We start from the raw sequence: 72089 nt of genomic DNA on the forward strand, positions 1-72089 counted from the left end.
TGTAGCCTTAGCTGTCCTGGACTTTCTTCAGAGAGCAGACAAGTCACTAACTCACAGAGATCCACCTGCCTCTCCCCAACCCCCAAGGTATGGGGTTACAGGCAGTTGCCACCATGCCCAGCTTACATCTCTGATTTTGAACCAGGGTTTATATTTGTGGCACACAGTCTCCTGAATGTGAGAGAGGGAGAGTCATGATCTTTAGTTCTATATCTATATTTTGGCTCACTAATATCCAATGGAGAGTTTTATATCCAGGTTCACATAACAAATGACTCAGATGCTACTCAGTGCATCATAAAAATAGCCAAAAATATTCACAAATGAGAGAAGTGGAGCTGTTAGGAGATCTGAGAGAGTGATAAAAGAAAACAGAGCACCTTGTATACATATGTAAAATTCCCAAGAACTAACTTCACATAAACAGAGTGAAAGAATGGAACTTACATTCCCAGGTATTGTTTACAAGAGGATATTGATAACATCAGAATGCTTGAAAGGAAGACATGTTTATAATCACTTGAGAAAGTTCTTGGAAACCTGAATCCTCTTTGTGTTCCTTGTATGAGAAGCACATCTTGTGTTCACTGAAGTCGCAACAGTAGTGAGCAGACATGACTTCTTAGATCAGGGTAAAGGACCACAGAAAGGGAAAATTAGTACATCAGATAGGATTTCTACAGTATTTATTTTGAAGAGATTATTAAACTATATTATCTAACTATAATTTAAAAATTAACTAATTTTCTATGTAAGCAATTTATGGAAATAAACAAAGGAAAAAATGTTAGTGTCCCACTAAATAGAGGGTAGAAATATTGAAAGATGGGTTTCTAAAAATGCTAAGCCTTTAAAACCCATGGTACAGTTTTCCCTTAACACTCATTATTCAGAAAAAGATTAGTGTATGGCTTATTATGAGCATTGAAACTTGAGTACTCACTCACTTCTTTCATCAGAGGCTTTGCTGAGATCTGTCTACTGTGGCATGAGATGTGTGTGATAGGATCCTAGAGATGATGAATCCTCTGTTCTGGGGCAGGCAGAACTCTCTGCTTGTCATAAGACAAGCAATTCTAACTGCAATGAAACGCAAACTAACAGATACTTGATTCTTTTTCTAGGTGCAAGAAAAAATTTAAAATAAAAAATATCATCTCCCTGACTTATCTTTGGATTGATGAATATACAGATATTGTTGAGACAGAAAACAGCTCTGCTTCCAAGTCGATTCCCCTATTGTGTCCTATGGGAAATTTTTTGGCCACTTTTCGGTAAGACCTACAGCTTGGACCAGTGTTCAAAAAAGGCTGGCTGTAGAAATTCTGGGTCAGTTTAATGCTTACTTACAGGCAATATAGAAATCAGTTAATCATAATTACAAAATAAGAATTTCTTATAGTCTCATTGTATTCAGGCTCCCAACTCAAGTGTTCAGCTCCTAAGAAGAACAACAATATGTACTTTTCACCACGCACATTCCTAAATGAATGGAGGTTCCTTAGCTTTTGATCAGTATTGCTCATCACGATGTCCCAAGATCCTTGGGGTAGAAATCAAGGACATTGTGCTCTATGAGGGATGTGACAGGAGCAGGTCATGCCCCACCTTTTTCACTCCAAAAGGACCAGGTATTATCTGGGTTTTGAAAATAAACAAATTGATCTCTCTCCAAAGATTTTGTATAGTATGATTAAATTTAAAAAATCATGCTACAGTGTCACGATTATTTCCTAAAAATACAGTATATAATTCTACAGATAAAAATAGTAACCCTTAGATTGTTCAAGGTCCTGAATGTCTGTTCAGTAGAATATCACTTGTGTCTATAGTCAACAGATGAGTTCCAGTGTCATTATACCATCAGAGTCACAGTTGACTTGTGCACTACAGGTAAATTTCAAATTCACTTTTTGGTGATATCAAATGTGTTGTCTATGTACACATGAGGTTGGGGCCACGGGTATAATCTACCCTTCTGATCAGAATGGTTTCAGGCAGAATATAGAGTGGGGGAGCAGTTAATAGTAGAAACATGAAGTGCACTAGTCTTTTGTCAAGAATCAGTCCATAGCTCCACAGGATGTTACAGAGAATTTCAGTATGAATATGGCACTGACATTGTGAATGTAGTAACATGGAGAAAGGAAAAGAATGTTCCTAACCACATAAATCACAATTTTCATCAAGGAGAAATAACTCATATATTAAATGTAAGAATGGAACAACAGTACCTGGTATAGGTGTTGTGAGCAAGGAGAATTAATAATAGCAAACTAGAAAAGGACTATCCTCCAGATAAGAAAAAGATGTTCTTTTTATGTTGTCTTGGATTTCTTGGATGGTTTGTGTCAGGAATATTTTAGATTTATTATTTTCTTTGAGGGATACATCGATTTCTTCCATTGTATCTTCCACACCTTTCTTTCTTCCATCTCTTGTAGTCTGTTGGTTATGCTTGCCTCTGTAGTTCCTGTTTTCTTTCTTAGAATCTCCCTCTCCTTGATTTCCTCTGTTTGTGTTTTCTTTAATTCTTCCAATTCTATCTTCAGATCTTGAACTGTTTTGTTGATTTCCTTCACCTGTCTGACTGTATTTTCCTGTTTTTCCTTCAATTCCTTCAGCTGTTTGTTTGAACGTTCCTCTGTTTCTTTTATTTCTTTCAGTGACACAGACTGTTTGGCTGCATCTTCTTGTAGTTCTTTATGGATGACCATAATCTGTTTTATTATATCTTCCCCTAATTTTTTACACATTTTCTTTACTTCCTCTATTAACCACTTCATTAGCATAGATGTAAGGTCATCTTCTTGAATTTTACTTATGTTAGGGTGTCCAGGACTACTTGCTCCTAGATAACTGGGTTCTGGGGATGCCATGTTGTTTTGCCTTTTGTTGGTTGTGCTTTTTCGCTGGCCTCTACCATCTCTCTGTCTCAGGTTGTCTGTTAATTTGTGGTACCTGCTGAGTCCTGGGGTGGAGAGAATCCACTTGGCGGGGTTCTGAAGTTCTCCTCTGCTTTTTGGGTATGGTCAACTGAATAGTCGTGCTTCTCAGGAATTGTCACAGTTCACTTCAGGTGTCAGACAAGTAGGAATAGTGCTTCCTCAAGATAGAGCTATACCACTCCTAGGAATATATCCAAAATATTCTCAAGTACACAATAAGGACATTTGCTCAACTGTTTACAGCAGCCTTATTCGTAATAGCCAGAAACTGGATCCAGCCCAGATGCCCCTCAGTGGAGGAATATATGCACAAATTGTGGTATATCTACACAGCAATATACACAATATACACACAGTTTTTTTTTTATTACTCAGCAATAAAAAGAAAACAAGGAAATCATGAAATTTGCAGGGAAATGGTGGGATCTGGAAAAGATCATCCTGAGTGAGCTCTCCCTGCAGCAGAGGGATGCACAGGGTATATACTCACTTATATAGACATATAATATAGGATAAACCCTCTAAAATCTGTACACCTAAAGAAACTAATCAAGAGGGAGGACTCTTGCTAAAATGCTCAATTCCTTTCCAGAAAGGCAAAGAGGCTGGATATCAGAAGAAGGAGAATAGAAGGAAAAAGTCAGGAGCCTGACACAGAGGACCTCTGAAAAGCTCTGCCCTGCAGACTATCAATGTAGATACTGAGAATTCTGGGCAACCTTTTGGCAGAGTGCATGGAATCTTAGGAAAGAAGTGGGAAACAGTGAGATCTGGAGAGGACAGGAACTCCATAAGGAGAGCAACAGAACCAAAAATCTGATCACAGGGGTCTTTCCTGAGATTGCTATTCCAACCAAGGACTATGCATGGAGATAACCTAAGACCCCTGCACAGATGTAGCCCATGGCAGTTCAGTATCCAAGTGGGTTCCATTGGGATAAGAACAGGGAGTGTCTCTGACATGAACTGATTGTCCTGCTCTTTAATTATCTCCCCCTGAGGCGGTGGGCAGCATTACCAGGCCACAGAAGAGTATATGGCAGCCATTCCTGATGAGACCTAATTGACTAGGATCAGAAAGAAGGAAAAGAAGTCCTTTCCTATCAGTGGACTTGGGGAGAGACATGCATGCAGAGGGTGGAGGAAGGGAGGGATTGGGAGGGAGAATGGAGGGAACAACAGGGGGGTGGATACAAAGTGAGTAAAGTGTAATTCATAAAGAAAAATAAAAGAAAAATAAAAAAAGAAAAAGATCTTCATAAATAAATAATGTTGACCATTATAAGACACTCTAAATATATCCAATATCCCTGAGGTCCAACCCATTCAACCTATAATTTGCATTCTCTCAAATATTAGTGTGGTGCATTCTTCTTTAATCCATTTAAATTTGAGTAGTACATGCTACAGTAAAATAGCGGTGAGTTTATTACTATTTAGCACCAGGAGATTTGATGTTATGACTCCCAAAAATGAAGCACTAGTTTTCTAGGAACCTAATGCCTTATATGTCAATTATGTAATTCATGTGAAGAAAAACCAATGTTTTTCTCATAAAAGGTATTTTCCCTGGTTTAAGTGTGTTCAAACCAAAGTTCACGTGATTTACAGGAGGTTTGTGTAATGGCACCTTTCGTTTTTTTTTTTTTTTAATTATTAATTTTTATTATATATCCTGGCTGTAGACCCTCCCCCATCTCCACCTAATCCCACCCTAGCTCCCTCTTACTCCCTCTATGCCCCTCCCCTATTCCACTGTTACAGGAGGGTCAGCTCTCCTTCTATTTGACCTAGCTTGTCATGTTTCATCAAGACAGGTTCCATTGTTTTCCTCTGTGACCTTGCAAGGATGTATCCCCAGAGGGAGGTAATCAGAGAGCCTGCCATGGAGTTCATGCCAGAAAAAGTCCCTGCTCCCCTTACTAAGGCACCCACTTAGTCACTGAATCTATGGGATACATTTGAGCAGGGTAAAGGTACCTTTCGATGTGAACACTACCTCAAGATTTAAGGGGACACTGTAAGCCTTAATTATCCTTTTAGACATATGAAATAAAGTTTGGAGTAATTTTTGGCACAGCCATGGTCACAGAGTTCTTGTTCCATGGTTATAGTCAAGGCTTGTATTTCCCCACCAGCATCCAAACAATAGTTCACTTCTTACCCTGTAAGTTTCCAGAGAAATAACAGGATTAATAGCTACCCAATCATGTGGAGAATGTCACCTACACCAGCATGCTCAAGGATGGCAATTGTCTTATAATATTTGTATGAGGAAGACTGGCTCTTTGGTCACATCCACCAGGTTGGGGGCAGAACAGCCTTGACAGGCCCCAAAGGAAGAAAGTGGTAGCCTGGACTGATGAGACCTGATGGACTAGGGTCAGATAGTAGGGTAGGAAGACCTGTCCTATCAGAGGACTAGGGGTGGGGCATAGGGGGAGAAGGAGAAGGGAGGCTTGCACAGAGAGGAGATGAGAAATGGGGCAGAGCCTGGATATGAAGTGAATAAACTGTGACAAATAGTAATAATTTTAAAAAGTGTGAATAATTTTTGGCATTTCTCAAGAGTGTAATTTTTTTTTCACTTTTTACATTACAGCTCTTTGGAGCAGAAAGAACAATGGTATCGTGTTCTCCACAGGTATTTCACTTGTTTAGTACCTTAATTTCTTAGTGATGTATGAATGACATTCTGAGTACCATATCTTTTATTAAAATTGTATTTGGTAGTTTTCGCCAAATGTGCTGTTGATTACAGGTTTTCTGGCTACTAGTTTAAAGTCTCCTGTTAAAGTGAATATTTTGTTTAATTTTGAGGAAATTCTGCATGCTGTGCTCTTTATTGTAGTGAACTCTCTTCTGCTCTCAGTAAAGATTACTGTACCATGTGTTCTCCAACCACCTGCTGCTTCCTAGTTTGAAATCAAGCAGGTTTCTGACTTTCTCTTGCAGAAAAAACATTTCGAGACTGGCTTTGCTTGCTAGGTCAATGTGCTGTTACCCAACCATGTCTTTCTTTCTGAAACATTTTTGAATACTTCTTAATCCAATAATGCATACCACTGAACTGTAGTCTTGTATTTAAAGGCAAGATGATACTGATAAAATATTAACAGTGATTACCTTGAAATATTCTACTAGAGAATTCATCTGACTGTATTGTGTGTCTTGATTGCATTTGAGCAGATCCATCGAAGATGTCAAAAAGGGCAACAAGAAAGCTCTTCCCCTGAAAATATTCATCGAGGACATCCCAAGCTGTGACAATGTATGTGAATATAAAATGAAAACTAACATTCCAGATTCATGACTAGAAGAGAGACTGTCTGTAGAGTAATGAAATAGGAAGACATGAAAAGAGGGTTGAGGAGAGAAAGTGAGAATTTAGGCAGCGGTACGCCAAAAATTAGAATTTGTTGTTGTTGTTAAATGCCTGAAAATTGAGTCAGCTAGATCCAACAACATACATTTTTCAATCCAAGTATTCCTCCTAGAATTCAACTGTTTTCCCCAGTCTTTATAGCTTACAGACTTTACAGACTTACTCATGTAGTGTTTGCATTATTGCTTATATTTTAAAATATATTTGTCTATTCATAAATGTTTAAATAATTTTTAAGCAAAGTGTTATCAATAATTACATTCACTCTTCATATTAACCTGTTTGGTGACATTTTACCTATTCAACTCTGCTCTTCCTTTCTCTCACTCTTCATTGTCCCACCGTATTTGAAGCTCAGGTACTACATAGTCATGGCTCCTTATCCTCAGATACAAGTGAATCTCCTAGGTAAAAAGATATCTTTTCATGTAACTTCTGTTCACAAATCACCTTTATAAATTTGTAAGAGTGAGAGAGACATGGACTGAAAGAGAGAGAAAGAGAGAGAGATTTTCTTCTGTGGATAGTGCTTATGGTAGAACCCAGGACCTCACATATAATACAGAGTTGTTCTGTCTTTGAGTATTAAATACTCAGAGACATACTATTAAAATAACTATATATTCTTTCAATTTTCATTTTATTGTTCTATTTTCTACTACTGGAGTCAGTGTCGATCAGCAATTGAACTATTATGTAGAATGCAGAGCACTGAAGGCCTTTCCTACTGTCATACCAGAATAGTATAGCTAAAAGGATCGCCGTGTTTCTGAACTTCATAAGTGCTAATGGCTATTAAAACACATTTAGAGTCAATTTTCTAAAGTGTCACTATTGGAATTGCACTAGAGAAAACAAGGTGTTAAATATGAAGAAATTTTAGTTCACAAAGTGATGTGTTCTTCATACCTCATTCTCCATATTCTCCTGCGAGTTGTCAGCAATTATCTTTCAAATACATATACATATATGTGTATATATATATATATATATTTATATATGTAGGTATATGTATGGGTGTGTACTTTTCTATGGAAAAATTAGAAAAATGTTTTTTAAGCTATTCTTACTCTAGGACTTTTTAACCTCCAAAATTTTCTGTTGTTCTTATTAAAATTCTTGGAATTCAACATAGACCCTTCATATACTGCTTATATTTTGAACACATCGATGAAGATGATTTTTAAAATCATCTTCATTTGATAATTTTATACATGTGTACAAAGTCACTGCCAACTCACAGCATCACTCCTAATATATCCCCCAACACTTCACATCTTCTTGTGTCCCTGCACTCTTCTCTCTGCCTGTCCTTCTGACTTCAATTACAAGTATACGAAATGCTGATATTCTGACTTAATATTTTGCAGATAACAAATATCTGCACTCTCAGTATGAGTCATTGGTTATGCTATGGCTGGAAGAGAGAATTTCACTACATGCATAGATGACTTTAATGTATTTTGAAATTCATGCCTTTTTAGTAATAGCAATTATATTATTTAAACTTATCACTGTTTTTCAGTGATAAGTTACTTTAAAGTGTAATTTCAATACTACAGGTTTTCTATTTCTATCTGAATATATACTTAATTTTTGCATTGAATATATTTCCTTTACATCACTGAGCATTATTATAAAAAGCTATTATTCATATTTTGAACATGTGAGCAATTGTGAAGTTGCTCATTACTCTTCTTTTAGTTCTCTCTTATGTATTATTCATTACAGTTCATTCACTTTGTATCCCTGCCCTAGACCCCTCCCTTATCTCCTGCCAGTTCCACCCTTCCTCCCTCTTCTCCGGCTATGCCCCTACCCTGTTCCCCTGATGGGGAAGGTGCTCCTCCCCTTCTATCTGACATTATGTCTTGCTGTATCTTCCTCCTATGTGGCCTGGCAATCCTGCACACCCCTAGGGCAACTTGATCAAAGAGCTGACCACTGAGCTCATGTCAGAGACAGCCCCTGCACACATTACTAAGGAAACCCACTTGAAAACTGAGCTGCTGAGGGAATACATCTGAACAGGGGGGTCTAAGTCCTCTCCACCTTCTTCAATAAGATTCCCTGAACTCTGCCCAAAGTTTTGTTATGGACTCTTCACATCTGCTTGGACACTCTGCTGGGTAGCCTTTCAGAGGCCATCTTGGTAGGCTCCTGTCCTGTTCTGTTTCTTCTCCATCTTCCAATAGTCGTCACTCAATAATTATTTGTATGTCCCTGGTTCATTATATATCAAGTTTATTTTAACATATATACCAAATTTTAGATTATATTTCCTTTAAATGCTTTAATAAGCAGTATTTTTAGAAATTTTTGGTTTAAAAAGACTCTTTCTCTTGAACTGTGTTTGTTTTAAAACATAAAATCTTATCACAAGGAAATATACACATCACTGCAATCTTAATTTAGGTCTTAATATGGTCCAGATGTAGGTAATCTGTTCTAAATTCTCTGAAAACACGACTTTACGTGATGAGAATGAAAGGCTACTACCCTATCACATGTGTGTTTTTTCTATAAAATATTTCACTGGTTAAAATGATAGGGAAGAGTTTTTAAATATTCAACAAATTGTCAGAAGCTTTATTTATCTTTAAAATTATTACTCTTACCATATTTTGTGTGTGTATGTATGTTTTTATGTGTGTGAGTACTTTCAAGTGTGCACACGTAGGTCAAAGTGCCAATTTTGAGGTAAGAAGGAAACTTGCTGGAGATTGTCTAGTTACTTCTACCATGTGAGCCCTGAACTATCTTTGTTTCCAGAGATGATTAAATCCACATTCTGAGCAGAAGTACACATTGTTCCTTCATGCTTGCATTAGTACTACAAGAGTAGAGCTCTTCTTTCAGGGGTGCTCCTCCATACTTCCTAGCCTATAGTTAGTAAGTTGTAAAATCACTAAGTGTAATTTATCCTTGCTCATAAAATTCAATTAAGCTGGTATGTTATGGTAGGATCTGAGGTAAATCGTCAGCAACAACAACAACAACACACACACACACACAGACACACACACCATTTTCAAGGGAATATTTTATGCCTAGTGTTTAAAAGATAATGAATATAAACACATTGAATGATACAGGTTATCCATTAGTGTCTTTTGGCCTTGTTTATTTTATCTTTATTTTTTAATTGTGGCTGCCGAGAAGGCATTTGTTCTGATTTTCTTTTTAAAGGGACAGATTCCTAGATTCTTAGAAACTTTAGTGAAGATAATCTGATACTATCGCAACTATCTGCATAAAATGTACCTATCTACTCATTGTTATATTCTATGGCGACAGTTTATAATTCCAGTATATCAGTGGTATCAATTCAGATCAATCCCTACCATTTGAATTTATTCCATTTTCTTCAAGCTGTCTTCTTAGGTCTCTGGAAGCACATTTAAATATGAAGGCAGTAGAAAGCTAATATTATAAGCCCTTGTTTATTCTCGAGAATATGAAGTGATGGGGTTTCATAACTAAAATATTTATTTTGTATTCCTACATCTATCACTGCGACAGATTTTCAACATTGTATATCAACTCATTACAAAGACTGATATAGAGAACATACGCATTCACATTGGCTGAAAGTTCACAGTTGAATGTCCACTTCTTATCCTGATTGTCCTACAACTGTGCACATGCAGTGCATGAAAATAAATTAGTAAAATGGTGGAAGTACAGTCAGGGAGGCAGCAAATGGTTCTGCTCTCTTTCTACTGCCTCCAACCCCTGCTGCCATGCTGAAAGAAAAGAATTCCAACACCCATGGCTCCTCAGTCTGCCTTCATCATACACACATGTTACCTGTTATGTTTGAGGACCTGTTACCCAAGTACTTAATTTAGATTTGTGAAACTGACAGTCTTCTAGCATTGAGTTATAGCAATTATAAAAAATCAAGGTATTTAGGCTACATTAGGTTTGTTATTACAGGTTGTACATTATAAGTAGTGATTAATAATAAATAATTGTATAATCATGTGACTTAAGTTATGTCATAATATTTTTTCTCTGTATTTTATAGCCATTATATTTAACAGCAACAAACACTGAAACAGTGAATGATATTATGGAGAAGGTGGTGACAATGATAGGAATGCCTGTAAGTTACTTTCAAACTACTTCAAGTTAATATTCAATTTTGTTTTTGAGTTCTGCATATGTGCAGATATGCATATAAATGGATACAGAAGATACTTGATCATGACTAATTTGCCAATCATGCTTTACAATATCCTTCAGTATATTAAATCATCTAAGATATAATAATAGTCTTTAGAGAGAGACTTTGTTTTTTGAACTGTTGTCTAAGGTTCATGTGAAATAAAATTCATACCCCAATGGCATTGAGCTACACTTTTAGTTTCACTAGCTAATTGACATTGATTGTAATAAATAATTGAGATTTGTTGGCCATATGCACATATCTGGTTTAAAGGATGCCAATCTTAGAGGAAAGTAGGTTTTTCTTTTCATTTAAATTACATTGTACTTCCTCTTTGGTATAATTTCTTCTCTTATCCCATTCCTTCTATTTTCATTCTTGTCTGTGTTCAGGTACCGGTGTATAAGATTTGAATGGTTTTTCTTTTTCTTTTTTTTTTTTTTTTTGAACCTTTAGTAAATCTTTAATAAATATGTCTCTGTTCTTTCTGCATTCATATCAAAAAGTGTATAACCTTTTCTTTCTGTGTTAAATGTGCATGTATATCTCTGTGTAATTGTCACCAGCCAACAGTGACACCTGAATACCACCTTAGAGAGGGCTGGGAGAGAAAGAGACAGGGTGACACAGAGGACACCAAGTCTATGCTTTGTTCAAGGTGTCGATTTAATGGACGTCAAGTTAACACTTAAGTAGGCAAAAAAGTACAAGCAGTTTCTCAAGTAGGAGCTTTACTTGGTCAAAACATAGGAGAGCTCACTCAAGGTTACACAGAGCCTGCTGTCTGGTTACTATGGTTGCACAGAGTTTCTCGGGGTCAGAGCAGTCTGCTTTAGGACCATCAAGGTCAGTTTATGAGAAACTGGACTTTGGAAAATAGCCAAAGCCAAGAGGCCGAATTTCACTGCTCAGATGCCAATAACTCCAAATTTGCCCTTAACTCCAAAAAGGCTGCCACAGGTAATTACGTCTCTCTATCTGGGTATGCTTCTCCGTATGTGTATATGTCCTTCTCCATCACCTTATATGAGTTTGTAGATCTTTGTCAGGCTGTCTCTCTGTCTCTCTGTGTTTCTCTGCTTCTATCTCTGCCCCTCTTTCTTTCTGCATGTGTGTGTGTGTGTGTGTTTGTGGACGGTTTTGATGTGGGTTTCTACCTGAGTGTGTATGTCTGCTAGTTTTACCACTTAAGAATCGTATAGGGCATGACAATGGCTTGTAATCAGCAATCAACAATAAGTAAAATTATTGATTAGTCCAATTAGAGCATATTTTCACTTTAGCCAGTTTTTAAGGTGCTAAATATTTCAAGAGCATATTCTATTTAAATGATTATGTCAAATGGATTCATGGCACTGTAAGCAGTAGCTATATTGTGGAACTTGTTTTCAACATCTGGCCTATATTCCAGGTTGGACACATATCCTCCTTCTCCACAGATTGACCATGTCTAATGAAAGCCAAAAGTTTACTGTTTTGTTTTGTTTGTTTTTCATTCCTAGGCACTCTGAAAGCTTCACTGTGTTTATTTTTTGTTTATTTGTTGTTGTTTTGTTTTCTTCTTCTGTATTTCCTTTTCTCTTTGTTTCTTTGTTTGTTTGCTTTTTCCTATATTGTTTATTGTTGCTGGATTTGCCCAAGTCATCATAGCCACTGTGGGTGTAAGGCACTCTGGATAATACATTATGTAAAGACATCAAATTATAGTTCAATGTTCCACTTACAGGCTGGACAGACAGATGTAAGAAATCTTAGTTGACCACATTCTTGGCTAATGTGTATGGCTGAATGGAAATTCTTAGGCCATAATAATTCAGATCCAATTACAATCAGTAGATCTGGGCTCCATCAGAGATGAAGTACTCAGGATTTTCTCCTGAAATCAGCCCTATTTACTCAAACCTGTGGTTATAAAAAAAATCATTAATACTGCTCTTATAAACATTTCTGCTAAAGAGATGAAACTGGTTAGGAAAGAAATGACAAGACTTTTCCAGAGTCCACTGTCAGATGATTTGTGATTTTTTTTAACCCCCTAGAATGTTCGAGATTACGAACTGTGGTTCTGTTGTGGCCATAAAAAAACTCCCAGACCACTGCAAGGTGAGTGGCAGAAATATCTTGAGTTCAGTGTACTAATCTTGAATTCCCAATGCTTACATTTTTATTCTTAAATTTAAATACACATTAAAAACAAAGAAACTTGGAAATCATTGTATTCATTTAAGTCATAATTGACAATAATTTAATATAACCTTCAGACACATGATAATTTCTCTTTATGTAACATTTTGAGGTCTGGTGAAAAATTAACTGGAATTTTCCTGTGCTTTTTCCATTTGAGAAACAAGTGTTCTAAAAAGACAAACAAAACAAAACATTGGTTGTCTTGTTTCTGGTGAAAAAAAAAAAATCATTTGTTGAACATTAATGAAAATCTAACCAGCTAGGGAGGTGTGTCAGTGGCTCCCAGCATCCACATGGTAGGTAGCTCACAGGCATTCAAAGCTTCACAAGGATTTGATGCTCTCTTTCAACCAGCTCAGGTACAAGGCACAACATTGTACACAGATATACTTGTTAGCAAAACACTCACATACAAAAATATGTCTAAAATTAAAATGTAACACTTTTAAAAATACTCTGTATGCTTCATAAAATGTGAATTGCATTTTGGACAGCAAATCTGAAATATAGTCATTTCTGTGAATCTAATTAAAAATATTCAGTTCACAGTCTCTCCACTAACAGCATTTTCTCCCATTGCATGAGAAACCATGTTCATATTCCTGGAGCCTTCCCGACTGAATCACCTCCTATTCCATATGCTGTGATTTTCTAGAATTTTTCACCAGATAATTGACAAATAAGTAATATTAATAAAATCAAAGAATGCATTAATGTAAGAATTATGAATATGAAAACGCCAATGATCAAACAAGCCTGACTTTCTAATTTTAGTTTATTTTCTAAATTTTTAAATTAATTACAGTATTCCACTTTGTATTCCACCTGTGGCACGCTCCCTCATCCCCTTCCAATCCCAAGTTCATTCCCTCTTCTCCAATCATGCCCCTCTCCCAGTCCACTGTTAGGGGAGGTCCTCCTCCCCTTCCATCTGATCCTATTCTATCATGTCTCACCTGGACTGGCTGCATTGTTTTCCTCTCAGGACTGGTAAGGTTGTCTCCCTCCCTCAGAGGGAGATGATCAAAGTGGCAGACACTGTGCTCATGTCAGAGACAGCCCCCTCTCCCCTTATTAGGGCACCCACCTGGACACTGAGCTGCCATGGGCTAAATCTGTGCAGTGCTCCTAGGTTATCTCCATGAATGGTCGTTGGTGAAAAACGGGGAGATAGAAAGACCTGGACAGGACAAGAACTCCACAAGGAGAACAACTAAACTGACAATTCTGGGCCCAAAGGTCTTTTCTGAGACTGACCGTCTAACCAAGGACATTCTCTTTAATTAATTAATTAGTTTATTCAATTTACATGTATGTTGTAGTCGACTCCAATCTTTCCTCCCAGTCCCACCCTCCCTCCTTCAGACACATTCCCCCACTTCTGAGGAACTGGGAGACTCTTACCCCAATACCCTGGCTCCTCTGGTATCCTAAACACAATCTGTGGAACATTCTTGACTATTCAAAGTGTAAAGTAAAACTAAACTACTATGACTTTCTACAATACTTATTTTTAGAGTTTTAGTGTATTGGATATACACATGGGGTATAAAATATCCACACTTTGGATCTTTTCTTGTTGTTTTGTTTTAATGACAAAGTGTACTGCACTTACGTGTAGAAGGTAAGGGTCTGTCTCTTAATATTCTCTGTCACTAAAATCCTCACTGTCAGTATAGTTCTAACTGTCACTATAATCAGTCCTGAAAATACAGACACATGCCAAAAAAAAAAAAAAATTCTGGTCTTTGTTTTTTGTTTTGTTTTGTTTTAATTTATTTATTACATCCCATTTCAGCCTGACCCCCAGCCCCCTTCGTCTTGTTCCTCCCCTCATTCCTCCTCTTTTGTATTCTCCCCTCTCAGTTTTCTTAAAGGAGGGACCCTAAGTGATATGAAACATCCAGGGAACTCAAGTTCCAGTCCTCATTCACTATCGTTGGAACACAGTTCAAGAACATAGTTGTGCAAAGGAAACTATGAAAGATTTTGAAAAAGCATCAGGAAAAACAGACTAAGGTGTTGAAACCTCAGTTTCCTTGAAAGCACTGAACTTTTCTTAAATGTGTTTTCAAGTCCCTCCCAGGTGAAGCAGACAGGACTAGATTTGTTTCAACTGTTGTTATTCACATGCCTCTATGGAAAAACAAATTTTTGGCACATGCTGCTTGTTCTTGTGGTTGTAGTCTCTACCCAGGTGACTCCGATTCTCTGAATGAAATTGGCTATCACATGAAACTTTCATCTGCCTCATTTTTAGGATGAACTTTCTAGGAGCCATGCCCCCAACTAGAAAGTTACACAAGTGCTGTTGTGTCCAGAACGCTAAATGTGTTTTGTACAGCAAACAGCATCAACCTGACCATTGGCAGAAAGAACAGCAGCTGGAGGAAGGAGAAGCCATCCTACTACACTGCTCTTGAGAACACTGTTCTCAAACTGGGAATGGAAATGGATTCTTTATAAATGTGGCAGACATCACGAGAGAGAAAAAAATGTACAAAGCAGTGTTTCCCATGGCGAATAGAATTAAAGAGTGTAGGCCCCCAAACTATATAAACATCTTTAATTTTATTATATACAAAGGGTGGTAAATATTCAACCTGATTAATACAAATAAGGACAAATGAAGAAAGCTTCTAATGATGTAAGAATCTTAGTGACATCAAGGTTGAAGCTGGAAGGCTTTAAAACTTTCAAAGGGGAGAACAGCAAAAGCCCAAATCCACAAACACACAGTTTAATGATGGGCCTTATGTTCTCCAAACAAAGCGAAAAGTTTTCATTTTCCTTCCCAAATTTTATGAGTTCTCAGTTACACAGGCTTACTTTGTCAGAGTATCCCAGCGAGAGTGCTAATTCTCTAGGGTGTCCATTGTACTGTGTCCATAAGTACAAGGGAAAGAATATACAGCAGTGCATGCTAAATCCTATTGGCAGGTTTGCTCACACTTTTTACCATTAGTTTTATATTCACATTGTCTTCCCATAGGACATGAGATCCCACAGGTCATACTTTTGAAGAACATAGAAAATAATTTCAAACAACGGGAGAGGAACATCAAAGCATTTCCATCCCTGCCTGGAGTGTACGGGAATCATGACAACTTGGAGGATTATGGACGCTTTGTCTTAAAGATCAGAGACCCGGCAAAAAACCAAGAGCAGAGCAGTGAGTTGATGCTTCCTTGGAGTGCCCTAATCAGTTCCCACTTCTATTCTGCATAATACGTCAACGCCCAGTGTCATTTTCTTGCATGAGAAAAGGGGCACCATAGAAAACAAAAACATACAGCATTACAGCTCAGTTCAGGCTCACCAGCACACTAAATTGTGATGTCCAGACTCAGCTAGTTTTTAGGGAGAACTTTTTAAAAGTAATTTACATATTAATCACAATTTATTCATTTTGTATCCAAAATGTAGCCCCTTCCCTCCTTCACTCCCAATCCCACCCTTCCTTCCTCTTCTTCTCCCATGCTCCTGCCCCAGTCCATTGAGAGGGGCCATCCTCCTCCAATTCTCTGTGACCATAGCCTATCAGGTCTTATCAGGACTTGGCTGCATTGTACCCCCCCCATCAGGGGAGGTGATCAAAGATCCAGCCACTGAGTTCATGTCAGAGACAGTCCCTATTCACCTTACTAGGATACCCGCTTGGACACTGAGCTGCCATAGGCTACATCTGAGCAGGGATTCTAGGTTATCTCTTGGCATAGTCCATGGTTGGACTATCACTTTCAGAAAAGACCCCTGTGCCCACATTTTTTTTTTGGTTCTACTGTTTACCTTTTGTAGCTCCTGTCCCCTACAAGTCTTTCATCTACCCCTTCTTTCATAAAATTTAGGGAGAATTTTTCATTTCCAACTTTTAGGTAGATAGTCAACACAGGGAGGAATGCCAAGGCACTGTGTACACGAAATTGTGTGCACACATCTTTTGTCCCATGAGAATATGATTTCTAAGAGCTGGATCCTCATATGTTCCTTATTTTGTGGGTTTCATGAACAGAGCAGAAAATTCCCTAATAACTGCAGGTAGACAAGCCTATAAGGAATGTTATACAGAAAAGTTAAATGTATGGAATGGAAGATAATTCATTTCTGGGCTTGTATGAAAATGGCCTTAGGCTCCAAGGCCAGGCTTTAAGCTCAATTCCGTTCCCACATCAAGGATGTTCTACATGTGCCTTTTAAACCTGGCTCTGGACTAGAAATTGTACTAATATTTATACACTGGAACATTTGAATTTATTTTACTGTTTTTCCAAAATATAATATGCTTCTGTTCTATAGTCTCCTTTGCTGAACTTTCTCCAATCCTCTCATGCACTTCCCTTGATGGCTTCCAATTTCTTGTCTTCTTTACAAAGATAGTTGAGTATGTATATGTTTTAGCACTCATGCATACACACACAAACATGCAAACACACTCACATATGTTACTCATCTACCCAATAATACTTGTTCTAGGTTATCTACATGAATAGTCCTTGGTTGGAGTATGAGTCTCTGGGAAGTTCCCTGTGTTCAAATTTTCTGGTTCTGTTGCTCTCCTTGTGGAGACCCTGTCCTTTCCAGCTCTTACTATTTCCCACTTCTTACATAAAATTCCATTCACTCTGCCCATCAGTTGACCATCAGGCTCAGCATCTGCTTTGATAGTCTGTAGGGCAGAGGCTTTCAGAGGCCCTCTGAATGCTCCATCTGAAAGTATACCTACATGCCAAAAGAAGGAAATAGATCACACTATAGATGGTTGTTAGCCACCTTGATGTTGCAGAGAATTGAACTCAGGACCTCTGGAAGAAGAGCTAGTGTTCTTTACTGATGAACCACCTCTCCAGGCCCGACAAAGAATCTGATCTCAGATTTGAGCTGAAACTATGGGAACAGGAGTCCAGAGTCTGGCAGACAAAAGTAATCATGCATATTTCCTCATGAAGGGCACATGCTGATGATTAACAAAATTTGACTCAGTAAGAAAACTAAGAATGGGAAGAGATGCACTGAGACATTGAGGACAATAGAAAACTTTCTAATATGAAAACCAGTGAAGGTAGCTGTGGAAAAGGACATGACCACTGAAGCAACTGACTGTACATATATCTCAGGAAGTTGGTTCAAATGTGTATCAAGTGCCTCATGATGCAATGTGGGAGTTATTCAATATTGTCTTGTGAGAATTCCAACAGGCAAACTCATTTCATGTCTCTAACATTACAGACAGTATAGAGTATAAGGAAAAAGAATATCCACACAATACAAGATGACTAAGCAATATTAGTATGTGGGGAATGTTCTATTACAAATAATGTGTTTGTTCATTACGACAGCACTTCATGCAATTGTAATTGTTTTGTATTTTTGAGGTTGTATAAATTATACTGCTCCATGTAATAATCTCATTCTGTCTTTAGATGTGGAGGAAAAAAAACTGAAGAAAAGTTGGCCCCACATGAGTTCGCTCTTTCACAAGGGCTCTGTGCCCCAACCTGACAAACTGGTGGAAAAGCAAGGAAAATTGTTTAGAAATAGTCTAGTGGCTATTTGCAATGACGGCAATCTGCCCTATGCAGTATTGGTGGGTCTTACAAGGTTCTTTTCTGGCTGTCTTAAGGATAAGATCTGCTTCTTAAATACCCCCTCCCTAGCCTTCAATTCTGTCCTCAAGTTGAGAAACTATTGTGATTCTAAGGGTTGGCTTCAGAATAGGGAGGAAAAAGAGGGCTATTCACCTGAAACAGGTATTGGGAAAGTTGGGTTTAATCTCTTTACAATGGTGGACAGCCTGATAAGAGAATGTTGCCTGGGGCTTCAGAGTTCTCATTAAGGTGGTATAAGAATAACAAGAGATGGAGGCACCCAAGCAGTTCAGGGTCCTCTTCATGCCAGCTTTTGCATTGCACCAGTGAGCAGGGTTGGTCTGGTTCATAAGAAGCAAAGAGTGCCCTGTGCTGTCGATGAAATGACAGGTACTTCCCTTTCTTCCTCTCAGGACATGCTGTCAGTCATGAAGAACAAAGGGCCGAACACTGAGGGTATTTTTATGTTACCAGCTAATGTCACTTCAGGCCAAATTTTGAAGGAAAAACTTGACCATGGGCAGTATGTAAATTTATACATGGAAGATGTTCATGTCGTTGCTGCAGTCCTAAAGGTAGGGTGATTACTTGTGTCATCTACCCTCAGATTCCTCTAGGGCTATGTCAGTAGTTTCTTCATAATGCATTTCCCGACAGACAGTAGATACCACTGGTAGAAATGTGGTAACCTCAAAGGTTCCTCTGATTTTCACAACAGAAGGAATAAGGAATCCAGCATAAAGCAGCCATCATAAACTGTAATGTAATGAAGAATATTCCATCCTCCTCATGGGACAAATGAGGACCATGAGACACATATTATTTCAAAATAATAATAGTGTGTGTGTGTGGCGGGGGTCATTTCATATACACATGTGTCACCTGGTATGCATGCCTAGTCGCATGCCTTTGGCACCAGTGTTCTTCAATTAGTGTCACTAGTTTATTTCTGAGAGGCAAGTTTTTTTTCTCAATATACAGCATGTGTCTCCTTCACATATATCTTCATGACAAATCCCTTTAAGATCTCAGGATCTCTCTCTCTCTCTTTCACACACACACACACACACACACACACACACACACACACCTGTACTCAAATACAAATCTTCATGACAGGGAAATAAGTGTTCTTAATCACTGACATATCCCTTCAGCTCCATAAAATGATATTTGTATTTTATTTTTAAAATTAAAATTCAATTACAACATTTCATTTCTTCCATTTCTTTGTTCTAAGATTCTTTTCCAACACCCTCAGACTTCCTGTCAAATACATGGCCCATTTTCTTTGTTATTATATAAATACATATAAATCCATAATATGTTCAAACATCCTGATGAGTCCCCTTATGGTTGGTGGTATATGTACTATTTCTGAGCTAACCGTTCGGTATTAGATTACCAATTATGGATTTATCTTGGGGAAAGACTAATTTTCTCACACACAGTAGTATTTATGTGCATATAGTTCTTTGTCTAGAGTTTGGCTTCATGACATTTCCTCATACAACTAACTTGGATGATGTTTTTCGTCAGGTATTGTTAAAGCAACCATATTGTTGGACTATCATGACTGAAGCCTGCCCCTCATTTTTAGGAGACCCAGATTTAAGACAGATTATCTGATTCTCTGCTTTAGAGTCTTTCTGAGTCTTTTAACTGAAGTTCCTTGAGCCCACTGTTCAAGAGTTACCTCGCATATGTGTCCACTGGGCTGTGAACCACGGGAACATTAGATCTCTGTATTTTGAACAGCTATAGTTTTCTGTAATAATCTCATTCCATTGCAAAGAGAACCTTTGATGAAGGGGGTAAGAGCTACATTATCTGAGAGTATTAGCTTAAATATTTAGAATGCCTTTAAGACAAGTCCTTCTCCTCTAATAGGCATGACCTTAGTTGCAAGGTTTCCAGTACCGGGCATGGTTTTCTGAAGCTGAGAAACTACACAATTACTTAACACACTTGTCATTGTTGTGGTTCATAGGTGCAGTTGTGTAGGATTACTTGTTCCTGGCCCCGAGGCCCTACTGTAGCTTGCATAACACCTTTGAATACTGTTAAACCTAGTCCTCAAGAAGGAGCTTTACATGTCAGCCCCAGCTTAAATATTTCATCCCCTAAGTCTGAAGTTCATGGTGTGTTCAGCAATGGAGACTTATTGTCAACTTCTGTGATCTACCCAAGGGTAGGAACAATAGCATGTATACTTAGAAGAATCTCTTAGACTCTGAACCATGTCGAATGTGATTTTTCAAGCCTGGTTCTGGGTTTATTAGTCTTCGTCCATTGTTTGGAGCATTGTTATCCTTAATTTTAATTTTTATGTATACTTAATACAAAGAAACTTATGTGAGTTATGTGCAAGTTTGCTAAATAAAACAATACTGTGATTTTTTTTATAGATTTTTCAAACAACCTGAGTGACTTTTGCTGTTCCCTTTCTTTCCTTCTGTATTTGTTTCTCTTTCCTCCTGAATTAAAACTCTGCCTACCCAAGTTTATAATACATAGATTTTTAAACAATAAGCAAGAATTATTCTTTCAATTATTCTATAATCAAAACAAACCAGAGGGCTTATGAAGTACTCTATTCATTTACTGGCCTTAACCCTTACCATCTTCAAACACGTTTACTTTGGTGTTTGTCTGAAAGGATGACTCGATCTGTGTGCCCTTCAATGTTGTGCTATGTAGTTTAGTTATTTATCATTCCACATGAGAAACGTTTTCTGCATGTAGTCATTTTGGATAGGTCTGCTTTATAATCTCATTGAGAAAGACTTATTTGAATTTTGATTTCTGAAAATTAAATTGATTTATGCTTAAAAAGAGTTATGGAATAATAAAAATAATTGTATAAATACCTTGAAGAGAAAACATTACAATAGAGTAATAATTCATACTCATGTATGTTAAGAGGTTTTAATTATGTTAATATTTAATTATTTTTTATATTTTGTGTGCAATAACATTTGCCTGCATATGGGAAGGTGTCAGATCCCTGGAACAGGAGTCTCATACAGTTAGGAGTTGCCATGTGGGTTTTGCTAATTGAACATGGGTCCTCTAGAAGAGCAGCCAGTGCTCTTAACTGCTGAGCCATCTCTCTAAATCCATATATCTCTGAAAGTAACCGTTTCTGTTACTCAGTATTTCCATGACCTCCATTATGATATGGTTACATGATAAATGGCAATATTTCAGAAATACTTTACAGCAGATCAAGTCATCTATCTTATAGGTATATAAAGGACTCAGGTATTGCCTATATGTGGTACACACTGAGTGATTTGATAATATAGCAATAGCATATATTAACAAACACTACACTTTCTAAATTTTTCCTCATAATACCTTGTCACATTCTCAGAAAGTTACCTTACCCTATTAATAAATATGGTGTCAGCACCACATAGAACTAGCCATGTTGAACAATGCAGATTGCCAAAGAAGGTTTGAAGCATCTATTATATATTTATGATATAAGGAGATGGTAACTGAGAGTTTCTTCACTGGTCTATCCCAAGTACTTCAAACCATGCTCTAAAAATATTGGGCTACTCTAGAAATTTCTGAACTGAAATCATAAGAATAGAGGGGTGCTTTTCCTGAAAGTTAAATCTGTGAGACCTATACAAAAGGCATGTGTCTGGAAACTATCAAGGTGATTTGAATTCTTCTCCCTGTTTTTGAATGACTCAGCAGGAAGGTTCCACTGAGTTTTCTCTAACAAAGAATTATCCAGATTGTTGCTGTATCTCCAGCGTTGAGCTCTAACTTTAGATTGCTGTTTTCCTGTCCTGAGCTCTGAGTTCACACGCTCATTCCACTATGGATCACAAAGTGTCACATTCCCAGGTTTCTGATTTTTATTTACAGTCATTACAAACAAAAATAAAAATACACATTCCATTTCCTCCATCACTTACAGGATGTCACTAGAAACATTTCCTCTCAAAGTATAAATTACACAAGTAAGTCCAGGCTTACTCAGCCTTGGCTTTAAAGTACGGGGACACATGCAGTTAGATCTCTTGATGAGAAACCATTAAGGTTAAAAGCAAAAACCTTTGACCTGCAGAGTTTACCATAATGTGTCTCTTGATGTCATTTAAAAATAAGAGTTGAGCTGGGATATTGGTCCCTTCAGTGTGTGCTAGTTGGCTCAGCTGTCCAATAGAGGCCCTTTGAGCCAAGGGAATATCTCTCTGCAGTAGCAGCACTACTGAAAGATCTGCTTTTACATTTCTAGTTTTGATGGGCCAAACTTAGCGGACTTCCATGTCAATGAAGGTTCTACCTTGGGCACAGGTTGAGAGCTATGACAAAAGTTTTGACTCAACTTATACTTTAAAGTAGTTTATGTAATTTCTTTGATTAATATCTTTTTCACAAAATATTTCCTTTCTATGTATATAAGGAGTTCTTACAAAACCTTGAAAATAGTCTGATGACAGCTGAACTCTATGAGGAGTGGCTGAGTGTGCTAGACTGCCTCACAGAACAGGAGCAATTGGCTGCTGCAAAAAGGTAATGCCGTGCTAATTTCTTAAACAACATCAACAAAAGCAGACATAATATTTGCTTAGACACATTAGAGTACATATCAGAAAATTGCATAGTAAAATTAATTACTGACACTAAAATTGACAATTGTTCACACACCAGAAAGAAATGTTAAGAAGAGTCATATGGTGAGTCACAGTGTCCCATGATCATAATCTCAGGATTCATACAGAAGTTAAATTTATCTTTTTTATTGTTTGTGTGTTTCCAAAATCTTTATTTGCAAAAGGAATAACACTTCAGAGCATGGTTGTAAGCAGGGAGACAGATTTATAATCTTAAGGTAGTGTTTTCAAAATCCATGCTTAAACTTGGGGCCACACTGCACTGTCAAACATTCCAAGAGAGGAAGCAAGAGTGAATAGCAACTTCTTTGGAAAGGCTGTCTGGGTGCAAAGATATTCTTAGATAAACTTGTGGCCCAGGCAGGAAGCTTTTTCCCTGCTGTTAATGGAGGACTGATGTTTTAGTTTGCTTTATTTGTATAGTACAATTTATTCACTTTGTATCCCAGTTGTAGGCCCCTCCCTACTCCCCTAAATATGCTGTGCATACTTTCTCTTCTTCTCCATTATCCCTTCCTCAGTCCATTGATTGGGAAGGTCCTCCTACCCTTCTGCCTGACCTTAGCCTATCAGATCTCATCAGGACTGTCTGCATTGTTTTCCTCTGTGGCCCAATAAGACTGCCCTGCTTCATGAGAAGATGATCAAAGAGCAAGACATTGAGTTCATGTCAGAGACAGCCCCTGTTACTAGGAAGCCCATTTGGAGACTGAGCTGCCATGGGAAAATCTGTGCAACAGTTCAAGTTTAGCTCCTTGAATGGACCTTGGTTGGAAAATCAATCTTAGAAAAAGACCCCTGTATCCATCCAGCTTTTTTGTTTCTGTTGCTCTCCTTGTAGAGGTCCAGTCCCATCCAGGTCTTTCTATCTCCCTCTTCTTTCATCATTTTAGTATGTGTATCCCATATTATACCTCTAATATCGACTTATATGTGAGTATATACCATGTGTGCCTTTATTCTTCTGGGATACCTCACTTGGGATGATCTTTTCTAGTTACCACTATTTGCCTGAAAATTTGATGATTTCCTTATATTTTTGTTGAGTACTATTGCATTGTGTAAATTACCACAATTTCTGTATCCATGTCTCAATTGAGGGACATCTTGGTTATTTCCAGGTTCTGGCTATTATGAATAAAGCTGATAAAAACATGGTTGAGCAAAAGTCCTTGTTGTATACTTGAGCATATTTTGGGTATATGTCTAGGAGTGGTATAGCTGGATATTTAGTTAGCACTATTCCTAATATTCTCAGAAATCACCAGATTGATTTCCAAAATGGTTGTACAAGTTTAAATTTCCACCAGTAATGGAAGAGGGTTTCCCCTTTCTCCACATCCTCTCCAGCATGTATTGTCATGTGATTTTTATTCTTGCCTATCCTAATGTGTATAAGGTGAAATCTTAGGGTCCTTTTGATTTGCATTTCCCCAATGACTAAAGATATTGAACATTTCTTTAAGGGTTTCCCTGCTGTTCAATATTCCTCTATTGAGAATTCTCTGTTTAGCACTCTACTCCCTTTTTTAATTGAATTACTTGATTTGTTGCTTTTTAACTTCTTGAGGTTTTTTATATATTCTGGTAATTAGCCCTCTATCAGGTATAGGGTTGGTGAAGATCCTTTCCTAGTCTGTAGGATGTCATTTTGTTCTGATGATAGTGTCCTTTGCTTTACAGAGCTTTTCAGTTTCATGAAGCCCCATTTATTGAATGTTGATCTTAGAGCCTGTTTTGTTGGTGTTCTGTTCAGGAAGTTGCCTCCTGTGTCAATGAGTTCAAGGCTCCTCCCCACTTTTTCTGCTAACAGGTTGAGTGTTCATATTTAAGTCTTGTATGCACTTGGACTTTTTTTTTTTTTTTTTTGCAGGGTGATAAATATCGATCCATTTGCATTTTTCTAATGTAGACGTTTAAATTTGGAGAATTATTCCAAGAACATTCCTACTTTCATTTTATTCTCATAAAACCATTAATAAGATAGAATTACCTTGTGCCCATTCTTTATTTTTGCAAATCAATGAGTAAAATTTACTTGTTGAAAGTAACTTGTCATTGGGTTCAGTCTTCTAGAAAAAGTGCCACCTGTGAATGCCCTTCTCATCATACATCTCTTCAGAATACTTCACACAATTTCTAAAAATTCAGAAAAGAATATGATGTGCAGTGACCGGTTAGCTTTATGCCTAGCCCCAATTCTGCTCTGGAGCCCTGGTTCAGGATTCGGGGAGAAATTTGCCAGAAAGGTAATGATGCATATATTTAGCTATAAGATTAACACGTCTACAAAGAGAAAGGAACAGAGGGTTATCCTGGAAGTCTGTTTTGGTTTGGTTTTGTTTTAAATAAATGTACCCTTGAATTATTTTCCTCTGGGGAAGAAGAATCATTGGTTTCTTTTAAGTAATTAGACTGAAAGTGGCTGTTTGAACTCATTCTGTCATTTGTCAATTAAATGACATTAAATGGCAATAAAAATATCCTATACTTAAGCTAACCCACAGAGAGCAAATGTTGTAAAATGATGCAAACTCGTGGGTGCTGGGTCCAGCAATCAAAACTGAATCATCATATCTTTACAGAAGAATGAGTGAATTCTATTTGATTCTGAGCTGGTTTCCTCATAAAACAGGCAATATGGGTTCCTTTTAACAGATATGGTTGTTATTATGCTAAGAGCGTGTCATTAGTAAGTTGCTAAATATGGTTGATTTAGAATAGAGAATTTCTGGTGAACACGTTTTTATGGTACATACATTTCATATACTATTATTTAATCACTAAATTTATAGGATATATATATATATATATATATATATATATATATATATATATATTCATCAAGTGGTTATTTTGATTACCAGTATTTGAGTTTCTGAGTTATTATTGCTTTTGGACCTGTAAGTAGTACATTAGAGGAAAGCATAACTCAGAAATTATTTTCCTCATAGTGTGCAAAATGAAAGGACAGGAGAAAAAGATAGGGTACCTAAGAACTGGCATTACAGGAGCCTGATTATCCAGTTCTCTCCAAAAAGGCCTTGTTTCAAATGCCTCTCAATACAACGGGCCTGTGGATGAGGCTTTGACCATTGAGTCTGCACTGAGCGATCAGAGACTCATAAAGGCTGTTGCTTAGTTTTATTTTGCCTCTGTCTTCCTTTAAATCCCCGAACAGGATCTTTCAATAGGATGGTGTCTGCGTTCAGAAGTGCTACATTCCCTTCTGAGCTGTATGTTTCTATGAGCATCCTTTTCCAGCATGCTCAACCATGCGGGTGACAAGTGGAATTAAAATTACTCATATTGACAGTAGATACTAGCCATCACAATGGGAAAACTGGAAACCATCCTGTTATGTAGTCTTGCACTGTGATGATCATATTTTAAAATCTGATCTCAAAAATCAACTTTCAAATTTTTGACAGACAATCCCCCCTTTATCTTATAACAGCTGACTCTTTCTCAGAATTTTGGACTGCATATTTTTAGCCTACAAGACTTATATATCAAATGTGATTTCAAGACCCTCTTTTTTGCCATGTTTTTGTCACAGGTTTCTTTAGTATCTTTCCTTATTAAAAATTCACCATATATATTTGGAGAAGACATCATATTCTATGAAACATCGTTTTTTAATTCTTACGGTAATAAAACTTCAAGTGTCCTGCAAAAAGAAATAGAGCAAGAAAACCGCTCCCACAGTGGGATGACATGCCCCACAGAAAGTGACACAGTGCCTGGAAGTACAAGGGCTTCTCTTGAAAATAAGGAGATTCTAGGTAAGTATAGAAGTTCCATTATTGTTAATTTTTTTTTTCACCATTTGTTTTAATGTTTCTTCACAAATGGTGACAATACTAAAATAGAGACAAGGAATAATCAAAATGTTACTACCAACATTATAATACGGAATTACACATTTAAAACATTTTCTGGTTTAAAAATAAATCTGGTCATCAGTAAAGCACAACAGATCTCTAGTAAGGTGGGTCTCTATATTCCTGAGGGTGTTCCCTTTTGTCCCTATCCCAGGGCTTTCATATCTGCCTGATCTTCCTCTGATGGAAGGTCCAGGAGATCCCCCACAACCAGAGCCTCTTTCTCCACCAAAGCCACCTCGGTCCAAGAAAGGGCAACCTCAGAAGTATCATCTATCTCAAGATAAGAACAGTCCTGCAGGTCCACCAGGGTCCATCAGTCCTTCTCCTCAACCTCACATGGAAGCAGCCCCAAAGTCACCATCTGGAGGTGGGAAGGGTGGCAGAAGGAAGTCCTTGGTGTTAGGGGTCTAATACAGATTGCATTGTATTCCCCAGCAAAGTTCTGGTTTCCAGAGCACATACTGAGATACTGTCACTCTCCAGCTCTGGGCTGGACTAATCTTCTTCCAGAGGGGGTTCCCTCTTGAGCCCTGGGATCCATTTCAGGGTGAAGTCTATTCTTACTCTTCCACAGCCTCCTATGTGGCCGTGAATCCTCCAAACTTCCTTGGCCTCCAGGTTCTTCACAACATCACAGCTTGATTCTAATGCATTTATGCATTGCATTCAAAGCAAAAAGTAGCATTTACAGATTAAACCTAAAAGGATGAGCCATATGCAACTAGCTATCGAGTGCCTCATGATGCAATCTCTTTTTAATACATGTTAAAATATTGATTATTTTCTGTGTTTTTGTGGTGAGGCACAAGTTATACATGCTATGAAAAGAAAAGAGCATTCAAGCTTAAGTGAGTTCAATTGCGATGTACAATGATTGCCCATTTTTCTTAGATTCTGTGACATCTGAGGGTAGGACACCAACATCAAGACCAGAAACGAAGGAAGAATCTCTGAACATCACTCCCCCAGAGGAAGATACTATGGTGTTTTCGCCCTCTCCACCAGGGCCATTTGTGTCTCCACCAGGACACCTATTTGGAAGATCTCTCAAAAGTATATGTAACAATGGAAACCTGCCCGCTGTTATACTTGTAAGTTAAGTTTTGGTCTCCGTAGCTGTCCTGTCCAACATACTTGCTGGGGAGCCTGTTCTCTCAATTCATTATCTTACAAACATAACCTATCCATGAGGGTGAGATCCTTTTAAAATAGTGCCTCCAAGAAATAAATCCCAGTGAAATTGGAGTCGTGTAATTCAAAAAAATTGAAAACAAATGTATAACATTCCCAAGGTTCCCCCTGATTTCCACAGGAATCCAAACCCCCCATTTAGTTGGAGGAAATAATTCTATGGATGGGAGTCTCCTCTGAGTCCCAAACTGTCAAATCTTCCAGCTTCTTTTAACCTCCATATTATTCTGGAGTCTCCTGTAATAGTGTTGCCTCTGAGATCATTCGGTCTTATAATTTAATATATCTAGAGTGCTTTGTTTTACTTTATCAAGGAATTAGGTGTAAACATTTTTCTTTGCTTTATATTAATCCTTTCATCCTAGAAAAATATATTTCAAAGTCATCTAATATGGCTTGATCTATTTTAAAGAAGTTATTAAATTGCCATAGAGAATGAATGTATTTACTGTGCAGCAAGCATTTTAAAGCTATATGGCAGCATGTCAATAGGATTAAGTCAGACACATGATAATTATTGCACATACCTTGAGTATTTTACAGCAAACTCTTCTGCTAACCATAACTATAATCATAACCCAACCATGAAAATATTGAGTAAAGATGTGTATGGTAGTCAATGTTACATAGTGAAACCATGGAAGAGGAATCGAAATCTCCTTGAGTTCTTGACTGGGACATCTTTCTATATTGATAGCTGAAACTAAAAAGTCCCAGGAAAAAGAAATGAAAGTCTTTATGAAAGAAACTTTCCTGAAAGGCAAAAATCCTTCCTGACAAGAGAGATATTTAGATTTCCAACAGAAAGCAGCACAGGCAGGACACATTTGCATGCTGAAAGGGAAATATTCCAGTAGTAACTGAGAATGGCATGCTTGGGAAGAATATTCCTATAGAAGAGGGAAAAAGTAAAGGAGGACCCATCACCAAAGTTATTTAGGGAACCTAATTGCGATTCAATGCCAAGGAGGATCTGATTCCAACAAACCCCAATGTTTAAAATTGATATAAAAGGATTAGGAGAGAAAATGTATTCAGAAGTTAAGAAATATTACAAAATACAATATCTTCTTCATTCCTCCCGGTTGTAGTTACTGACCTATAATTGCCATTGCTCTAGTTCACAGTAAGAGACACATTTGTTCTTCAAACTATTAGATGTGTAATCATAGAAGCATGTGTTTATCTCATACAGGAGATGATTTCAATTATTCATGAAAAGGGACTAGATGAATACCGTTTATTCCGGTATTTGGGGACCAAAGCATTCTGGGACCTACGTGAAAGGATTGACACTCAACAGGCTGTAAATTTAAATCAGGAATCTGTGAATGTCATAGGAGCGGTCTTAAAGGTAATGTTTTTAGCCTCCTTCATACTTAGCATCCCTCTAGACATGCCTAAATACTTTCTTTCCTTGAGACAAATTTCTGATGATAGATTAGAAATCAGTTTCAGCTGTGGAAACTGATGATCTGAGGACAAGAGGACGGTAGATAAAGGTCTGACAAGCTAAGGGATTCATCACAAACATACCATTGAAAACCTTCTGTAGGAAGTTAACTTGCTCATAGGTCAGATGTGCTTTGGTTTTGCATTGCAAAACACCCTGCTGATTTCACCTCTGAACACAATATTTGAAGTCATAACAAAACAAGTAATAATAGTGGTAAAAGTGAGATTGACAAAATTCAAGTCTTAAATCATACATACCAAAAATATATCCTTCATAAATAAAAACAGTTCAAAATGGCTAGTCCATCACTGACTTGTAACAAGTTCACAGAGAGGTGGATAATGCCCCCGTCCAGTACATACATGAAATTGTTCTCCTTCTCTACCAAAAAATTTATCAAGTACTTTTATATTTGCTAGATCCTTAACCCTTGTCAGATAATCAATAATTTTCTTAACCTACTTAAAATACTCTTTCACACACTGAACTTACACTGGAGCAACCAGTGGCTCTAGAGAAACACCATTGCTTGATTTTAATTGGGCCATGCTCTGAATTCACCACTCAGCTTACTCTGGAGCTGTAGCCTCAGACATAAAGAGAGAAGGTACTGCTCTGAGAGCAGGCAGGATTAGTAACATCAGACAAAGGTACCACTGGATCCCTCCTTGTTCTGGAGCTTAGCAAGTATGGTTTGCTCTCATTGCCAGAAAGCTGGGACCACATCCTGGGAAAGAAAGTGAAGATCAGTGATCACAAGTCAGGGCTGTTCATTCAGGGTACTTTAAAGGTACAGGAACACCTGGACTTTTCCTATTGTTCTCATTTCTCTATCCTTGGAACCTCAAAATATGGCTGATCCTTCACAGCTCAGAAATCTTTAAAATGAATCAACCTTTACTGAATTATGAACATGAAAGTTGGTTGTGGATTTACTGAACTAGTTAGTCCTGAACAGTTTTGGGCTGTTTAGTAAGAAGAGAAGATATGCTAGTTTTAAGCTATGTAAGGTAATTTGATACTTCTTTTTCTTACCCCAGTAATTAGGGATTTCTCCAATTTTTGTTGTTTTCTTTCTTTATTTTTTATCTATTTACTGTTTGCTTGTTTGTTTACTTATCTGTTTATTTATTCATCTACTTTGAGTCTTGTCTGTGTTTGACACTCACTCTAATCTCTAACCTAAGGCCCAACTGCATCATTATGAGTTCTGAGTTTCTAACTGTATACCACCAATACTTGCCTAGGCCTCACACATTTCAATATACCTAGGCTTTTAAAACTGCAGTGTATGTGTGACCCAGCACCAGAGTTAGAAGGAATTAAAGAAAGAGACATTTCTGCCCATCAAACAAGCTGTTAGTCACTCTTTATTTAAAGATTTGAATCTTTATACATTTAAGGGAATGGATGTGAAAGTGTGAAAGCTTGTCTCATGAGACACAGGAAGCTCAAGAAAGAAGAATGTTCTTCCCTACTCCAAGTGTGCCTGTAAGCACATTAGAACCTTCATTCTATGAAGTATAAGCACTGATTCATCAAGTTATTGAATCAGGACAAGACATTCTCTTGCTCTGCCTATTTGGGATGCTTGCTTATTCCGAGGAAGAAGACTTTGAACATACAATAGGTTTATTTCATTGCTACCTATTCCAGAACTGTGCATCTGTGATTCCAACCTTAGCTTGAGAAAACACAAGCTCCTCCTCCTGGGATTTACAGTTGAGCCAAGAGTCTGGGTAGGTGACAGGGTGGGATGCTCTTAAGAGAGTAGACTCTAAACCTGGGTTCTCAGCCTTCCTAATCCTGTGGCCCTTTAATAATGTTACTCACTGCCATGGGCTATGTCTGTGCAGGGGTCTTGGGTCATCTCCATGCCTAATCCTTGGTTTGGAGTATCAGTCTCAGGAAAGACACCTGTGCACAGATTTTTTTGTTTCTGTTGCTCTCCTTGTGGAGTTCCTGTCCTCTCCAGATCTTACTGTTTCCCACTTCTTTCCTAAGATTCCCTGCACTCTGCCCAAAGGTTGCCCATAAGTCTCACCATCTGCATTGATAGTCTGCAGGGCAGAGCCTTTCAGAGGTCCTCTGTGTCAGGCCCTGACTTGTTCCCTCGTTTCTCCTTCTTCTGATGTCCACACTCTTTGTCTTTCTGGATAGGAATTGAGCATTTTAGTAAGAGTCCTCTCTCTTGATTTGTTTCTTTAGGTGTGCAGATTTTAGTAGGCTTATCTTATATTATAGGTCTATACCATGTTCATTTTATGCTTCTGGAATAGCTCACTCAGGATGATCTTTTCCAGTTCCCACCATTTCCCTGCAAATTCATGATTTCCTTGTTTTTTATTGTTAAGTAATATTCCATTGTGTAGATGTGGGTTCCATTGTAATAGTAACAGGGACTGCATCTGACATGAGCTGATTAGCCTGCTGTTTAATTACCTCTCCCTGAGGGGGAAGCAACATTACCTGGTCACAGAAGAAGACAATGTAGCCACTCCTGATGAGACCTAATTGACCAGGATCAGAAGGAAGGAAAAGAAGACCTCCCCTATCAGTGGACTTTGGGAGGAGCACGCATGCAGAGGGTGAAGGGAGGGATTGGGACAAGAGGAGGGAGAGAATCACAGGGGGGATACAAAGTGAATAAAGTGTAATTAGTAAAGAATTAAAAATAAAAATAATAAAATAAAATAATAATGTTACTCACGTTGTGAACCCCCAACCACAAAATTAATTTACTGCTGCTTCATCACTGTAAATTTGCTATTGTCGTGGATTGTAATGTAAACATCAGATATACAGGCTATCTGGTATGTGACCCTCAAAGCTTCACAACCCACAGGTAGAGAATCGCTGGTCTAAACTGCTATTTTTCAATAAGAATCTTATCTATCATTTCTCCAGTATACATTGACTTTAAAATTCTTGTTTATTTCCTAAAAAATAAAAAAAAAATAATAAATAAATAAGGATTTCATCGGAAAGTTACAAGGAAGCCTCCTTTGTTGTGAATTATATGAAGACTGGCTTAATGTTCTTGATGAAGGTGATTTGGATCAAAAGATTTCTACAATTCAAAGGTAAAGTTGCATTAAACACTCAGAAAACAACACAAAGCTAGGAGCAATACATTTCTTGAAGGTATTATTAGCTTGTTTTTAAGAGATTACCCACTTGAAATGACGACCCATGCCAAGAGGGTTCTTTTGCTTGCACATGTGTAGTCACTTCATGAACAGATGCATTGCTCAGGCAACAGCATTGCCTCGTGCTTATAATCCCACCACTTGGGAGGCTGCCACATTTTAATTGTTATGGATTGCAGGATAGCCGTGGTTACATAGCTGAGTTCAGTCCAGCCTAAAATGTGGGTTTCAGTTCCTGTGTGAGAGAAATTAAAAGAAGTATGTGTATGCAATACCTGTGTGTTATTTCTGTCCAAATAGTATTACCATGGAAGAGTTAAAGATACTTCACACACTAAATAGATGACACTGCTTGGTACATAAAGCTACTAGTGAGTTCAACTTTCTCAACTATAGCAATATAGAGTAGTCTAGATCAAGGTCAGCTTAGACTTCATGGAAACATTTTCCTGTACAATACTCTATAGAACGATTTCTCAGGTAACGGAGGACTTTTCAGCTCCATGACAATCCAGAACACCAGCATGTCTGTTTTATCTAAAGCATCATCTTTCATACTGCATTGCTATGTTTCATTAGTGTGTTTTCAGCTCATCCTAGTCATCAGATCAAAAATGCCTAAAAGTGTTACTTGAGTTTACATTAAATTATAAATTAAATGTGTCCTCATGGTGCTTATACAGATATCACAGTGCTTAATAACTCTGGATATTTCCATTGTCAGAACCCACACGATGGCTTGCAACAACCCAGGTTCCATTTCCAGGGTTTCTGACACCATCCTCGGGGCTCATGGGCAATAGTCAAACAGGTGGTGCACAGATATTATTACCTATTTTTTTTTTTATTTCCTATGATTCTTTACAGAGACTTGTTTGGAAGAAACTATTCTAGACAATATTTTAGCCTCTTTTTAATTTTTGATTTTTGATTATCATATGATCTGGTCTATGAAACATTTACCCTGCATTTTCACTGAATTTAGAGATTGATAAGTAACTTTCCCTGTAAAGTCAAACAAGCATAAAATCCTTATTTTTCTATATTTAGACTTTTATTGAAGATGCCACGACCAAATCTGATTCTTTTGAGGCACTTGATGCATTTGTTACACGAGATTAAAAGTCATTCTTCCATTTGGTTTGTGAACGCTCATATTTTATCATTTCGCATTGCTGATAGTCTTCTATGGAAGGATACTGCTGACTACTCAATATCAGAAACAGATTTCTCAAAAAGGGTAAGTGGATCTCTTGGTTTCTGCCTTTGTGAACAAAGTCCTTCTTGTGATCTAGGAGTTGGAAAAGTCATTGCTGTTAAAGAACACCCTAGGATTGCATTCTTTTGGAGTTGAAGAGGTATTGATCTATTTCGGGGAGGTTGGGAAGGGACCTTGTTAAAGTGGTTACAAGTTGTGAATCATCCTTATTTAACTGGCTTTGAAAACCAAATCAACTTGAAGCACAGACACTGAGGATGATAGAAAGAGATGAGGAGGCTCATCACACTAAAACTGAGGACTGTGGACCATCATGGATAAACACTGATGAATAGAATTGGACATAAATTTCCAAAGTAGTTTTCTCATCCCTGGGAGTTGCACTTGTCCCCAGCTTCACTGCACTTAGTCCCCCTTTGTGTTTGAATAGAGCACAGAAGAAACAATGCAGCTGATATGTTAGGCAGCTTTTCATTTCTACAACAACAGACCTGTAGAACTACACTTATAAAAAGGAAACATTTATTTTAGTAAAATACCCTGTGTGCTAACCTTCTGCTTTCATGTGATTTTGCATGTATCAACTTTTCTTAGTGCCCTGAATGCCCAAAGAAACCTTTGAAATCCATGGAATTAGAATTACATAATACTCTAAACAACCGTGAGGTGCTGAGAACCCAACCTGATGCTCTCAAATAGCAAATAGTGCACTTAATAGTGAGCCATAATTCTGGAACCAAAATATTTATTTTAATTTATGTAAAGCAGGAATGAAATGTTTTTTTTTTTCTTTTTTATGTGGTCTGCATGGAAGTTGTGCACTGCTTGCATTGTGGTGCCCTTGGAAACAAGAGGATGGCATTGGCTCTCATAAAACTGAATTACAGATACTTGTGAAATTACAGATGCTGAGTCTTTTGAGATAGCTGCCAATGAACATAACTTCTGACACATCACTTCACATAATAGTTTACCTTAAGCTTGTTTCATCAAGGAATTTACTTTAAATTACTTTACTGATTGTCTCAAATTTTTATTGATAAGGTTATTTTTTATTACAAGCCTGAGAGGAATATTTCATGTGGTGGGAGAAAATTCCTGAGAAGAAAATATATGCTCACCTGTTAAGAAGAAAGCTGACTGAGAGAAAGGCAGAGAGAAAGATAGGACTCCTGCATTCGCTCTAATGCCAGAACTGCATACCATTTGCCTCACAGTGGGGCTTCCTTCTTAAAGCATAATTCCCAGGAAAAAAGCCTTATAGATTTAATGATTAGCGCATATGTCTCCTGAGCAGAGCAGTCACTAAGAAGTTGGATATGATAGATTTGAAAACAGAAAGGGTACAAAGTTCAGTAGGATTAAGACTAAATTTTAAAACTGAATAAAATTTCAAAGTGTAATGCCCTAATGTGCAGATGCAGACTGATAAGATCCTTTTCGTGTTTTGTGTCAAAATGAGAGACAAAATGTTTTAAGAAAGTATGGGTGTGCCTTCTTGTTAAGAAGGTGCAGGAGAGCTGGCCCTGGTGGCATGGTTTGCAAGGAGAGTTGGCAAGCTATGTTACTAACGAGATCCAAGACTTTGAGCTGGCCCAGTCCAACATCTCCATCTATGAACTTTTGGAACGTGTGAAGAGGCTGGTCCTGAACACCCAAAGCTGCTGGAAATCCATGGTCAGGGGCAACAGGAGAATATCCGGAATATCTGAGAGAGTCTCTGAGAGGATCTATTATTGATGTTGTAGCACAAAACCATAGGCCCTGACCCAGAGCATTGCCTCATTTTAGTGAATATTTGCAAATTGAGCTGTTTGAGCAAAAGGATATTAGTTTGACACACAGTGGCACAACACAGCTTACATGGAATAATTTAGTGATTTATATACAGATACATATATTTTTTTATTATTTCTTTTTGTGGGATTTAAAGGGTGGAGAGCAGTAATGGAAGCAATGGGAAATTTGCGGGTTTGGGGTACATGATGGAAAATTCACAAAGCATCAATAAAGTCATTTGTTTACCAAGAAAGAAAAGAAATAAGAAGAAAGCAAGGGGTATATTTAACTAGTACCTTTCAGGAATCAGCTGCACAGGACAGAAATCATGGTACAGTGGAGTAGTACAGCACAGAGAATAACTTTCGCATCCAGGACTCTACTTGGCTCTATTCATCTATCAAGCTACTGGCAACCTAAAATCCAAGTTTTATTAAAATTCATGTTCAGTACAAAAAGAACAATGAGATATATTTTTCACTCTTAACTATTATTAATGATTCTCTTTTCTAAACAGTTCTATTCAAATATATTCCTGTATGTGGTCAGATATGAAAGCCAAGAAGGATCACTATTCTGAACTATTTGTGTAGGAAATAAGAAAATCATCTAAGTATGATATTCCTGAAAATTATTTCTTTGCTACCCTGTTTAAGACTGGTCAAATTTTTTGGTTGTGAGCCCAGACTTTAACTGCTGAGCTTGGAGGGGGTTCTCCCCTGTCAGGGAACTAGGGAAGGGGCACAGAAGGAGAAGAGGGAGGGTGTGTAGTTCTAAGAGGAGACCAGGGAGTGGGCTGCAGTAGGGAAAAATATGAATAAATAGTAATAAATGAATAAATTTTCAAAAGACTGGTCAAATATAAAATTAGGTGCACCATGGGAAGAAACACAAAAGTTAAACAGAAACAGTCATTGCTGTGAGGATACTAAAAATTTCGTTATTTTACTGAGAAAATATTAAATAGGTGCCCATACTATTCTTACTCATTTCATGGGTTCATAGCTGTGTATAGTAACTACTATTTTTTTTTTGTCATTTCAAGAATCTAATATCAAATTTGTAAGCAATGTGAAATGAAAGGATCTTGTTTCTACACTGTTGATTTACAGGTTTCCCTTATAAAACTTCTAATTGATTATTTCCCCAAGATTTTTAAAGAGGATACTAGTAAATTGTATAAAGATGTCCAAAGGAGTGTGGAGGACATCAAGAACTCCTCTGGTGATAAGTCTCCTGATAAGGCTGATGCGGATAACCAAAGTGAGTATGACTTTCCTAATGATAATACTGAAGAATTAAAGCTTACATCTGTTCCTTCTAAGGAGGACATTCCTACAGGTAACAGGAAGCTTTAAAGAAGTAATCAGATGAATGGAAAGACAACATCCTCTCTTGATTTCACAAAACTGTAAATAGCATCACAGCAGTATTGTCACACATCATGATATTAGAGCATGAGAAGTCTCTTTAAACAACAGTGTAATTTTAAAATATAAATATAAGCATACATACATACATATACTGTTAAGCACATTTATCCACATGCATGTTTATACTCACATATATGCATGCATATATGTATGACAGATACCGTCCTAATTTAGCCCCTGAAAGGATCCCAGAATATTCCTGCTGTGTTTCTCACCTTTCCTTCTCCTGGTCCCTGAGTCAGTGTAGGATATCTTGGATACTGAAATTATTACTTTTGGAAAGAGCACTAGAGACAATGATTTGATTCAAAAGCCCCTCAAACATTATGGGAGATAAAGCCTTGTGCCACTGTCACCAAACTGTGCAATCGTCTTGCAAAACCACTAACGTTATTTTGATTTCTTATGAGAGATAAATCTTATCAAATGCTCAGCATTATGTAACTATTGGATTCACAGGATCCACTACAACAAATATGTGAAGAATGATAAATAGGCTAAAACATACCTGAATCATCAATTAGCACCTCGCAAAATCAGATATGTTGTAAACACAAGAAATTTTCTGTGTGGAGTTGTGTAAATAGACTGAAAGACTCATTTCATCTGAATCGAGGGGAATCTGTCTTCTGAGAATGTTTTGAATCATGATATTTGTTTGTTTTATTTGACAGTGGATATTGGAACAACTTTCTTCTCCAGTACAATTGATCATCCTGTGGAGGATGATAACTGAAGAAACTTTTGGATTGTCCAAGCAACCTTACTTCCCTTCAGTTTCTTACCAAACTAAATACTTGGAATCCCCACAATTTCATTTGTCTACATCCTTCCCTTCCTCTTATCCTTCACTGTAATACATTCGTAATGTTCTCTATTTCACTTTATTATTGTTTACAATGTTTCACTTCCATTTCATTTATGCTGTGTATTCAGTACTTTTATTGTGGTAATAAATGTTAGATTTGGAAAATGCCATTTGGCAGTCTTCTCCTCCATCTCAGTTACTCAGGAAGTGGCGTTCATGTGATAGATCCACAAGAAACAATTTATTATTATTCCAAACTCCAATCAGAATGGTATAGTAAGTTCTGCTTAATAAATGAAGACAGGGGATTTCTCTGACCGAATTCTTTCAGACTCTAGCCACCAAAGTGTCCCAAAGTCAAAGAATCAACTACCAGTTTTCCACAAAACCTGACTCATTCTGGGCATTAGAGCAACATTTTTGTTTTTAAGTTATTTTCATCTTGGTTTGAAAAGTTGCTTTATAATACTATTTGCGTTAGAAATACATTTGGCTCAGTGTTTGTGGGCTCATGCCATTGCTATAGGGCAGGTCTGATGTCAGGATGTCACAGCAAGTGAAGTGGCTGACTAAGTTAAAAAGCAGAGGAAAATGACGGCTCATACTCACTGAGCTTTTTCCTGTTTATGCATTCCAGAAATCATGCTTGTAATTTCACAGTCCAATAATAGTTGTTATAGTTTTCTCACTGTGATAACTTAATCTAGATAATTGCTCAGAAGCATGGAAAGAAGGTAATGTAATTGAAATAATCCTGCAGAGTTGTGCTTAGAGTCCTGTATCATAGATGGCTCCAGATAAAATACCATTAACAATCAAAATTAAGCATCACACATCATGAAGTTGGAAGTAGATTCCAATTGTAAGAAAGTGCACAATGGCCTGAAAAGGTGGTTCAATATTTAAAGCAACTGAGATACAAACTTTGTAACTGACATGAGTCCTGATCATCAAGACTGTAATTAATATAAAAACTAAAAAATTGGTGGCTACCGCTGGAATACAAAGTGAATAAACCTGAATTAATATAAAAAATAAAAATTTGTTTTTAAAAAAAATAAAAATTTAATTTAAAATAAAGCTTCAGAAAAAAAGAGTGTGCATGACATATTGTATCTTAATTATTATATGTGAATAGCAGCAATAAATATTGGAAATTGGGATGTCCTACACATACCTATAAGATATTTTATTCTCTGTGTTCTCACATGTATTTGTTGAAGTACTGGAGATCATGACCCCAACCACAAACCCCTCAGTTCAAATTTGAAATAAGAGGTGTCCTACACATACCATAGAAGATTTTTTCATTGTCTGTGTTCTCACGTGTGCCTCTTGAAATACTGGAGATCATGAACCCCTTAACAAAGATAGACATTTATAAGAGGTTATTCCAAGGGAACACTGTATACATGCACACCAGTTAGAAATAGAAGGCATGATCATGGTTGTAGTGATGCAGTGAAAACAGAACAGAAATTAGAATTCTGAGTGTTTCATTTATGTAATTTCTTCGTTCAGTTGGTTCATTGCAAATGTAAATGAGAAAGGATAAAACACATGGTTTGAGATTAATATACTTTACATAAACCAAAGTGAATGTTTAGTTTACAGCATGAGACAAGTCAATAAATTCTACCAAGGTGACAAATGAGGATAGAAGACTTTTAGAACAGGAGTCCTTCAAGAAGTAAAAAGTTAAATTACAGTGATACTCAGAAATCATAAAATTGCAATCAGTTTCCCTTCAGAAAAACAAGACAAAGGGCATAGGCACCATGGTTAGGTTATACCATAAACATGAAGGAGACCTGAATAGCACAGTCATATAGTATTTAGCCCATGAAGAGATAGCAGTAGTTGCCAGTTAGGAGTTAAAATCACATTCTCCCCAAGGACATACTTCTGCGAGCTTTTATTCAACAAGAGGCTGTCTGGACGTGACAGTGGTATCATAGAACCCTTCCTTCAAAACACCTGGAGCTTCTTCCAGTGGATAATTTTGACCTGTGTATTCCTCGATATTTTGGTAAAAACAAAACAAAAAAGGAGCAAATTGCAAAATACTTAAGAATCACTTTGGGAGAAAAAATATTCTCAAAAACAAAAACAGCAGGAAAATTATAATATAAAAATCACATAAATATAATTTAACTCTCTGAAATATATGAAATATCTAAAAATAATTCAGAATCATAAAGTTACACATTGCTAAATAAGCATAAATAATTTGCAACAATTTAAAATTCAATGCGATTTCATACAGGAATTAAGTATTTTCATTAGAAACATGAACTCAATTTAAAGTAGATCATTTTTACTAATTAGTTAAAAAAAGAAAATAAAAGTTTTTATTTTTTGTTTTTTATATTAATTACAGTTTATTTACTTGTATCCCAACTGTAGCCGCCTCCCTCATGACCTCCCTATTCTACCTTCTCTCCCTCATCTCCTCTCTGCCCTTCTCTAAGTCAACTGATAGGAGGTCCTTCTTCCTTTCCTCTGACCCTAGCTTATCAGGTCTCATCAGGACTGGCTGCAATGGCCTCCTCTGTGGCCTAGCAAGGCTGCTCCTCCCTCAAGGGAGGGGGTCAAAGGGAAAGCCACTGAGTTCATATCAGAGTCAGTCCCTGTTCACCTTACTGGGGTACCCCACTTGGATACTAAGCTGCCATGGGCTATGTCTGAGCAGGGATTCTAGGTTAGATCCATGCATGGTCCCTGGTTAGAGAATCCTTTTCAGAAAAGACTCCTGTGCCCAGATATATTTGGTCCTTGTAGAGCTCCTGTTCTCTCCAGGTCTTACTAACTACCTTCTTTCATAAGATTCCCTGCACTCTGCCCAAGGTTTGGGTATGACTCTCAGCATCTGCTTTGATACTTGTAATAGCCAGAACCTGGAAACAACCCAGATGTCCCTAAATGGATACAAAAATTGTGGTACATATACACAATGGAATACTACTCAGCCATTAAAAACAAGGAAATCATGAAAGCTGCAGGCAAATAGTGGGATCTAGAAAAGATCATCCTGAGTGAGGTATCCTAGAAGCAGAAAGAGACACACGGTATGTACTCACTTATACTTGGATACTAGACCTAAAAGATAGGATAAACATACTAAAACCTGTACACCTAAAGAAGCTAAACAAGAAGCAGGATCCGGGGTAAGATGATCAAGCCTCACTTAGAAAGACAAATGGGATAGACTTTGGAAGTAGGAGAAAACAAGAAACAGGCAGGAGCCTACCATACAGGGCCTCTAAAAGACTCTACCAGGCAGAGAAAATAAATTTCTGACAGGAGAATGATTATATAGATATTTCTAATTTATGTAAAACACATATGCAAGTTTAAAAATTGCATTAAATAAAATATGTTCAAGGAATCAGGGTAAATTTAGAGAGACAGAATACAAAGTAGACTATACATATAATTGTTATTGTATAAAAAGAAACATAAGGAATAGATAAAAATAAATGAGTACCGTCAAATAAAATTGTTAAAAAGCAATACATTATTCTAACATCTAGAGATTAAAGACTAGAAGAAAAATCTAGTCTAAGAATAAAAAGAAAACAGAGAAATCCATTTGTCACTTGGATTGTTGATGAACATTTTTTTTTAAATTGTAAAAAGACACAAAGACATTGAGACTTAGAGAAGGTTCTGATAAGATAATTTAAACAGATACAAATTGCACTGGTAGATTATGGTTTGTCCTCTTCTAACTCACTTTGAAGAGTGAAATCGTGACAACTTGTAAGCAACACTTAAACAAGTATTTGTGTTCTTAGGAGAAACTCACTATCTTCTCTTGAGAATGAGTGACTGCATTCATGAGGTTGCAGTGCTTACCCTGTGAGATGGTTTATATTGTCTGCCCACTTGACATGATCTAGAATCACCAAAAGATAAACCTGGTCAGATGCCTGTGGGATAAGCCCTGATTAGATCAACTGAGGTGGAAAAACTTCTAAAATAGTGTAGCGCTGTAGCGATGGTTGGCTCCATTATATGGGTGAGGTTCTAGATATATTAAAAGTCAAAAACAAGCTGAGCATGCTTTTCACACAACCTTCTCTTGGCCATGATGCATTAGCTCCCTTCAAACTGTCAATCAGAATTAACTGTCCTCACATGAAGTTTCTCTTGTCAGTTATTTTTTCACATCAGTGAAACAAGGAACTAATAGCATATCCAAGGACATTGTTATAAAGCAAGTCATACAAACAAATTTTCAATTTCTATTTGTCCATTTTCCCTTCTCCTCCTCAGCCATCTTGTTCCTGTTGGCAAGCTGTATGATAAGCTCCAAGACAGGGACTCTATTACTGTACCAACAGTAGATTTCCTTCAGTAAACATGTATACGAATATAAAAAACATGAATACAGAAACTATGTAGTATTAATCATACTAAAAAGTATTTTATTGAGGTTGAGTATGTAACTCAGTGTTGCAAGGTTGACCATGATTCTAATCCATACCACTAGATGAATAAATCTTGAGCTTTAAAAGCTTAATTATTTACTAAATTGTTTGGTAACCATGACAAAGAACCTGACATATGCAAATTTCCTTTCTACACATTCATTCTTAGGATTGATTAGCCCATTATTATAAAAGTATTTTCATTATTTAGTTACAAGAATAGGAGGAAAGAATACATGTAGAGCAGTAGGAAATTAGCTTAAAATATTTTAATAAACACAGTAAAATTAATATTGGCAAAGATTTTAATGAGAATTATTAAAATATACATAATGCGCATCTAAGATGGCAACGCCTGGAGGACACTGTTCCTGACCACCAGCACAGCAGGGACAGAGAGTGACCAACACACAGAACTCTTGGCCCTAAAACACCAATGATTGTGCGTCCCAGGTGAGAGGAAAGCCCATGTTGTGGGAATCAGTTGGGTTCAGGTCACCCAGCTAAACTCCTGGAAGTGCAGTTAGTCCCAGCTGGCACTTGGTTGCCAGCCCAGAGCCACACACCTGCATGCTCTGATCACCACCCTAGACTGAATGTGGGCCCCACAACACCTGAGACCGGGATTTCCAGTCTGGAGAAAACCCCACGGTGAAGAAAGTGATTGGGAACCAACCCCAGGACATGCAGACAACCCCTGCAAGAGGTACCAGGGTCCTGCAGACACTCAGTTGCCAGCCCAGAGACATGCTGTGTACCTGACTCACCTACCCAGACAGAATTGTGTGCCCCAGGACACCAGAGACTGTCTTCCTCTGTCAGGAGGAAAATCCACAGTGTGGGAAACAGCAGGTCCTAACTCAGGGAACCACAACTCCAACCCTCCCACCCCCAAGCCAGCAAGGTTCCTGCAGAAGTCCAGTCAATAGCAAGGCAGAGTCAAACTGCCTGCATGCTCTACTGGCCATCCCAGATGGAACTGTGGATGCCAAAAACACCATAGACTAGATCTTCCTGTTGGGAGGAAACCCCACAGTGGGGCATATATCAGGACTGACCTCAGGACACCTAGCTCCAGAAGAGTTTCTGGGGTCCTGCTGAGTTCCCACTGGGTTCCTGCAGGCTCCAGGATCTGGTCTCTGGTTGCACACATGAGCACTGGGTTCAACTGCCACGTATTACCACTAGGGTACTGTGGCACACGGCTCCAACCTCAGACCTACATAAACCTGAGAGTCATTGGATCAGCCCCTAGAGACTGCTACAAGTTGCAACCAGTTATCTCTAGCTAAACTGAAGAAACCACTGGGCTCCCTGGTTCTTCAAGTGGGTTATAGTTAGAAAACACAATAAAGGAGCAACAGCAACAGCTCAATAAGTTCTGAGCAAGAAAGACAAAGGTAGGGTAGCTCTCTCCAGAACTTCTCCTGGGGAGAGGAGAGCCTTCCTGACTACCAAGGACCATAGTTACCACACAGGTCCTTACGCCTGAAGTGAGCTCTAGCAATTTCTGAGAAGCACCACCATTAAGTTGACTATACTGAAAGAGCTGAGGATGCCTTCTTCAGAATCCTGCCAAGGAGATTCTCCCTACCTCAGGATTCCAGCAGGTACCACAAATTAACAGCCCACACCTGAGACACCAACATGGGTAGAGGCCAGTATTAAAGCACAACCAACAAAAGGCAAAGCAATATGGCATCCCCATAACCCAGTTATCCAGTTACTCTGGGCATCCTAACATAAGTGAAATTTAGGAAGATGACCTTACATCTATGTTGTGAAGAGGATGATGGACGAAACAAATAAAATGTGTAAAGAAATGGAAGGAGATAGTCAAATTATGGCCATGGTCAAAGAAATGCAGGAGGATGCAGCCAAACAGTTTGTGGCTTTCAGACAGGAAATGATCACTGAAAGAAGTAAATGAAACAGAGGAATGTTTAAACAAAAGGTGAACGAATTGAAGGAAAAACAGGAAAATACAGTCAGACAAGTGAAGGAAATAAAAAGAATGGTTCATGATCTAAAGATAAAATTGGAAAAAATTAAACAAATCACAAACGGAGGAAATGATGGAGAGAAAGAACTTAGGAAAGAACACAGAAACTACAGAGGTAAGCTTAATCATCATACTACAAGAGATGGAAGAAAGAATCTCAGGTGTGGAAGACAGAATAGAAGAAATAGATGTATCCATCAAAGAAAATAATAAATCCAAAAAAATTCTGACACAAAACATCCAACAAATCCAAGACAACACCTAAGAATAATAGGAATAGAAGAAAAAGAAGATTCCCTCCTCCAAGGCCCAGAAAATATTTTCAACAAAATCATTGAAGAAAATTTCCCAAGCTTAAAGGAGAGGCCTTTAAGCATAGGAGAGGCGTACAGAAAACCTAATAAATTAGACCAGAAAAAAAATATATCCTCCTTCCTCATAATGATCAAAACAGTTAGTATACAGAAGAAAAAATACTGAAAGCTGCAAGGTATAATGGACAAGTAATATATAATGGCAAACCCATCAGAATCATTCCTGACTACTCAACAGAGACTATAAAGTAAGAAGAGTCTGGACAGATACAACGCAGACCCTAAGAGAACACAGATGTCAGACCAGGCTACTATACACAGCAAAACTCCCAGTCCTCATAGAAAAGAAAATAAGATATTCAATAACAACAACAACAAAATTCCAAAATACCTACACACAAATGCAGTGTGACAGAAGATACTAAAAGGAAAAATACAACCCAAGAAACTCTTAACAGGAAAACACAGGAAAAAAAAAACAATACAGCAAAACTAAAAGTATTCAAGCACACAAACACACTACCATAGCCAACATCAAAATCAAAGGATCTAACTGCCACTGGTCATTAATCTCTGTCAAAATCAATGTACTTAAATAATAATAAAAAGACAAAGACTAACAGAATGAATGCATAAACAAGACCCAACAATCTATTGTATACAAGAAACACACCTAAGCCACAAAGATAGACATTACCTGAGAGTAAAGGGCTGGAAGACAGTTTCCCGAGCAAATGGAACCAAGAAGCAAGCAGGAATATCCATTCTAATATTTTTTTTTTAAAAAAATAGACTTTTAACAAAAATTAATCAAAAGAGATGAGGAAGGACACATCATACTCATAGAAGAAAAATTCAAGCAGGAAGACATCGCAATCCCGAATATCTATGCCCCAAGTACAAGGGCAAACACATTTGTAAAAGAAACATTAATAAAACTTAAATCACACATAGATCCCTATACATTAATAGTGGGAGACTTCAACACCCATCTCTCAACAAAGGACAGGTCAACAAAACAGAAATTAAACATAGAAACAATGACTCTAACAGAGGTCATGAATCAAATGGACCTAAAACTTAATAAAACTTAAATCACACATAGATCCCTACACATTAATAGTGGGAGACTTCAACACCCATCTCTCAACAAAGGACAGGTCAACAAAACAGAAATTAAACATAGAAACAATGACTCTAACAGAGGTCATGAATCAAATGGACCTAAAAGACAGAAAGTTCCACACAAAAGAGAGAGAATTTACCTGCTTTTCAGCACCTCATGGAACTTTTGTATTCTCCAAAATACACCATATAGTTGGTGGCAAAGCAAGCCTCAACAGATAACAGGTACAAAAATAATAATGAAATAATTTCTCATATCATATCTGACCACCATGCCCTGAAGCTGGACCTCAACAACAACAGAAATAGAAAAAAAAAAAAAAAAAAAAAAAAAAAAAAAAAAAAAAAAAAAGCCTACAAACTCATGGAAACTGAACAACTCACTACTCAATAATGACTGGGTTAGCGACGAAATAAAGGAAGATGCTACACCCACTCCAGTGTCTGGTGTAGCATATCAGTAGATAGTGCTACTCAGACTAAGAGATATGTGTCTTTCAGATTATGCTCTCTGGAGGTCCCTAGCAGATGCCCCACCCCCGCCTGGCAAAAAGACATGTTCTGAGATTTCTGTGCTTTTCGGTCACGGTTTTGGTATTGGAACTTTGAGCGTTTGGGTTTTTCTCTGTGACTCCTGATATAGCACACCTAATTTTACAAAGAAATTTATCATTAGTAAATTATTAAAGGCTTTAACAAGAATAAAATGTAAAAAGAATAAGCTTTAAAAAAGTAATAAAACAGATTCAGTATCAATAAGCATTATAAGAATAGTGAAAAAAAGTAATGGGCTCCTTCTTAAGAAAAAAATAGCCTAAGAAGTACAGCTGGTGGGAGTTTCCCCTCCCTTCAGCACCTTGTTCCTAGGGAAGATCGTAAATCTTTAGCAGGACATACGGGAGGATGGTTAACAAAGGTGTAATTAGATTTTGATACAGAGAAAGATTTTGGCAGACATCTGACTTAGCTCCTGACTTTCCTCTTCATTGGTTAGCAATAATAAAACTGCATTTGAAGTTTCTTTCCCTTTGTCTGCTTTGATCAAAAGTTTTCAGGCCAAGATTTTTTTGTGGGCACTCCCCTCTGTTAAACTGTAAACTTTGTATTCTTGGTAAAAGTCTAAATGTTCTGGGAAGTGTGCCAAATTTAAGGTGCCTTTTTGTAAAATCATCATAAAAATATTAACTTGAATTCAGTAAAGTGCAGCAGATTTTAAAGCCTCACTGGTCTCTGTCTGTCAATTCGCCCAAACTGTGCCTTCCTGATATTCAAAGCCTCATTCCCAAGGAATCAACATAGCCGACTGGGCTGGTCTGTGGCAGAAAGAAATTAAAGTCTTTCTAGTTCCAATGAAAATGAAAACAAAACATACCCAAACTTATTGGACACAATGAAAGCAGTACTAAGAGGAAATTTCATAGTGCTAAGTGCCTTCAAGAAGCAATTCGAAACATCTCATTCAAACAACTTAATGGCTCACCTAAAATCCCTAGAAAAAAAAAAAAAAAGAAGTAGACATACCCAAGAGGAAGGGATGGCTTGAAATAATCAAACTCATGGCTGCAATCAATCAAATAAAACAATTCAAAGAACCAATGAAACCAAGAGCTGGTTCTTTGAGAAAATACAGAAGATAGTCAAGCCCTTAAACAAACTAACTAAAAGGCAGACACTATCCAAATCAACAAAATCAGAAATCAAAAGAGGTTACATAACGACAGACAGTGAGGAAATCTAAACAATGATTAGGTCTTACTTCAAAAGCCTATATGCCACAAAATTTGAAAATCTAAATGAAATAGACAATTTTCTTGATTGGTTCCACTTACTAAAGCTGAATCAAGACCAGGTAAATCAAATAGCTCAATATCCCCTAAGTAAATAGAAGCTGTCAACAAAATTCTCCCATCCAAAAAATGCCCAGGGCCAGATGGTTTCAGCCCAGAATTCTACCAGACCTTCAAAGAAGAGCTAACTCCATTACTCTTCAAAGTACTCCACAAAATAAAAACTGAAGAAACACTACCAAAGTCATTCTATGAAGCCACAATCACCTTGTAACCTAAACCTCACAAAGATCCATCAAAGAAAGAGAATTTCAGGCCAAACTCCCTAATGAACATTGATGCAAAAACACACAACAAAATACTTGCTAACGGAATACAAGAACATATCAAAGATATCATCCACTATGACCAAGTAGATTCATCCCAGGCAGGGGTGGTTCAATATATGGAAATCCATCAATGTAACCCAGCACATAAACAAACTGAAAGAAGGAAAAACACACACACACACACAGTAATCTCCTTAGATGCTGAAAAAGCATTTGATAAATTCTAACATCTATACATGTTTAAAGTCTTGGAGAGATCAGGGAATAAAAGGCACTTACCTAAAGTAAAGGCAATATACAGCAAGCCTATAATCAACATCAAACTAAGTGGAGAAGAACCTATATCAATCACACTGAAATCAGGGCAAGGCTGCCCACTCTCTCCATAGCTCTTCAACATAGGTCTTGAAGTCCTAGCTATATCAATAAGAAAATTAATGGAGATAAAGGGAATCTAAACTGGAAAGGAAGAAGTCAAAGTATCACTATTTGCAGATGATAGGATACTATACATGAGTGACCCCAAAATTTCTACCAGGAAACTTCTACAGCTGATAAACACCTTCAGCACATGACTAAATACAAAATTAACTCAAAAAAAAAATCAGTAGCACTTCTGTATAAAAAAGATAAAAGGGCTGAGAAAGAAATTAGGGAAACAGTCTCCTTCAAAAGAGCCACAAATGACATAAAGTACCTTGGTGTGGCCCTAACCAAGCCAGTCAAAGACCCTGAAATAAACCCACATACTTATGGATAGCTCATTTTTTAAAAGATGCCAAAACCTTACAATGGAAAAATGATAGCATCTTCAACCAATGGTGCTGGTCTAACTGGATGTAGACATGTAGAAAAATGCAAATAGATCGATGCTTATCACCCTGCAGAGAACTAAAATCCAAGAGGATCAAAGACTTCAATATAAAACCAGACACATCAAAGCTGTTAGAAGAAAAAGCAGGGAAAAGCTTTGAACTCACTGGAACAGGGGACAACTTCCTGAACAGAACTCCAACAATACAGGCTCTAAGATCAACAATCAATAAATGGGACCTCATGAAAAGAAAAAAGCTTCTGTCAAGCAGAGGACACTGTCATCAGAGCAAAACGACTGCCTACAGATTTGGAAAGGATCTTCACCAACCCTATACCTGACAGAGGGCTAATATTCAGACAGCAAAAAACCAAGTAAACCAAATTTGCAAATGGGGTACAGAGCTAAACAGAGAATTTTCCATAGAGGATTATCAATTGGCAGAGATACGCTTAAAGAAATGTGCAACGACGTCCTTAGTCATCAGGGAGATGCAAATCAAAACAATCCTGAGATTTCACCTTACACCCATCAGAATGGCCAAGAGTGAAAACTCAAGAGACAACACATGTAGGAGAGGATTAGACAAAGGAGAACCCTCCTCCATTGCTGGTGGGAATGTGAACTTTTAAACCACTCTGGAAATCAATCTGGTGCTTCTCAGACATTAGGAATAGTGCTTCCTCAAGATCCAGCTATACCACTACTAGTCATATATCCAAGTTACTCAAGTATACAATAAGGACATTTGCTCAACCATGTTTGTAGCAGCTTTATGTGTAATAGCCAGAAACTAGAAACAACCCAGATGATCCTCAGTTGAGGGATGGATACAAAACTTGTGGTGCAATTACACAATAGTAGAGGACTCAGAAATTAAAAACAAGGAAATCATGAAATTTGTAGGCAAATAGTGGGAACTAGGAAAGGTCATCCTGAGTGAGGTATCTCAGAAGCAGGAAGACACACAGAGTATATATTCACTCATAAGTGGAGATTAGACAAATAATATAGGATAAACATACTAAAATCTGTACACTGGAAGAAACTAATCAAGAAAGAAGACTTTGGGTAAGATGCTCAATCCTCATTCAGAAAAGCAAAGAGGATGGACATCAGAAAAGGGAGAAAACAGAAAACAGGACAGGAGCCTACCACAGAGGGACTCTAAAAGACTTTACACAACAGTGTATCAAAGCAGATGCTGAGACTCATAACCGAACTTTGGGCAGAGTGCAGGGAAGCTTATGAAAGTAGGGGGATATAGAATTACTTGGAGGGCACAGGAGCTCCACAAGGAGAGCAACAGAACCAACTGTCCTGGATAAAGGGGTGTTTTGTGAGACTGATATTTCGACCAAGGACCATGCATGGATATAACCTAGGACTCAGTGTCCAAGTGGGTGCCCTAGAAATGGGAACAGGGACTGTCTCTGATATAACTTACTGGCCTGATCTTTGATCACCTCCGGGCTTTCAGCCTCGCCAGGCCACAGAAGAAGACAATGCAATCACTTCTTATGTGACCTGATAGTCTAGGATCGGATGGATGGACAGGAGAACCACCCCTAACAGTGGACTGAGGGAGGGGCATGGGTGGAGGAAAGACAGAGAGGGTGGACTAGGAGGGGAAGAAGGAGAGAGCTACAGGTGGAATACAAAGTGAATAAACTGTAATTAATAGCACCTTCAGCAAAGTGGCCAGATACAAAATTAACTCAAAAAAATCAGTACCCCTCCTGTATACAAAAGGCAAAAGGACTGAGAAATAAATTAGGGAAACACCCCCCTTTACAATAGCCACAAATGACATAAAGTACCTTGGTGTAACCCTAACCAAGTAAGTCAAAGACACGTATGAAAAAAATTTCAAGTCTCTGAAGAAAGAGTTATTAGAAGATATCAGAAGATGGAAAGATCTCCCATGCTCATGGCTTGGCAGGATTAGCATAGTATAAATGGTCATCTTTCCAAAAGCAATCTACAGATTTAATGCAATTCCCATCAAATTGCCAACACCATTCTTTACAGACCTGCAAAGAAAAATTCTCACCTTTATATGGAATAACAAGAAACCCAGAATTGCTAAAACAATCCTCTACAATAGAAGAACTTCTGGAGGTATCTCCATCCCTGATCTCAAGCTGTACTATAGAGCAACAGTTATCAAAACTGCATGGTACTGGCATAAAAACAGAATGGTGAATTAATGGACCCGAGCAGAAGACCCAGAAATAAACCCACACACTTATGGACACCTGATTTTTGACAAAGATGCCAAAACCATACAATGGAAAAAAGATAGCATCTACAACAAATGGTGCTGGTCTAACTGGATGTCTACATGTAGAAAAATGAAAATAGATCCATATTTATCATCCTGCACAAAACTGAAGTCCAAGTGGATCAAAGACCTCAACATAAAACCAGACACATTAAATCGGCTAGAAAAAAAAAAAAGTGGGGAATACCCTAGAACTCATTGGCACAGGACAACTTCATGAACAGAACACCTACAGCACAGGCTCTAAGAGCAAAAATCAATAAATGGGACCTCATGAAACTGAAGAGCTTCTGTAAAGCAAAGGACACCGTCATCAAAACAAAGCGACTACCTACAGATTGGGAAAGAATCTTCACCAATCCTTTATCTGACAGAGAACTCATATCCAGTATATATAAAGAACTAAAGAAGCTGAAAAGCAGCAAACCAAGTAATCCACTTGAAAAATGGGGAACAGGGCTAGACAGAGAACTCTCTGTAGGGAAATATTGAATGGCAGAGAAGCATTTAAAGAAATGCTCAACCTCATTAGCCATTAGGGAAATACAAATCCAAACAACCCTGACTTTCTGAATGAGGATTGAGCATTTTAGCCAGAGTCTTCCTTCTTCATTAGTTTCTTTAGGTGTACAGATTTTAGTATATTTATCCTATATTATATGTCTAATCTCCCCTTATGAGTGAGTATATACCCTGTGTGTCTTCCTGCTTCTGGGATACCTCACTCAGGATGAACTTTTGAGTACCCACCATTTGCCTGCAAATTTCATGATTTTTTTTTTTTTTGCTGAGTAATATTCAAATTTCTGTATCCATTCCTCAGTTGAGGGACATCTGGGTTGTTTCCAGCTTCTGGCTATTACATACAAAGCTACTACAAACATAGTTGAGCAGATGTCCTAGTGGTATACTTGAGCATCTTTTGGATATATGCCAGGTAGTGGTATAGCTGGATCTTGAGGAAGCACTGTTCTTAATTGTCTGAGAAAGTGCAAGATTGATTTCCAAAATGGATGTACAAGTTTACATTCACACCAGCAATGGAGGAGGGTTCCCCTTTGTTCACAACCTCTCCAGCATATGCTGTCACTGGAGTTTTTTATCTGAGCTATTCTGATGGCTATAAGGTGAAATCTCAGGGTCCTTTTGATTTACATTTCCCTTATGACTAAGGATGTTGAACATTTCTTTAAGTGTATCTCTGCCATTCTATATTCCTCATCAGAGGAGAGACATCAGAAAAGGAAGAAAACAGGGAACAGGAAAGGACCCTCCCACAGAGGGCCTCTGATAGGCTCTGCTCTGCAGGGTATCAAAGGAGATGCTGAGACTTATGGCCAACATTTGGGCAGAGAGCAGGGAATCTTATGAAAGAAGTAGGCAAAAGTAAGACCTGAAGAGAACAGAGCTCCACAAGGAGAGCAACAGAACCAAGAAACCTGACCACAGGGATCTTTTCTGAGACTGATACTCCGAACAACGACCATTCATGGAGATAACCTAGAACCCCTGCCCATGGCAGTTCAATGTCCAAGTGGATTCCATAGTAATGGGTACAGGGGCTGTCTCTGACAAGAACTGATTGGCCTGCTCTTTGATCACCTCCCCCTGAGGGGAGAGCAGCCCTACTAAGACACAGAGGAGACAACGCAGCCACTCCAGATGAGACCTGGTAGACTAGGATCAGAATGAAGGGGAGGAATATCTCCCCTATCATTGGACTGGGAAAGGGATAAGGTTAGAGAAGGGGAGGGAGGGTGGGATTGAGAGGGGAAGGAGGAGGAAGCTACTGGGGAGATACAAAGTGAATAAATTGAAATTAATAAAAATTTAAAAATACATAAAAAAGAAATGTTTCTGTAGGCCCCAATATCTTCAGTCAAGAATGGTTCTTTAATAAAATGTCATAGACTAAAATTGGAACATAAGAAAGGAGAACACTCCAGAAGTGGCTCTGCATTCAAGATTGCTAACAGATCTTTTTGTAAGTCAAGTTTTGTTCCCAGCACCCATGTTGAACAGCCTACAACTACTTGTAACTCCATCTCCTGGGGACCTGTTTTCAGAATAACACAGGCATAATTGTATATATGGAACACACACACACACACACACACACAAATAGAGATTAGGGTCAGATATATAAATGCAAAAAAAACAATAAAAAACAAACAAAACAAAACATAAAATAAAATAAAAACAAAAAACAAAATTAAGCAGAAAAAATGGCTGTTTGAGGTTAAGGGGAACCTTAAAACATTTTCAATTATAAGCAAAAGGAAGAGAAGAAACAGAATTTCTCCAGTGAGTTTTTTTCTTTTTTCTTTTTATTAATTACAATTTATTCACTTTGTATCTCCCCTGTACCTCCCTCCATCCTCCCCTCCCAATCCCACCCTCCCTCTTCTCCACCTCTGTCCCTCTCCCAGTACACTGATAAGGGAGGTCCTCCTCCCCTTCCCTCTGACCCTAGTCTATCGTGTTTCATCAGGAGTGGTTGAATTGTCTTCTTCTGTGGCCTGGTAAGGCTGCTCCCCCTCAGGGAAATCAAAGAGCAGGCCAATCAGTTCATGTCTGAGAAAGTCCCCGTCCCCATTACTATGGAGGACACATGGACTCTGAACTGCCACAGGCTACCTCCGTGCAGGGGTTCCAAGCCATTTCCATGAGTAGTCCTTGGCTGGAGTGTTAGTCTCAGAAAAGACCCCAGTGCCCAGACTTTTTGGATCTGTTGCTGTCCTTGTGGAGTTCCCATCCTCTCCAGGTCTTACTATCTTTCATAAGAGTCCCTGCACTCTGACCAAAGTTTGGCTATGAGTTTCAGCATCTACCTTGATACTCTGCAGGGTAGAGCCTTTCAGAGGCCTTCTGTGGTAGGCTCCTGTCCTGCACACTGTTTGCTCCCTCCTCAGATGTTCATGCTCTTGGGCTTTCTGAATGGGGATTGAGCAACTTAACCAGAGTCCTCCTTCCTGATTAGCATCCTTAAGTGTACAAATTTTAGTATGTTTATCCTACATTACATGTCTAATCTCCACTTACGAGTGAATATATAACCTGTGTGTCTTTCTGCTTTTGGGATACCTCACTCAGGATGATCTTTTTCAGTTCACACCCTGAAATCTCAGGGTCATTTTGATTTGCATTTCCAGGACAACTAAAGACGTTGAACATTTCTTTAAGTGTTTTTCTGACATTAGATATTCCTCTATTGATAATTCTCTGTTTTGCTCTGTACCCCAATTTTAACTGGATTACTTGATTTGTTGCTGTTTAACTAAAAGAGTTATTTCTATATACTGGATATTAGCCCTCTGTCAAACATAGGTTTGGTGAAGATCCTTTCTCAATCTGTAGGCAGTTGCTTTTCTTCTAATAGGTTAAGTTTGTCTGGTTTTATACCGATGTCTTTGATCCACTTGCAATTTAGTTTTGTCTTTGATCCACTTGCAATTTAGTTTTGTGCAGGGTGATAAGTATGAATCTATGTGCAGGATTCTACAAGTAGATTTCCAGTTAGATCATCACCATTTCTCGAAGATGCTATCTTTTTTTCCATTGTAAGGTTTTGGCAGCTTTGTCAAAAAACAGGTGTCCATAAGTATGTGGGTTTATTTCTGGGTCTTCTATTTGATTCCATTGATCCACCATTCAGTTTCTATGCCAGTACCATGCCATTTTTATAACTGTTGCTCTATAGTACACCTTGAGATCAGGGATGGAGATACCTCCAGAAGATCTTTTATTGTAGAGGATTGTTTTAGCAATTCTGGGTTTCTTGTTTTTCCATATAAAGGTGAGAATTTTTCTTTCCAGATCTGTAAAGATTTCTTTTGGTAATTTGATGGGAATTGCATTGAATCTGTAGATTGCTTTTGGTAAGATGGCCATTTTTACTAGGTTAATCCTGCCAAGCCATGACCATAGGAGATCTTTCCATCTTCTCATATCTTCTTCTAATTCTTTCTTCAGAGACTTGAAATTTTTTCATACAAGTCTTTGGCTTGCTTTGTTAGGTTCACACCAAGGTACTTTATGTCCTTTGTGGCTATTGTGAAGGGTGTTTTTTCCCTAATTTTTTTCTCAGCTCTTTTGTCTTTTGTATAAGGAGGGATACTGATTTTTTAGTTAATTTAGTATCCAGCCACTTTGTTGAAGTGATATGGAGAGAGTGGGCAGCCATGCCTTGTCCCTGAGTTCAGTAGGATTGCTTTAAATTTCTCTCCGTTTAGTTTGATGTTGGCTATAGACTTCTGTATATTGCCTTTACTATGTTTAGTTATGTGCCCTGTATTCCTGATCTCTCCAAGACTTTAAACATGAATGGATGTTGGATTTTTTCATATGCTTTTTCAGCATCTAAGGAGATTATCATTTGTTTTTTTTTTTCTTTATTTTTGTTAGCATGGTATATCACATTGATGGCTTTCCATATATTGAACCACCCCTGCATACCTGGGATGAAGCCTACTTAGTCATAGTGGATGATATCTTTGATGTGTTCTTGTATTCGGTTTGCAAATATGTATTTGAGTATTTTTGCATCAATGTTCATTAGGGAGATTGGCATGAAATTTTCTTTCTTTGTTCGGTCTTCGTGAGGCCATAAAGAAGGGCAACACAGCCAGTCTTGATAAGATCTGATAAGCTTGGGTGATATGGAAGGGGAGCAAGACCACCCCTATCAGTGGACTTTCAGAAGGGCATCGGAGGAGATGAGGAAGGGAGGGTGGGACTAGGAAGGAATGAGGAAGAAGCTTACAGCTGGGATACAAAATGAATAATTTGTAATTAATATAAATAATAAACATTTAAATAAAAAACAGAAAAATTTAATTTTCTGTATGTTAAAACTCTTAACTCCCTGCAAAGATACCAGTGAGATATTAGGAAAAATATAGGTGATTATAGAAAATTACCAGGAAAAAAGAAAATGAGCAAGCTGAAGAGAAAAAATATCTAATTCCTTTTGAGATTCATAAAACTCTGTACTGATTTCTGAGGTCATAAAACAAGAATTGCATTTTTAATAATACTTTGCAAAAAAAGGTTTCAAGTAGCAGTGTTATTTACTTACAATTGATATCTGCATTTGCCATTAGTCCAGAGAAAGGCCCTTTTCAATGGAAGACCCTTGAAGCAGCTATGGAATTCTGAAACTTTTGAAGAGAGAGAACAAGATAGGAAAGGGAATGAAGAGAGAAATGAAGGTGAAGATCAGACTTGGGGAAAGCAGGGGCAGAAAGAAAGAGGCCCTGTAGAGAAAAGATAAACCATGGGTGCAGGCATCTCTGTGACAAGCTGGATGCTTAGGACAGGGTAGGCTTCTGGGAAGATATGGGAGTGACTCTAGCTGAGACTCCATGTAGCAGGGTCCATGGAGACTGAAGAGGATACCCTCTAACTAGACAAGAATCTTAGTGGAGTGAGAGGAACAGCAACCCACCCACAAAAACTTCAACCAACTATTTACCCTGACTACAAGATGTGCAGGAATAAAGATAGAAATTGAGGGAATGTCCAACCAATGCCTGAACCTACCTGAGACTCATCCCATTGGAGAGAGTCAACCCCTGACAGTATTAAAAATACTCTGCTATGCTTGCAGAAAGGAGCCTAGCATAGATGTCCTCTGAGAGGCTACACCCAGCAGCAGTTCCAAACAGATGCAGTGTTTGACTTACAGCTAATCATTGGGCGAAGCATAGGGAGTCTTTTACAAAAGTGGGGGGGGATGGATAGAAGGATCTGGAGGTGACCTGAGCTCCAAAAGAAGACCAACAGAGCCAACTATTCATGGCACAAAGGGGCTTGTGGAGAACAAAGCACCAAGGACCTTGCAAGAGTGGACCTAGGCCCCTACACAGACGAAGCAGGCATTTCTTTGAAGGAGGCAAGGGAATCTACCCTGCTTGCCCTTCTGAATGAAGTTTAAACATCCTCTCTAGGGTCTTACTTGTTATTTAGATTCTTCAGGTCTGTAGATTTTAGTAAGGTTGTCCTATATTATATGTCTAGTATTTGCTTATAGGTGAGTGCATACCATGTGTGCCTTTCTGTTTCTGGGTTGTCTCAGTCAGGATGATCTTTTCTGTTTCTGTCCATTTGCCTGCAAATTTCATGATTTCCTTGTTTTTAATTCCATTGTGTAAATGTGTCACAATCTCTGTATGCATTCCTCTGTTGAGGGACATCTAGTTTGTTTCCAGATTCTGGCTGTTACAAATAAAGTTGCTATGAACATAGCTGAGCCAGAAGTGGTATTTGAGAGGGAACAGGATTTGAGCCTACTATAGAGGGTCCTCTGAAATGCTCCACCCAACAGGGGATAGAAGCAGAATTTGAGACTCACGGCCAAACATTGGGCAGAGCTCAGGGAGTCTTATGGAAGAAGAGGGAAATAGAAGGACATAGAGGAGAAAGAAGCCCCACAAGGAGGACAACAAAGCTAAAATTTCTGAGTTAAGATGGTCCTGCAGAGAGAGATGCACCAACCAAGGACCATGCATGCAGAGGACCCAGACCGGCTGCTCAGATATAGTTAATAGGCAGCTCATTCTCCATGTGGGTTCCAAGTATGGGGAGCAGGGACTGCCTCTGTCATGAACTCAGTTGCCTGCTCGTTGATCACTTGCCCCTGGTGTTATGGCCTTACCAGGACACAGAGGAAGAATATCTAGGCAGTCCTGATGAGACTTGGTAAGCTATCTTATCAGTTTCTCTTCCCCTGGGCAGATGGCAGGGGATGGGAATGCCAATTTTCAGTGGTCATGGGGAAGGAGTTGAGGGAGGGGGCTACAATTGGGATATATAATGAATAAATTATAAAAAGAAAACACACACACACACACACACACACACACACACACACACACATACACAAAAGGTGAAGCTAAAATACAGAGTAAACCCTGGCTTTCCCTAACTCACACTGAACACAGGCCCCAGCAGTACCTATCCTACATGGAGAATTAGATGGGATTTTTTGTTTTGTTTTGTTTGTAAGTTTTGGGTTTGTTGTTGTTGTTAGTTTGTTTCTGCATTATATCTCCAAAAAATTCCAATGCATAAACACTTAGGGCTTTCGAAAAGAGGGATGCTCTTTCTGACCATACAAATCACTAGAACCCTCAGTCTCCTTTTACACATTCAGTGTAAAGAAAATGATGTAACACCCCCAAGAGTAAGATTAAAACAGCACCCACTGTCAAACATGAGATAGCAGCATCTTGTTGAGAGATAATTAATGCACTAAATTATCGCGTGTAAAAAGAGTGAAATAGGTGTGTATGAATGGAAATGCCAATGAAGAAGGAGAATGAGGAAAGAAAAGAAGAAAAGTAGGAAGAAAGGAAGGAAGGAAGAAAAAGAAGGAGGGAAAAGGTAAGAAGGAAAGATGGAGAGAAGGATGGAGGGGGAAGGAGCTAAAGAAAATGCAACAATTGAAAAAAGTACACCACAGATGCAGACGTCTTTTAGTGTGTTGGACATTGTCAGATTTGGAGTAGGGCATAATAACGTGGAAAAGGCCTAAGAGACAATATTAGCCTTGGGAAAATAGGTAGCTGAAATTCTTGAGCATTAAGAGAGAAATTCAAGGCAGAAAATATAGTTGAAAAAATTATAACCAGTTGAGATGAGATGTGGTTTAGGGGTCATCAGTATTGACTATTCTTCCAGGGGACCTGGGTTTAACTCCCAGCTTCCACCTGGAGACACACAATCACCTATAACTCCAGTTACAGGGAATTTGCTACCCTCTTCTGGGCCCTGCAGTCACTGCATGTACACAAATCATACACAGGCATGCAGGTAAAACACACATATACATTAAATTAAAATTATATATATATGTATATATATATATATATATATATATATATATATATATATGACATTGATATAATATGTGTGCCGGTAATTAATTTTAAAGGATGCAGGGTATTTCTGGGGATCTTAACCTACTTGATACAAAAAAAATCCCATCTACTCTCTTTCTCTATCTATCTCTCTGTCTGTCTCTCTCATTTGTTTTGAAACTTAATAAAAATTGTAAATAGGCTGTAAAGCTTTTCAACAGCTTGCCTGTGTTAGAGCTACAGTGACAGCTGGCTTTTTATTTATGCTTAAAGCCTGTTTTGAATCACTCTGGATATTAATTGGTGAAACCAGTAACTTGGAAGTCTATGCTCTTTGTCAGACTTCCTATTACATTCCTCTTTCAGTTACCACAAATCACTGTCATTTACCCATTCTATAAATATTTGCCTAATGCCTGCATTTTTTGATGGGCACATCACCAAAGGAGAAGCATAATACTGAGAGTTAGTACATGAGGAACCTTTCATACAAAGCCGGGCCTGGATAATTAATATTTGTAATCCCAATACTCAGGAGCACAGATGCAGGAGGATCACATGTTTGAGATGATCCTGGGCTACATAGAAATAGTCTGGTTAAAAAATAATAGTAAGCCACCAACTCATCAGCTAGTCATAAGTGGAAGCATTTTCTTGCCAGAAGCATGAGTGATGCCAAATGTTTTCCAAGGTGGGCTGGAGAAGAGGGCACAGGCTACAGTCAATGTAGCAGTCCTGGGCGGAATGATAGAAGAAGCAGCTGCAAGTGCAAAGGACCACTAATACCCTGTAGGTAGAACTCTCTGTTATTCAGGAGCCCGACTCCCTGGCTTTTCCAATAAAAATGTTTATCTATATGGTACGATGAACCTTATTGGAAGTCACTAATGACCAGTGGCAAGAACTCATCTCTAGAAGATAGGTATTACTATTAACCATATTTAGAGTGCTATCATGGTAGCAACTGCAGGAAAGAGTTACTGTCACTAAAAAGCAGAGACATTTCAGAGGGCCATATCCTTATTTCCCTCATTACTTACCAAAGGTTTACCTTTGTCAAGCAAGGAAAGACATGCCACCAGGGAAGCCATCTGGGGCAAGAGTCAGGTTATAATGTGTCTATACCCCAAAATTCTTTTCCTGAGACCATCAGGAGCAGGACTACTTTCTCCATTCTCTGGACCTGCATATCCACGCACACATAGCATTTATGATCTCCCACCTCTGCCACCTTTGATGTAGTCACGTGGCCACGTTTCAGATTAAACTTCCTCTCTCCTTATTAAAAAAAAAAGATGTGGCCAGATAGCACCTGGAATTCCTCTTCATACAAATGAAGGATTCTCAGCACCTTGGCCCCAGCCAATGATATATACTCACTTCCAAATCCCCTACCCACACCCTAAGGTTTACATGTCCCTTGTTCACCCCTTGTAAAGAGATCTGTTTCACCAAAAACTATCTCCAGAGAAGGCTGTTTCTCTTGCCTAGCACCCACCAGGATTCTGCCTAACCCAACCACCCCAGCAAAGTTTTTCATTCCTTCCATTCCAGCCCAATGTGCAACAGTGCCTGGATACCTCAAGCAAGAAAGACAGCCAGGGTAACACATCTTCATTTTTCTTCATAATTATTTCTTATTTACACAAAAACAGAATACAAGAGGCAAAAATATAGATACCCCAATATAATTTAAAATTTTAAAAGAATTTTTCTGCTTTTATACCCACAACAGAAGTCATTTCAAAGTGTTACATATAATCAAAAGATAATGCAGCACAAAACTAGGTATATGCTCTAGAATAGACAATTAACTGGACTATCGGGGGATATTACTTGGTATAGTACTTATGAAAGGCCAGTTTTGTGTTTTAGCTTCACACCTATCCTACTTTGCTGGGTTCTCATAGGCCAGACACTTATGGACATGGGTGTCATCCAACAGAGGCATCTCTGCCTGCTGTTATGTGAGTCCAGGAGCTCTTGGATTCAACAAAAGAGGTACTTCCTATGTTCCCCTGAGGCATACCCAAAGATGAATGAAGGTGAAAATTCTGAGAACTTTCTCCTCTAAGAGATGCATCAAAAATTTCTCTACATCATAAACCCAATAGGCACTTCATTTTACCACGGAGACACTTGTCCAAACTTGTTCATTGCTGCTGTATTTATACTAGGTAGAAACTAGAAAAAACCAAGATGACTGCCAATAGGTGGATACATAATGAAAATGTGGTGCATTTACACAATGGAAAATTACTCAACTACAGAAAAATGAAATTAAGAAACTCACAAGTATATGGATGGAACTGGAAGGGAAAAACAGTCTAAATAAAGTTAAGCAGACCCAGCATGACAAATGAGTAATAATAAGATAAAATAAAATAAAATAAATAAAAACAAGCAAATTGAAATCTGACAAAACAACCAAAGGTGGAAAAGAGCCAAAGAAAAAGCACAAGAAAGGCATATTGTCACATTAATAACACCAAACCGGAAGTCATAATAAACATACAAAGAAGCTGGAATGTAGGGGTGAAAAGCACACCTTGTGTGAGTATGCACCATGTGTGACTTTCTGCTTCTGGGTTACCTCACTCCAGATGGTCTTTTCAAGTTCCCACCATCACTCTATACATTTCATGATTCCCTTGTTTTAAATTGCTGAATAGTATTCCATTGTTTAAATGTACCACAATTTCTATATCTATTCCTCTGTTGAGAGACATCTAGGTTGTATCGAGATTCTGATTATTATGAAGAGAGCTGCTATGAAATGGTTGAGCAAATGTCCTTGTTGTACAGTCTGGCATATTTTAGTTATGTGCCTAGCAGTGGTATAGCTGAATCTTGAGGTAGCACTATTCCAAATATTCTGAGAAATAACTAGATTGGTTTCCAAAGTGGTTGTCTAAGTTTACATTCCCACCAAAAATGGAGGAGGGTTCCATTTTTTCCACATCCTCTCCAGCAAGTGTTATCAATTGAAGTTTTGATCTTAGCCATTCTGATGGGTGTAAGGTGTAATCTCAGGGTCTATTTGATTTACATCTCCCTGATGACTAAGGAAGCTGAACCTTTAAGTGTTTCTCTGCCATTCAATATTCCTCTATTGAGAATTCTTTGTTTAGCTCTGTACCCCATTTTTAATTGGATTATTTGGTATTGCTGTTTAACTTCTTGAGTTCTTTATGTATTTTGGATATTAGCCCTCTATCAGATATAGGATTGGTGAATATTCTTTCCCAACGGTATATACTCACTCATAAGTCATTATTAGATATATAATATTGGATAAACATGATAAATTCAAAAGTCCTAAAGAAGCTAAACAACAAGCACGACCCTAGGAATGATGCTCAATCCTCATTCAACAGGGCACATATGATAGACATCATAAAGAGGAGAAGACAGGGATCAGAACAGGGGCCTACCTCAAAGGCCCTCTGAAAGACTATAGTGATTAAGGTACCAAAGTAGAGGCTGAGACTCATAGCCAATCTTTGGGCAGAGTGCATAGAATTTTATGAAAGAAGGGGAAGATAAAAAGACCAGAAGGCACAGGAGTTTCCAAAAGGAGACCAACTGAGCCAAAAGACCCTGGGCCCAGGGAGCCCTGCAGAGACTGATGTCCCAAACAAGGACCATGCATGGAGAGGACCTAAAACTCCTGCTCAAATGTAACCCAGTCTCCAAGTAAGTTCCCTACTAAGGTGAGCAGGGGCTTTCCCTGACAGGGGCTCAGTAGCTTGCTCTCTAATCATCTCCCCATGGTGGGCAGGGTGCAGCCTTGTCAGGCCACAGAGGAAAACAATGCAGCCAGTCTGATGAGACCTGACAGGCTAGGGTCAGAGTGAATGCAAGAACCACCACTATGAGAGGACTAGGAGAGGGGCATAGGGGGTAAAGAGGGAGGGAGGGCGGGATAGGGAGGAGATTAGGGAGGGGGACACAGCCAGGATACAAAGTGAAAAAATTGTAATAAATAATAAATAAATAAATTTTAAAAATTAAAAATAAAAAAACCACCTTGATTACTATTATTACACAAATAATTTCCCGAATTGCCATTGAATTACTTTTGTGTTGGCCATTTACTTCTGGGCATGGGGCCTCCCCCTAAAAGTGGTTTGTTGCCCCAGTGAGACTTTCTTGTACAAAACGTTTTTCACTTGCAAGTGGCTATCAATTAAAGATCACTTCCCCATTGGCTGTCTACTTCTCCTTTAAGACCTAAGACGCCATCTGGTGCAAACCTGGGCATGCTCCTACAGCCTCTGTGAGATCACGTGTGCACCAGCCCTGCTGTGTCTAGAAGGCCTTAATTCCTGCTGTCCTCCATTCCCTCTGGCTTTTACACGCCTTCTGCCTCCTCTTCCTCAGAATTCCCTGAGCTCTGAGGAGAGGGAGCTGATAGACATCCCACTAGTGATGCATTTGCCACGGTCCCTCACTCTGCAGAACTTATGGCTGTGAGTCTCTATATTTATTCATATCTGCTGCAGAGAGAAGCTTCTTGGATGATGGTTGAGAAAGACATGGATCTATGAGTAGAGCAGAATGCCTTGGAGTCACTTTATTGCTATGTTCCTTTTGCAGAACAGTAAGATTTGGTTCCCTAACATATCTGTCTACACTACTCAGTCATCATAGCAGAGCTGGCTGTGGGCTCCATCTCAAGGAAGGCGCCTTAGGTCAGATATTGGCTGTTTTGTCCCACAAGATTTGTGTCATTGTCCAGCATACTTTTCAGGCAGGACACCTGAAAAATAGACTGTAAGGTCTAGGCTTACCTTTATCCTTTGGTTGCATGAGGAGTACCTTCCAATTCCATAGAGGATGACAGTTCTAGGTAGCTTTGACTCCTCCAAGTTCAATGAGTTGTATACTTGTTGTCTTCAGCAATCGTGTCTTACTGTTAGTTTGTGGAGAGCAACCTGTAACCTTTGCAAAAGCCTGTAGTATTTGGGAGTTCCCATGTGACTCCCATGGCCAATAACTCAATTAGAAATACCCATTTCTTACTACTGAAGATCCATTGGGTGATAAGAGATGTCAATTTCACACTCTCTTTCTGCTACTTGCTGACTTTATGTAGGTTGCCTTCACATATGTACATATTAAATAGGATATTTCTACTGCATTCAGTTTTCATAAGACCCCTCAAATGTCTCTTGCTTTTAGCTATCCTTCCCTTTATTCTTTTTCTTGTCTTCCTCTTCCTTCAGACTCCCTATCTGACTTTCCAGTTTCAGTGCATATTCCCCATTCACAAATCTAATCTATTTTCCCCTCCTAGAGAGAACCATTCTTTTTGCTCTCTATCTAACTTCTGTGGTTATAATAATTGTAGCTCTGTGTGTGTGTGTGTGTGTGTGTGTGTGTGTGTGTGTGTGTGTGTTCGAGTATGTGGGGGGGTCTGTCTCTCTGTCTCTCCTTGTTTTTTTTTTTTTGTTTGTTTGTTTGTTTTTTTAAGACAGGGTTTCTCTGTGTAGTTTTGGCTGTGTTGGACTCTTTGTAGACCAGATTGGCCTTGAATGCACTCCTTGCCTCTGCCTCCCTGAGTTCTGAAATTAAATGCATTCGCCACCACCTGCAGAATAATAGATTTGTTATTAATGACTAAATGGCTAACATCCACATATAAATGAATACAATATTTGTTTGTCTGCTTGTCTGTCTGTCTATCTGTTTGTTTGTTTGTTTGTTAACCAGAGACAGGAAGGGTGTGGATCATCAGGATGAAAAGTGAGGTGATTAAAAACTAGGAATAGTAGGGGGAGGAGAAACCATAATCAGAATATATTACATAAAAATAATCTACATTCAATAATTGAACAAATTTCTGCCCTAGTCTTGGCAGGACAATATATACCACAGTTACTTATCAGTAGCATTTTTCTGTTACAAAATAGAGATTTACAGACAGGAGCCTAGCATAACAGTCAGTTGAGAGGCTGTGTCTAGCAGCCAATGGAAAAAGATGAAGAAACTCAGGTCAAACAATGACCTAGTTCAGGGAGTTTGGGGGCACAGTGAGAGGAAAGTGGGAGCCAGAGGGGGCAGGACTCCACAAGAAATCCTACAGAGTAAACTACTCTGGGCCCATGGAATCTCCCAGAGACTGAACCCCCAACCAAGAGCATGCACAGGCTGACCTAGGCTCCCTTCACATATGGAGCACATGTGCAGCTTGGTCATCACGTGGGTCCCCTAACAATGAGTGGCTGTCTCTGACTCTGTTGCTTGTCTGAGGATCCCTTTTCCCTAGCTGGGCTCCCCTGTCTGGCCTCTGTGAGAAAGTATATTCTTAGTCCTGCTGCAACTTAAAGTGCCAAGATAAGTTGGTAAAACTTCGGGACTTAATATATTCTGAGGAGAAGGAGAAAAGGAGGAGGGTGAGGGTATAACTGAAAGAAGAGGAGGGAGGGGGAAGGGTTCAGGCTGTAAAGTCATTAAATAAATAGATAGATAAATAAATAAATGGAAAATTCATAGTTTTGGGGGCTGTTTTTATTTTATTCTTATGTTGTTTTTTTTTCAATCTTTTTTTAAAATTTTGTTGTTTAAAAAGGTTTCAAATAAGCACATACACACATCAGGTTAACCACACCCAATATTATATTGTTGTGAGTCATAGCTCTCCGCTCCCCAAACAAAGACACCCTTAACCATGCACAGCAGAGATCAGGGCTTCTTCAATGTTTCCCACTTACTTACTCTTGAGAGAACCTGGATGCCAACCTGGCTTTTGATAACGTGATAGGAACTACAGGTAATGGAGAGCCATAAGCCCATTTTGTCTCAGCAAGGGAAATGACTCTGTTAGCTGGATGAAATTATGTCACAATTTCATTTTTATTTATTATTTATTCACTTTGTATTCAGGGTGTAGCCTGCTCCCTCAGCTCCCTCTCTTACCATCCTTTCTCCTTAATCCTTATGGCCCGCCCCTAGTCCCCTGATAGGGGAGGTCCTCCTCCCCTACTACCTGAACCTAGTCTATCAGGTCTCATCAGGATTGGCTTCACTTTCTTCCTCTGTGGCCTGGCAGGACTTCTCCTCTAATCCCCAGGAGTAGGTAATAAAAGAGCAGGCTAATGAGTCCATGTCAGAGAATGCCCATGCTCCTTTTACTAGGGAATGCAGATGAGACTGAGCTGTCTATGGTTTATTTCTGGCCATGCATGGTACTAGGTTGGAGCATCAGTCTCTGCAGTTCCCAGATTTTTCTCTGCAGGGCCCAGAGTTTTCTACTCTGTTGGTGTCCTTTTGGAAGTTCTGTTTCCTTAATGTCTTTCTCTCTCCCCATTCTCCAATAAAATTTCTGGCACCCTGCCCAATATTTGGCCATAAGACTCAGCATCTGCTTCCATACCATGCTGGGTAAATTCTTTCAGAGACCATTTGTAAAGTTTCCTGCTCTGTTCCGTGTCTTCTAGCATTTCTGATGCCTATTCTGTTTGCCCTTCTGAATGAGGATAGGCATATTCCCTAGGATCCTCTTTGTTGTTTAGCTTCTTCGAGACTATAGATTTTACTATATGTATCCTATATTATAGGATGAATACCCACTTATAAGCGAGTACATACCATGTGTGGTTTTCTGCTTCTGGAATACCTCACTCAGGATGTTCTTTTATAGTTCCCAACATTTGCCTAAAAATTTCATCATTGCCTGGTATCAATGTACCACAATTTCTTTATCCATTCCTTGAGTGAGGGACCTTTAGCTTGTTTACAGATTCTGGCTATTAGGAATAATGCTACTATGGACATAGTTGAGCAAATATCCTTGTTCTATGCTGGAGCATCTTACACATAGATATATGCCTAGGAGTTGTATAGCTGGATCTTGAGGTAGCACTATTCCTAATTTTCTGAGAAAGCACCAAATGGATTCCTAAATTGGTAGTCCAAGTTAACATTCCTGCCAGCAATGGATAATGGTTCTCCACATGTATTACCACCTGTGTTTTTGATCTTACCCATTCTGATGGGTGTAAGGTGAAATCTCAGGCTTGTTTGTTTGTTTGTTTGTTTGCATTTCTCTGATGACTAAAAACTTTGAACATTTATTTGTTTCCCTGCCCTTCAAATATCCTCTGGTGAGAAACCTCTTTTTATCACTGTACTCCATTATTTAATTGGATTATTTGGTTTGTTGGTGTTTAATTTCTTGAATTCTTTATATATATTCTGGATATGAGCCGTCTGTCAGATATGGGTGGGTGAAGATCTTTTCCCAGTCTATAGGCTGTCATATTGTTCTGTTTACAATGTCCTTTGTTTCATAGAATATTTATAGTTTTATAAGATTCCACTTATTAATTGTTGATCTTTGAGCCTGTGCTGTTGGTGATTGGTTCAGGAAACTGTCTCCTGAGTGGATGTGTTCTTTTTTTTCTGTTTTTTTTTTTTTTTTTTTTTTTTTTTGTGTGTGTGTGTGTGTGTGTCTAAACAATCAAAATCCCTTCTTACTCCATCCTGAGAAGGAATTAACTTGCATTTCTGAATATATGTACCTGCTGGGACCCAACAAGTTTAAACTGCTATAACAAACTTCCAAATTTCTTTACATTTATTTAGGTTCACTAACAAAATAATATATTTATTTATGGCATGTTAACACATAGAATTCTTTCTCATTTGCTTTTAATTACATACTCCAATTTATCAGTCATTTGAAATCAGGATAATTCAGCAGAATTCCATTATGAAAATTTTTACAGTTTGAGATTTCTGTTTTCTGAATTACCACTGTACAATTACACATATAAGTGAAAGAACACAGTTTTTAAATGATACAATTAATTTATATCACTAAAATGCCATCATTTTAAAGACATTGGCATTCTAAGTTTAAATGATCTGTCCGTGATTATTATTTGTCAATTTATACTAAATATTTAGTAAAAAGTATCTCACAGGTTATTTCAGTGACAAATTTTTGTGTCTCTCTCTATATATATAATATATAAGCTGGACTATATTTTAACAAGCATGTGCCCTCCGTGGCAGTCTGACTTCTCTGTACATGATGGTCTCTGACGCTCTCTCAGTAAAGCACATTCATCTTTAATGAATGTTGTTATCTGGCATCTAGTAGACTCTAAGGTTCACAGTGTTCATGATTTCTGCAAGTTGCCATTTTAAATGGGAATGTCCCTAGGTTAAAGAAATAAGAATCGAGGCACTCTGAAAATGAATATAAATTTCACAGTGTTTTACACTTGTATTCTGCTACTTGTTGGACATATATTATTATAGTTTTTTATTTATCATTCTAATTTCTGTCTATATCTGTCTATCACCTATCATATATATATATATATATATATATGTATATATATATATATATATATATATATATATATATATATATATATCACGTATCTATTATACATACATGGTTGTAAAAATCTGTTATTCCTTACAAATATTTGGTCAAAAATAATCCTATAATACTCTTGAAAGTCAAAGTATGAAAGAAAAGGAAATGCATGTGTCAGTTTGTCAGTTACATCATGAGCATTACAGTGATGACATCACAGTGGTCTGTCAACTGTGACTACCCAGAAACTTCAGGCTTCAGTGGTTTGTCTACAAGCCTCTGTAGCCATCTTTGGTGTTTAGTGCCAGGAGAAAAAAAGTTACATTTGCACCTGTTGAAAGCTTCCTCCTTCTAGGCTCCACTGTAAAGTTATTTTTTACATGACTATTATGATTCTCATGATAGACTAAATGGTTACAGGAATTGTCCTGTCTTGATTCCTCCAGATCATGTGAACTAACTCTTAACTCAAGAGTGGCTTCATGGGAAGCTATGCATGTTATCAAAAGGTATCATGTCAGGAGAGGTATACTCTAAGCTATATGTGAGAATGTTGTCTGGAAAGCTTCAAAATATATCTGTCCAAGTTATGAGAGAGGATTATTTTCTGTTCCATCTAATCGTTTTACCCTCTCTGACACAAGCTTTGTTTGAAACCTGTCAGATTTCAACCCAAATATCTAAGAGCTCTCAATTTTTCATCAAGTTGTTATTGTGGTTTTTTGAACCTATTTCTCAGATTAACGCAGATAGAATAACACAGATTCTATTAGAAAGGAATTTGGGATTATGGTTAGAATGAGGGAGGAAGCTACAGCTGGGATACAAAGTGAATAAACTATTTAAAAATAAAAATATTTTGCAATATTATTCATACAAGCAAAATTAAGAGTTCAGAACTTATCGGGAAAAAAATCAGGATGTTTCCAAAGTTGTCAATGAGAGAAGGGAGAACACCAGGAGATTAAAATAGATATATGTGCAGCAGGGAAAGGAACTGTGCCTTTATAAAGAAGTAGAGAAGTTCTCCTCTGCTTTTTGGGTATGGTCAACTGAATGGTGGTGCTTCTCAGGACTTGTCACATTTCACTCCAGGTGTATGGACCTGTATGGTAACTGTGGTGTTCAGGAAGGCTCTCCTCTCATCAGGAGAGTTCCTTGTGATGGATGCCCTACTGATGGGTTTCTTGCTCTGAATTTAGTGAGAAGCAGCTGTTGCTCTTAAGGTGTAACTGTTTGGTGCAGCCCTCTTGAAGAACCAGGGATTCCCACAGTTTTGTCTGTGTAGCTAGGAATAACTGGTTGCTCCTTGGCACAGTATCTGAGAGCTGCTGTAATGTTTCTCTGGCTTTTGAAGGTCTGAGGGTGCAGCTGTGTGCCTCAGTGCCCTAGCAATACTCAATAATGGCAGGTGAGCACAGCTCCTACCTGTAGTAGAAGGCTAGAGCATAGAGTCTGCATGAATCCAGAAAGTCTTTTGGAGCTCGGTGTCCTGAGCGTTGGACCTGATGATCCCCCTGCTGTGGGGTTTACTCCTGAAAGGGACACCCAGTCTTTGCATTGGGGACAGCCTTTCTGTCTGTGATGGTGAGTAGAATCTGCAGGCACAGACTTACATGGCTCCGCCTTTCTGCCTTTCTGGGGATTGGGTGCCTGGGCATCTGCTGAAACTGGGTAACTTTTCCTGAGACCTTTTTGGAGTGGTGGTATCGGCTGAGTGCTCTGAGATCAGAACAGGCATTCCCCTCCCCGTGGGTTTGCAACCAACAGAGAAACTCAGTCTTTGGTGCCCAGGGGCCCACAGTTCTATCTGGGGCCACTTATCAGTCACATAGGCAGGATTCTGTGCCAGTGCCTGGGTCACCAGGTATTGCTCTGGGCTGGCTCCTGGGCACCTGTGGAACCCCAAATCTTTTCCAGGGGATGTCTGGGTGACCTAAGGTTGGTCTCAATCGTTCCCTACACCGTGGGGTTATCTCTCGACTGGAAATCTCAGGCTCTGGTGTTGTGGTGCCCACAGTTCAGTCTGGGACAGTGATCAGAGCACGCTGGTGTGTGGCTCTGGGCTGGCGACCAAGCACCTGACAAACTGGGATCTCTTCCACGGTTTAGCTGGGTGAGTTAAAGCTGATTAAATCCCCTACCATGGGGTATCCTCTCATGTGGGAAACACAATCACTTGTGGTTTATGGCCACGAGTTCTGACTGCTGGTCACTGTGCCGAACCTCCTGTGCTGCTGTTCAAAACAAGAGTCATCCCAATGCTGCCATCTTGCCTACCTCCCTTCATAACCCCACCAAGTGGATTCTCCCCACCCCAGGACCCAGCAGGCACCAGAAATTAACAGACAACACATGAGACAGAGAGAATGGTAGAGGCCAGCAAAAAACACAACCAACAAAAGGCAAAGCAATATGGCATCCCCAGAACCCAGTTATCCAGGGGCAAGTAGTCCTGGACACCCTAACATAAGTGAAATTCAAGAACATGACCTTACATCTATGCTTATGAAGAGGTTAATGGAGAAAGCAAATTAAATGCATAAAGAATTAGAGGAAGACGTAATAAAACAGATTGTGGTCATCTGTAAAGAATTACAGGAAGATGCAGCCAAACAGTTTGTGGGGTTAAGAGGGAAAATGTTTAAGTCACTAAAAGAAATAAAAAAAAAGAGAAATGTTCAAACAAAAAGCTGAAGAAAGTGAAGGAAAATACAGTCAGATAGGTGAAGGAAACCAACAAAATCATTCAAAATATAAAGATAGAATTGAAAGAATTAAAGAAAACACAAATGGAGAAAATCATGGAGAGGGAGAACCAAGGAAAGAAAACAGGAACTACAGAGGTAAGCATAACCAATAGACTACAAGAGATTGAAGAAAGAATCTCAGGTAGGGAAGATACAATGGAAGAAATCGATGTATCCATTAAAGAAAATAATAAATCTAAATATTTCCTGACACAAACCATCCAAGAAATCCAAGACAACATAAAAAGACAAAATCTAAGAATAATAGGAATAGAGGAAAAAGAAGATTCCCTCCTCCAAGGCCCAGAAAATATTTTCAACAAAATCATTGGAGAAAATTTCCCCAAATTAAAGGGCAGACCTATAAGAATACTAGAGGCCTACAGAACACCTAATAAATTAGACCAGAAAAGAAAATCCTCCTGCTACATAATAATCAAAACAGTAAGTATACAGAACAAAGAAAAAAATACTAAAAGCTGCAAGAGAAAAAGGCCAAGTAACATATAATGGCAAACCCATCAGAATCACACCTGATTTCTCAACAGAAAATATGAAAGCCAGAAGAGTCTGGACAGATATCATGCAGACCCTAAGAGAACACAGATATCAGCCTAGGATACTGTACCCAGCAAAACTCTCAGTCCTCATAGACGGAGAAAACAAAATATTCAACTGCAAAAACCAACTTCAACAATACCTACACACAAATCCAGCGTTATAGAAGATACTAGAAGTAAAAATACATCCTAAGAAAACTAACTACTTTCAAGAAAACACAGGAAATAAATAACCTTACTACAGCAAAACAAAAATTAGCCAAACACACAAACACACTACCATGGCCAACATCAATATCAAAGGATCTAACAGCCATTGATCATTAATCTCCCTCAACATCAATAAACTCAATTCTCCAAATAAAAGACACAGACTAGATGGCAGCACCAGAAGAAAAGGGCATCTGAGGAGTAGGACAACATTTCCTGTACAGCATTCAAGAGACTGAATTCTGGGCCCTAAAACAACAACCATGTTGTTTCCCAGGTGAGAGGAAACCCCCACAGAATTTGAATCAGTCAGGTCCACTCTCAGGTCCCCGCGCCAGAACCAGGAAGAGATCCCAAGTCCAGCAGGCACTAGGTCCCCAGAATAGAGCCACATGCCTGCATGTCCTGATCACCTTCCCAGGCTGATCAATGGGCACAAAATCACCACAGACT

General features: G+C 38.3%; 2 protein-coding genes across 2 annotated transcripts; both read left to right on the forward strand.

Moving 5' to 3' along the window:
- Positions 1-18659: 18659 nt before the first annotated feature.
- Positions 18660-32534, forward strand: LOC132656559 (rho GTPase-activating protein 20-like). The gene is made up of 7 exons (XM_060391695.1): positions 18660-18851; positions 22703-22812; positions 24982-25162; positions 26473-26698; positions 27692-27891; positions 29187-29345; positions 32421-32534. The coding sequence occupies exons 1-7, from the start codon at positions 18660-18662 to the stop codon at positions 32532-32534; spliced, it is 1182 nt and encodes a 393-aa protein (XP_060247678.1).
- Positions 32535-33652: 1118 nt separating this feature from the next.
- LOC132656579 (rho GTPase-activating protein 20-like) lies at positions 33653-37868 on the forward strand. The gene is made up of 3 exons (XM_060391712.1): positions 33653-33836; positions 36707-36857; positions 37702-37868. The coding sequence occupies exons 1-3, from the start codon at positions 33660-33662 to the stop codon at positions 37761-37763; spliced, it is 390 nt and encodes a 129-aa protein (XP_060247695.1). The 5' UTR covers positions 33653-33659; the 3' UTR covers positions 37764-37868.
- Positions 37869-72089: the final 34221 nt, after the last annotated feature.

Source organism: Meriones unguiculatus, chromosome 9, assembly GCF_030254825.1.
Source record: "Meriones unguiculatus strain TT.TT164.6M chromosome 9, Bangor_MerUng_6.1, whole genome shotgun sequence".
NCBI classification, from domain to species: Eukaryota; Metazoa; Chordata; class Mammalia; order Rodentia; family Muridae; genus Meriones; species Meriones unguiculatus.

What these genes read in the sequence shown, in the direction of transcription:
- LOC132656559 (XM_060391695.1), top strand. Translation starts at nt 18,660, where the DNA reads ATGACAGGTACTTCCCTTTCTTCCTCTCAGGACATGCTGTCAGTCATG. An exon ending in TCGTTGCTGCAGTCCTAAAG is followed by an intron (nt 18,852 to 22,702) that starts GTAGGGTGATTA and finishes TATGTATATAAG; the next exon opens with GAGTTCTTACAAAACCTTGA. An exon ending in TCATAGGAGCGGTCTTAAAG is followed by an intron (nt 29,346 to 32,420) that starts GTAATGTTTTTA and finishes TAAATAAATAAG; the next exon opens with GATTTCATCGGAAAGTTACA.
- LOC132656579 (XM_060391712.1), top strand. Translation starts at nt 33,660, where the DNA reads ATGCCACGACCAAATCTGATTCTTTTGAGGCACTTGATGCATTTGTTA. An exon ending in AAACAGATTTCTCAAAAAGG is followed by an intron (nt 33,837 to 36,706) that starts GTAAGTGGATCT and finishes GTTGATTTACAG; the next exon opens with GTTTCCCTTATAAAACTTCT. An exon ending in GGCTGATGCGGATAACCAAA is followed by an intron (nt 36,858 to 37,701) that starts GTGAGTATGACT and finishes TTTATTTGACAG; the next exon opens with TGGATATTGGAACAACTTTC.